The sequence below is a fragment of the Bombina bombina genome, chromosome 1 (assembly GCF_027579735.1).
Source record: "Bombina bombina isolate aBomBom1 chromosome 1, aBomBom1.pri, whole genome shotgun sequence".
NCBI classification, from domain to species: Eukaryota; Metazoa; Chordata; class Amphibia; order Anura; family Bombinatoridae; genus Bombina; species Bombina bombina.
The window spans coordinates 210,262,774-210,334,862 of NC_069499.1; positions in this window are offsets into that span (position 1 = coordinate 210,262,774).

Consider the following 72,089-nt stretch of genomic DNA (forward strand, 5'->3'; position numbering starts at 1 on the left):
TTTCATTATTTTCCACATTGAACATTTTCATCAAGGTTAATTCAAATTCTTTCACATCTGATCTCTCAGATAGAATTTAAATGTTGCTTTACCAATATGTTTTTACCATTAAATAATACAGCTAATAATATTCAGTAAAGAAACACAATATACATTGTGCTTACAAATAAAATCAATTCCATAAAAATATTTCCATTATTGTTAAAATTATATATCTTTGTAAAATTTAAAAAAATATAACAAAGTAAAAATCTGCACTACAATAGTTAATGATCTCTTAATATAAGAATGATAAGAAGGAAAATATAAATCTTTGAAAGTTTTGTAAAATATTCTCTACAGTTTCAATGAGAAATACAATGGAACACAAGTATTAATTTTCCCTTTATCCTGGCAGTATATAGATCTCAGTAATTTAAATGAACATTATTTCTAATTACACCAATTCTTTGTTAAACTTCATAGAACAATGTTATGAAGTTTCCTATTGTTGAATAGATGTTACTTTACAAAAGCCAACAAATGTATACACATTTTGTAAAATACAATTAACCGTATTATATTCAGTTACCCAAAAGCTTTATCATCCTGTTTTCGCTTTTGAATATATACATATTTATAAAATGTAAATTTGTAAAATGCGTTGTGAAAATGAGTCAAATACAGTATGTATGTACAAAAATCATGGGTATTTATTACATTAAGCACATTGTAAGACATTTCCTGCAATAATATAACTGACTATTAAATTGTAAATACATTCTTGATACATGAAAGGGGCAGTTAACCTAGATTTTTTTCTGCAGAAATGTAAATATTTCAATAAGATTTAAAAAAAAAAAAAATGTTATTGGGCGAGGAAAGATGGTCAAAACATTAAATCCAAGATAATATCATTTATAAATATTGGCCCATACCTCTAAAAAATATGATCATATATAAAGAATAGAGAAATATGAACACATAGCTTATATAGGGCCAGATTACAAGTGGAGCGCTATTTATCGTTCCCATTCGCATGCTAACTCTGCTAGAAGTTAGTTTTTTGTGTGTGCGTTGGGTAACCCTCATATTACAGGTGTAAAAAGTTTTCACTCTCCAGCTAACCCGACGTGTGCAAAAAGCCTGTTGGAATAACTTGACCGCGTTAACGTATTCCCCCATAGACTTAACTAACACCCTATTAAAAAATATATATATATATATATATATATATATATATATATATATATATATATATATATATATATATATATATATATATTTGTGCTCATAAGTTTACATACCCTGGCAGAATTTATGATTTCTTGGCCATTTTCCAGAGAATATGAATGATAGCACAAAAACTTTTCTTTCACTCATGGTTAGTGTTTGGCTGAAGCCATTTATTATCAATCAACTGTGTTTACTCTTTTTAAATCATAATGACAACAGAAACTACCCAACTGATCCTGATCAAAGGTTTACATACCCTGGTGATTTTGCCCTGATAACATGCACCCAATTTGACTCAAAGGGGTTTGAATGGCTATTAAAGGTAACCATCCTTAACTGTGATCAGTTTGTTTGTAATTAGTGTGTGTGTATAAAAGGTCAATGAATTTCTGGACTCCTGACAGACCCTTGCATCTTTCATCCAGTGCTGCACTGACGTTTCTGGATTCTGAGTCATGGGAAAAGCAAAAGAATTGTCAAAGGATCTGCGGGAAAATGTAGTTGAACTGTATAAAACAGGAAAGGGAAATAAAAAGATATCCAAGAAATTGAGATTGCAAATCAGCAGTGTTCAAACTCTAATAAAGAAGTGGAAAATGAGGCGTTCTGTTTGATAACATACTGCATTCATCTTACCATCAATTCTGACCAACCAAATTTCCTGTGCCTTTATAGTTCACACATCCCCAAAACATCAGCAATCCACCTCTGTGTTTCACAGTAGGAATGGTGTACCTTTCATCATGCATGCTGCTTTTTGAAGATGAAACATACAGTGAAAGATCTCCGTTTCCTATTGATTGACTATGTAGGCCCTTTGAGACGGGAAGGTGACAGGAAGAAAAAATTCCTTCAGGTGGAGACCAAGTGGATACATAGATTTGGGACGCCAAATCCAGGTGGTCTCAATGCCAACATTGATTGGCATTGTTTCTTATAATGTGAACCTGAGTATGTTCAAGTTTCTTACCATACTCCATGAAATACGTAAGATGATTTAATTTTAATTTTTTATTTAGTATTTTTTATTTGTATTATTCTTTACATATTTGGCCACTTATTATGTTTATTTAGACCTGATGTAAGTGAGGCATTACTGTTATATTTGCTTTAATATTTTTCTTTAGCATTTTGTAACAACTATATGACATAATTCAATGAGAGTCCACTCATCTATTAGAATGACATTTGCTGTGGGTTGGTATTTCCATATTGTGAATGAAATAATTATTATGTATTCACATAAATTGGATCCATATCGTTATCTGGTGTGATTAAGTTATATGAAATTTATATGGATCTGTATTTGGATTTTGCAATCTTTATAGTTTATTATTCATAGTTTATTATGGTGTCTGATTTTTTATGATGTTATATGACCCATGAATTGGCCTAGATGATTGTTTTAATCCTGCAATAACTGACCAATATATTCACAATTTACAGCTTTAAGTAAATAATCTAAGGGATCACATAATGAGTGATTTAACATGTGTACATATATCATACATATGCCAGCCGTAGTAGAGAGATCGCCATAGTATATGATCTGTGGAGCTATTACTTAGTTACCATAACAACACTCGATGCATTTCCTGATTGGTTGTGAGAGTTGTGTAGATGATGACGTCCTAGCCACGTCCCTGATTCCAAGCCATCTTCAGTTTGTTTGTTTGTTAATGGCGGACGTAAGTTTCTATGCTCTGTTCAATTAGTTAAAACATTGTGGAAAGTGGTGTTTGACACACTCCATTACCGTGAATATACTAATTCTGAGGCATTGTGTAGCAATTGACATAATGATTGTGAACATATTTTTGAAACCATATAATTATATCGTAATAGTTGCTTAAAATTAACCATATTATCGTTATGCATCTTGATGGTCACCTTTCACTATTTTATATATACTTCACATACATTCACTACTTTGTATATTCCTTAAGTATATTCACACTTCTTGATCAGATGTTTTATAGAAGATTAGACATATGTTGTTTAATGTCACTGTTTGTTACATAATCGATATGAGTATATACACATGAAATGTTTTGTTATATTTCTAGCTAATCTGATCTGGCTAGATCCTGTGCGAGGAGGGGCTTGTTATTTATTTAAACACTGTTTGTATAACTTTTGAATTGTCTGAGGAAGGGGTGAATGCCCTGAAACGTCACTACATAATAAAGTGTGTTGTGGTTTAAATCCAGCGAGTGCATATTCCTAGTATTCTATTGAAGATTTATGCACCCTGGTCTTGGGACCTTTGGCGAGTGGGAGTGCGCTATCCTGTGTTTATATATATATATATAAATATATATATATATATATATATTTTTTTTTTATTTTTTTTACAGCAAACTATAAGACAAGAAATAAGACATACAATTCAATGAACTATATAGGAAATAGGGAATCAAGCACTCTTTTATAAATGAATCAAAAGATTTAATATCTTAATAATGGAGTTACATCTCTAATCCATATATCACCAATAGTCAAGACATAATATATGTATACCAACACATGATTATTTAACCCTGAAGGTGTACACACCTAGTACAAATAGCACAAAAATATGCTAATGGTTTATAAATATTCCAAACACACTATACCCTAGCTGCACATGCTATCCTATATTAGTGAGGGATAGTGTCAGACAGGTAACATATGATATCTGAATGTGATGGAATATTGATAATGGACAGCTAGCACACAGTGGTCAGCTAGCACACAGTAGCAGATATTATAGGCAGTCCCATGCAATAAGCACAATGTTTAAGCGTTATGACACTGGACAGCTAGCACACAGTGATCAGCTAGCTCACAGTGAAAAAATGTTATTGGCAATCCCATGCAAAGAGCACAAAAATTTCAGCGTTATGCATATGACAATATGAATCATTTAGAGAGACCTCAAAACATACTACACCCTACTGCACTCGGTACCCAAGAAATTACAAGGGATAATTCCCGGGCAGAACAATCTTGGGATCTAAGTATGATGAGGTGCCTTATATATGGCATACATATGATCCTATCATAGCAATAGTAAAACAGCAGTTACGTGCAGATATTTTCAAACAGATGCATGTCAGCAAGGAAAAAGTTGTGACACTAGGTGTTGTTACACTTATCTGACATATAATTGTAATCCACATGAACCGTCAGGTCTCTGCTGTAATATTCACTTCCAGTGCTCCTTCAAGATCCCAGCTGCTACTTAGTGTGCTTTACACGTCGAAATCCACATGGCATAAGCAAACAGCATCATCACTTCCGGGTTAGTCATGTGAGTAGTTCATCCAATGCCTACAATTGTTTCACCCTTAGTGTCAATTCAATAGACAGGGCTTCCTCAGGGCAGATGAACCTATGCCCTGTACATGGAGATTATAAAGGCAAAAAAACTCCTCCTCCTATTAACTTGTTATTTGCCATATAAAACAGAACAGTGAGTTATATGTATACACATAAAGAACTATTGTCAACATTTGGTTCTATATAAACCCATTCTTATATAAGTAATATCATTAAAAGGGAGTTCACTAATTTGTCAGAACTAAAGAATTTCATTATTTTCTATTATACCCAATTTTTTCATATTATTTACATTTTCCACAAGCACAAAATCACAATAGAGCAAGAAGGCATCAGAGAGAATGCCTACAACATATAATGACCTAAGCTAGAATACCAGCGTTGATCATTTTCAAAAGATATTATTTGCAACAAAATTGCAAAGTGAATAGAGAACAACATCCAGTGCCTTAAACTTAAGCAGAGCATAAAAGTTACCTAGATAAAACTAGCCATGTCTAGTTTTTCATTCATACCATTCGGGGAAAGTGTCTTAAGGGTGTAAATCCACTTGCATTCTTGTTGGAGGAGGCATTTGTTATTATCCCCTCCCCTCCCATGCAAAATACCCTTGTCAATCCCTGTGAATTTTAGACAACTCGGATTACTTTTGTGTTTTTCTTGATAATGTCTAGCAACACTGCTCGTTTGAATTTGTCCTTTTATATCGTCCCTATGCTCTTTAATACAGTCCTTAAAGATCCTTTTTGCTTTGCCCACGTAAAATGCCGGGCATGAGCATTCTAGGAGGTAGACCACCCCTTCCGTGTTGCAGTTGAAAAAATGATTAATATGAAAAACCTTATCACAGTTACCCGAGAACACCTTCATCCTTTTCATATATTCACAGATGACACACTTGCCACAGGGAAAGTTACCACTGGGTATATGTTTTTTTTAACCAACCCCCTTGTTATAATGTCGGTTTAAATTGGATTCTGACCAGGTTGTCTTTTAAATTCATGGCCCTTTTTGCCGTTAGACTGGGATAGTCTCCTACCTCCTAAGCGATGCTCTTATCGCTGAGCAAGATAGGCCAGTGTTTTTGTAGAATGGACCTAATAGATTGCCAATGGCAATTATAGGTAGTAGTAAGACGTATCACTGAGTCTGTCTTTTTAGGCTTCTTGAACAGAAGGTCATTCCTATTGATTTGTCTAGCAGAGGTGAGAGCCTTATGAACTTTTCGTTTGGAATAGCCACGTTTCAGAAATCTGTCCTGCATCATTGTTGCATGCATGTCAAATCTTTCTTTGGATGAACAATTCCGCCTTAAGCGAAGAAATTGTCTTTTTGGGATTCCATCGATCAAATGTCATGGGTGGTGACTACTTGCCAAAAGCAAGCTGTTAGTAGCAGTTGCTTTACGGAAGTTCTCAGTAACCAAAGAATTATTAATGTTTCTTACTTTTATATACAAAAAGTCAATTTCAGAACTGCTATAGTGCATAGTGAGTCATATATTAGACTCATTGTTATTCAAAATATTAACAAAATTCAAAAGCTCAGCACTATCACCTTCCCATATGAGAAACACGTCATCCACATATCTCAACCAAAAATTAACGTGTTTCATAAACAAATCATTCTGGTATACTGTATTCATTTCCCATTTACCAAGGTGTAAACATGCATACGTGGGGGCACATGTGGCCCCCATGGCAGTCCCCCTCAACTGTTTATAGACTCTATTCTCAAACATAAACACATTATTGTTCAGAATAAATCTTAACAGATTAATAACAAGTTCTGTATGCTTCTGAAATTTAGTACCTCTGCTTGATAGAAATTCTTCACAGGCCTTTATTCCAATATTGTGTGGGATGCTGGAATAAAGCCCTTCCACGTCCATCGTTACCAAAATCGAACCTTGTGCCACAGGTATATCGTCTATTATTTCAAGAAATCAACCGTGTCCAGCACAAATGACGGTAATGTTACCAAAAATGGACGCAGAGCATGATCAATGTAGTGACCAACATGTTCAACAAGACTCCCAATGCCAGAAATGATGGGGCATCCTGGAGGATTTTTTAGGTTTTTATGCACCTTTGGTTTACAATAAAAAATGGGCATCACTGGCTTATCAACCATTAAATATCCAAATTCTGCATTTGTAATAGTCCCATCATTTCTGGCATCATTGAGAATCATGAAAAGCTGGGATTGTAGGGTAGGAATGGGGTTATGTCCAAGTTTCATATATTGATCTTTATTGGATAATTGCCTCATCACCTCCCTACAATACATTGTTTCATCCCATAGAACAACATTGCCCCCCTTGTCGGCTGCCTTGAACACGACATTGGGGGCCGTTTTAAGCTCCTTTAGAGCTTTTCTTTCTTTCTTTGTTAAGTTGTCATTGACAATACCAGTAAACTTCAGTCCTTTTATATCCTTCTCCACCAGTTTCACAAATAGATTAACTGGTGGAGAAAATGACAATTGGGGCATATAAGTGGATCTTTTTTTGAAATGGGATGATACCTTAAAGGGTAGCTCAATGTCTGAAGACAGAAAAGATGAGTCATCCTGTAGAGATGGCTCTTGAAAAAGTTCATTCAGATCTTGCAGAGCAAGTCTGTCCTCAGTTGTGAGGCTCAAATCATTTATCACATTTTTTCTTTCTTTCTAAACATTTGAGACAAAACTAACTTCCTTGCAAATCTATGAAGGTCTTTCAGAAAGGTAAACTTGTCAAGTCCGTTAGTTGGGCAAAAAGAAAATATATATAGGAATATCTATTTAAAAATACATAGAGCATATTCCCCTATGTGAAGAACATTGGAATGTCATATATTTACAGTAAATACATAGTAAAACACTTTATTACACATGGATATTGCATAAATATGTTTTTTCATGTTTTCATATACTTACTTAAAGTGCACTTATATATGAATATATGTCTGTAAATACATTTATTCACATATAAATACATAAATGCAATTGTACACACATAAACTTATAGATGTACGCATTTAGACATGTATATATATCTTTATGTTAAAGCCCTTTGCCTGTCTTTTGAGACATAATATATTTGAACCCTTATAGCTTTTTGTGCAATATTTTATTTTATTAATTTTATAAGATAGTGTTATTATGAGTGTAACTGTACTTTGAAATGTAATTTTGATGTGTTTTGTGCCACTATTTTGTTTTGCAAAACAGTCAACTAGAGCTCTGAGGTCACGGTAATCATTCTAGTGTAAATCGCATATGTGCTCACACGTTCGCATTTACTTTCAACTTGGGATACGAGAGCTCCTTCCTACATGTGCAAACAGCCTTTATTAATTAATGAAATGCTAATGTAAATTTTAAAAAGGAGTAATATAATGGTAGAGAAAAATTGTAATATGCTGCTAGTACAGATAAAGATGCTGTTTCAGTTTATCTGATGGATTTATTAGACCCATAGAATGATACCTTATGGATCAGAGTAATAACTTTTTCTTTTACAGGGGAATAGATTTACTTATAGTGTCACCTTTGGATCTTTGGACCTTTTTGAAGATATATTGATGTCTGCAAACATAGAACGTGGTTGTTCAGGGCTTGAACGCCTTATACTTAAGTTTGATGATCAAAAACTCACCAGCACTAAAACACATAATGTAATGTCTTGGGTGGGGGGTTAAGCATTATATTGTAATGTACTGTATGTGTCTCTCTTTTATGTGCAGAATCATGCATAGCAAGATAACAGCTCACAAGGTAATTATTTAATTTAAAACTTTTTTTAGATATTCTTGCAAGACCAGAGGCCTTAAAGGGACAGTAAAGTCTAAATTAAAGTTTACTCATTAGGATAGACCATGTGATTTTAAACAACTTTTCAATTTATTTATATTATCTAATTTGTTTAATTTTCTTGGTATCTTTAATTTAAAAGCATAACTAGGTATGCTCAGGAGTGGCAGTGAACTACTGGAAACTATCTGCTGATCGGTGGCTGCACATATATACATCTTGTGATTTGCTCACTGGATCTGTTCAGCATTTTTAATAGATAAAGTAAAGAGAACTTTGACATATTTAAAATGTTAGATATTTGTATTAGGTTTGGACCATTTCAGGAAATACTTATGAGGTTCTTCAATAGATTCAATGCCCCACAGTGTTCCTGATGAGCAAATATACCCATGGGATGACCATTTTAACATTTCCATCACTTGTGTTTGCTTAGATGTTTGTATGCACTCAGACTGGCCTGTGTGTGTTAACTTGCAAAGCATTATTCCTAATATCTTTGTCCTCAGATTATTTAAATTTTGGCCTAGGGCTTGCTCTTCTGTTACAAAAAAAACAGCATCAATGTCCTATGAGATGTGTAGAAATGCTTTTATAGTATGATTTGGTACATTGTACCAGCCTCCTTGCTCAACCTACAGGAGTCATTGACTTTTTCTGTACTCCTAGCATACTTTTTATTTGTTATAAATGTACACATTGTGTACGAGTTAATTATTTAGTTGCTTAGTTACTTACTTACTTACTTAGGTCAAGATTATGAGTGGATCGCTAACGTTTGTGCGTCAGCAATATGGAATTTATTGCAGATGTTTGTACTGGTTGGGTTTACCGCTTAGTATTATGAGTTAAGAGTAAACGTGATCACTTGACCTCAATGGCGATTTTCACTATAGTGATTACCACTTCCTCAGAGCTCTGGTTAACTGTTTTGCAAAACAAAAAAGTTGCCCAATAACAGTCCAGCACCGAAATACCAGGAAATTCTTGAACAAGAGAAACACTAACCTCAGACAATCATTTCGGCTTTCTGTGGGCCTTGTCAGCGAGGTGCAGTTGTATCTCTATAAGGGCATGTGCGCTGGACTGTCATTGGGCAGGGTCCGACTGATATGCTACAGGATATTTTTTCTCTGTGAAAAGGCATAGTGTGCTAAAATAGTGTGCACCCTGATTTGCAATGGAAATGAACAGGCATGGAAATTTTTATAGCTTTTGTTCTATCTCAGGAGTGCGGCTTTCTCTCTTCTGATATTTATGCAAATTACTCTTGGGTCTCCCTAAGAGTAATGGGGAAACCAGACATGGACTCCTTGCACACATGCCCTTAGAGAGATACAACTGCACCTCACTGACGGGAGCCACAGAAGGCCGAAACAATCATCTGGGGTTGTTGTTTCTCTTGTTAAGAGAGGAATTACCTGGTATTTTTGCACTGGACTGTCATTGGGCAGGGTCAGGCTGATATGCTACAGGATATTTTTTCTCTGTGAAAAGGCATAGTGTGCTAAAAGAGTGTGCACCCTAAGTTGCAATGGAAATGAACAGGCATGGAAATTTTTATAGCTTTTGTTCTATCTCAGGAGTGCGGCTTTCTCTCTTCTGATATTTATGCAAATTACTCTTTGGTCTCCCTAAGAGTAATGGGGAAACCAGACATGGACTCCTTGCACACATGCCCTTAGAGAGATACAACTGCACCTCACTGACGGGAGCCACAGAAGGCCGAATCAATCGTCTGGGGTTGTTGTTTCTCTTGTTAAGAGAGGAATTACCTGGTATTTTTGAACTGGACTGTCATTGGGCAGGGTCAGGCTGATATGCTACAGGATATTTTTTCTCTGTGAAAAGGCATAGTGTGCTAAAAGAGTGTGCACCCTAAGTTGCAATGGAAATGAACAGGCATGGAAGTTATTCTAGCTTTTGTTCTATCTCAGGAGTGCAGCTTTCTCTCTCTTCTGATATATATAAAACACGAAAAGGGACTGCACTCTCAGACTGGACTGAATACACATCCTATTAACTGCACAGCCCTGGGTGCTCAATAGCACTAAGTTCAACAAAATCACAGACACGGTAGGTCAGAGAATATGTATACTTGTATGTACAGAAAAATCCAGTCAATTTAATTCACTTTGATTCCCACTAATGTGCTTACACAGGTAGTAGAAGTAAACAATATTAGTTCCCGTGAAATTCAACTCACTCTGAGTCCCACTAAAGCAGCTTCCACAGGAGTAGTGTTAGACTTGGGCAAGACTTCCCAATGAAGTAAATAAACACTGGCACACATGAGCTGAATTCCGTCTTAGTGGAGTTTCCAGTCTCACCTCCACTAATAGACAGCTCAGCTTCTCAGCGTTGAAAGCGCGTTGTGCTCAATTCAGACTGTACGCGTAGCTTCGTACTGATGCCGACACTGAATCGGCCAACATTGGTTGAAGCAAACAGACCGCTGGGGTTCTCCACTCCACCCCAAACAACTTAAAGTTTGGAGAAAAAGTAACAAAGTTGCGGTCTCTGCATTCAATGAGCTAGGAGAGACATTTGTAGTTTAAACATTTCTTTATTCGATACAAACATTAAGAACATCAATGGCACAGTCAACAGGTGCTGCAGCTGATGCGTTTCCCGCCTCTCGGGCAATTAATTAGAGCTCTGATGAATTGCCCATGAGGCAGGAAATGTGTCTGCTGCTTGCAATTGTTCCATTGATAAAGGCCATTGTGAAGGGCTGAAACGCATAAAAATAGGCTATCTAATACCAGAGTGTTCTGTGTTCATTTCGAAAAGGACTCCATCTCTTGGCTGAAAGTGTGTAAACCACACACTGGATTGGTCTAACAAATCACATGACCGCTAAATGTGTAAGTAAGTATAACCGCTACATGGAAAGGAAGGTATTGGAGTGTTTGCAGCGGACCTGTATAAGGATGACAGGAAGTAAAAAAATGGTAGATCCGTAACCCGGCCTTGTAGAATAAAGAGGCTAATCACGGGTAAGGTCGTAGCCAAAAAAAGGAGGTCTGCTGTTCCATACTTGTAACGTACAAGTGAGTTAACGTACAAGTGAGTTAACTTGAACACATGTCTTGCAATCATATATGGAGCTTTCAAGCCTACTGTGAAATTTGTCTGCAATTGTTCAATTCAAACCTGTGTATTGTTTGCTTTTTTTGAAGTTTCTCTGCTGCTATATACTTTTGGCCCAATTTTTTTGTCACTTATTTGGGAACTATCTAGGAACTTTTTTATATATTTTTTTTATATTATTGTGATTTATTATTGTGATATTTGTATGTATTTTTATTAATTGAACCACTAGTGGTTATTGTAATTTATTGCACAAAATCTATTGCATAAAATCTATTGCACTTTTTTATCAAAGATATTAAATAATATTCTATATTTTATTATCATATTTTATTGTATTTTATTATACTGTATCTTTCATGTGGATGTTATAATTAATATATACTGATATTTAGTGTCATATACCTAGATTTTTAGCGCAACATCTGTATTTTATTATTTCTGTATTTTCTTGAATTGCCATTAGAGGTCTTTTCTTTTTAGATGATTGCTGGTATTCAAAGTTTTTAGGAAGTTAAATGTGTTTTTTTTCTAAAAAATAACATCTACTGCTGAGTTTGATTCTTTTTTGTGCTTCTGTGAGAACATCTACCTCACTGTCAGACAGTACTCACTGTTGATATGTGAAAGCCATTTTTAACCCAGGCCAATCGTAATGCAGAGCATACCTCATGTCTAATTAGCATATCCATCAATGCGGCAGCTAAGCCATGCCCCTCTGGCATGTGTTACTGTGTCACAAGGTAAAGCATGTCAGTTAATCTTCACAGAGTAGGCGTTTACACACGGATGATACACACAGATCCTGGCATCAATGCTGATTCTAGCAAAAACAATGCTCCATACTCATGCCCCACATATATAGCGGGTTTGTCCATTTTTTGGCTACTCATTAGACTTGGCATCTACCTTCACGATTCCCTATATATGTAGGTGGATGTAAGGCTGTGTTCCATATATAATCACAATGTAAAGTTGAATGCTCAAATTGGAGAGCTAATATCCCAAGGATAAAAACAGGTGGGGAAAAAAGAAAAAAAAAGTGAACAAAAGGAAAGTCAATTAAAATCAGTAGTGCCCCACTGCACATAATAGGAGAATGTATATACATAGCATATATATATCAAGAGAGATTTAGTTTAATAGTGGTGAAGAGGTTTACCCTTTTATGTTTAACTAGCAAGATGAGAGCATCAGCTTTTGATTAAGTTTATTAACCAATAAATGGTTAAAAGTCCAGTTTAATGTTGAGTCCCTTCGGGGATACCATGTCCAGCATAAATATTTATCTGGACTCTAATTGTAGTAACATTCTGTCACAATCCCCCTCCTCCTCTGGGGTGGGACATGGTCAATTACCATGCTGCGCAAACTTGACAGATTGTGCCTATGTGTGAAAAAATGCCATGCCACTGGGAGATCAGATTCCTGTCTATTTATCTAACTACCATAAAAACAAACAGATACCAAGAGGATTTAGAATCAGCAATGTCCCTACTTTAGGTAGATCAAGTGAAGAGTGGTGCTGTATTTTAAATAAGTGTTCCTATGATTTAATTTTGCTAACAATTGAGGTATCTAGGTTGGGAAGAAAAATACAAATAGAAATTGGCATCATAAAAACATAGAGCTATCAGCTCTATATTAAAAATACAATAGTGGGGGGCGGAGCTAACTAGCAGAGCAAGCAGATGTGTTTGTCTGCAACTCTGCTACCAATATAATGCTTAAAAGCATTAACTACCTATTTTCATAATAGGAGAGTACATCCTATGCTCACAGTGCCTAAAAAGAAGACCAAAGTACATGATTCCTGTGATTCTACACAGACAGCAGCCATCTTAACTGAGGATATACTCCAAACACCCTCCTGCGGCAGCCCGAAACAGACCACACTACCCAGCGGCAACACCTAAGCTCCCAACTAATTGATCTAATTAATGGAGATGTCTGACAATCCCGCTATACAGGTTTAACTGCCTGCGACTCTGAGCATCCCAGGACCTAACACGGAGGGGACTACAGTGTGGCATGCATCTTGGAGGCCGTCATGGACATCACCGCAAGTCACCCTTACCTCACCTGACTAGACTCGGCCACTCACATTACAGCCTCCTACTGCACGGGGGAGCTTCTCTGGCCTTCGTTGAGGGATCAGGGCCCCTTGGATGCCTACAGAAAAGGTCTCTACATTTTAGGCGTGAACCGCCATCTTATATTCCTGAAGTAAGTGCGCAATATACTTGATACACACCCGCACTGTTCACTGTCTCCCCCACACTCCTCTGGGCCCCTGGGACTTACTGACAAAAGGGAATTGAGAGACGGTTGGAGATTTACGGAGAACCCTTCCTTCTAGAAAGATCTCACATTTGCCAACAAAGAGGATATAATTGACATCCAACCCTTGACAATCCCCATAGAGGCCTACAGCCCTTATTTCAGAGGGAGTCTCACGCACCAATAACATGATCACACAGGGCATATCATTGCTATTCTACGCTAGCATTTAGTGAGGTCAGTTAACTCCTCTACAAGTTTCCAGGCTATTATCCTCCTACCAGATGAAATAATATAAAGGGCAGCATCCCTAGCAATACACCGGAACTATCCCCTATAACCTCCACACTTAGAGGATGGCGAGAAAGCAACTTGTCCTCTTCTAATTCTGTGACCTGATATCCCTATCTGCCCTTACCGATAGTACCCAATATATTTGCCTACAATTTAGGGGGAAACCTTAGACCCCCTTAAACTTAGAGCCTTAGTCCACCTATAAGAGGCTGTAGCCTGACCCTCCAAAACCTAAGGAATAGGATCCATACAGACACCAGATTCTAATTAGCCAAACCGAATTGTAGGTAATAGACTACTCACTCCAAAATATTACGTCCTAAGAGACCTCACTTCAACTTTAACTGCCAAGCTCATAGTCTGTCTGTGCTTTGGAAGTGCTGACCCCCTCCTCCCTTTACCGCTGCTCCACGTAGTCAGCAGGTCATAACCAATTCCCTTTTTCCTGCTTCACCCAATAGGGGGCACTTCCCTAGGAGGGTGGTCTCTCTCAGAAGCTCAATTGCAGAGACATCCCTACTACTCCCCAGCAATTTACCATATAACTCTAGGAACACACCACACCTCCTTAACACTAAGTACTCTAGTAGCTGCTCCAGTCTGGCCTAGATTAAGAAACAATGCAGGGCTAAAGGCCCGTAAATAGAGGTACAGGAGTGCCCCCTCCAGGTTCCATTCTAATTAAAGAAACTACTCTAAGCTATCTTCATACCTACCCCACATTGCATCACCTAGTAGTGAAATCTTCCAACAACTATTGTGCAATGGCAAATGCAATGAGGAGAAAACAAAAACTCCAGGAGAACCCCAAGAGAACCTTAACGGACCACTTTCATAGTAAACATACCTCAGACCAGGAGCTTTCAGAGGGTGACTCCAGAGACTCAACGACATCCTTCAGCAGAAACACAAATACAGATACTTCACACAAGGACCGCTCTGCTCTGTCTCAGTCAATGTTTTTGGATACTATCCAAGCTCTATCTGATAAGATGGACACTCACTATATTTCCCTTCGTCAGGAGTTTCGACAGTCAGTTTCTGAATTGAAGCAAGACATCTTGTCTGTAGGAGAACGCACCGAAACATTAGAGAGGAAACATGAAGATTACTCTGTGGATCACTCCAATCTCCTCGCCTACTTTTTCCAAAACCTTGCAATACAGATCACAGAATTGGAGAGCAAGTTAGCAGACCTGGAAGACATGTCACGCCACAACAACTTCAGAATAAGAGGAATCCCAGAGTCAGTTAATACAACAGAGCTTAGGGACTATCTCAACAGACTGTTTAAAGAGCTGCTAGGTATGCCCCAGTCACAAGATTTATTGATCGACAGAGCCCACAGAGCCCTACGCCCTCGAATATCTTCCATCGACACCCCCAGAGATGTTATTCTGAGACTGCACTATTATGCAACCAAGGAGAAAGTGCTCAGAGCATCCTTTGCTAACAAATCTCTTAATGACCCGTACCAAATGTACAGATATTCCCGGACCTATCCCAACATACTCTTTCCAACAATTTACCTGAACCCTCTGCCATAACAGCATCAAATACAGATGGGGATTTTCCATGAAAATATTCCTACAACATCAGGACCGTTCCTATGTTATCTCTTCTGCTGAACAAGGTATCAAACTCCTTCACACACTAGATCTCTCTTCCCCGCAGGAACCAAACTGTAAACCTATGGGGGCCCATTTATCAAGCTCCGAATGGAACTTGTGGGCCCGTGTTTCTGGTGAGTCTTCAGACTCGCCAGAAACAGCAGTTATGAAGCCTGTCTGCCTGCTCTGATGAGGGGGACAGGAATCGCCGGAATTCAACCCGATTGGGTTGATTGACAACTCCCTGCTGGCATTCAGCGAGGTCTTGCGGACATGAACCGCACTGTTGGATCAGGTCCGCAAGACCTCTGATAAATAGGCCCCAAAGACACTTCTGAATCTCTCAACGCTTCAGCTCTGGAGCCCATATTCTTCTTCAGTTGAACAACAATCGAAGAGACAAGAATAATTTAACCTGGTGTTTTATAGCTAAGAACACATCCCAACACCTCCCGGTTGAAAATAATAGGTATCACATAAAGTGTGCGAGAGCTTACAAACGGGTACATATCTTACTCTTCCTGAGCTCAGTTGCCCATCTTTGTCATCCTATTCTTCTATATGGAGGAACTTCATCACTTAGGCATTATAAGAGCTCACAAACAGGTACTTATCTTACCCTTTCCTTCCTCTTATACACTCCCCATACTGTGCATCAGAGACCCTCCTCCTCCAATGGTCTTAACATCCTTACTTTTCTCCCAGCAGGTTTGGGACATCTTCGGCCCTTAGCCTCCAACATCCACAAAGCACCACGTTTCCTTCTCATGGGTAATGTTAAAATCACTCTCATCACTTCATCAAGACATTCCACCCTTATAGGGAGCACATTAACTCTCTCATATCTATGCAATTACGAAGATGAGTCTACATCTACCATAAAGGAACTGCTTACATATAATCTGAGGTAAATTGTTTATTGTTTAACGTTTAGTATAATATTCTTAACAGTTACTTAGTGCTGTTTGTTTTTAGGTTGTTTAACCAAAATGTTTCCATGTATGTTATAGTTAGGATAATATGTTGCCACCTCTACACCCAGTTGCTGTAATACCCCTTCAAGGGTACCACATATACCAGGCCTCTTCCCACCCTATTCCTAGATATCCCCCTCCATTACCTCACCTAGATACATAGACCCTTCTTGAGAGCATCTGAGTGAGATGCTGTAAAGTTACTTACCCTTTTCTATATGCTCCTATTTTTTTAATTGTCAAATTACGCTTTACCCTTAACTTTAACCCACAGCCTTAAGGGATTCCTCTTCCCGTACATGGCAATTGTGCCTAGTTAACTCCTCTTTCTCCTATTGTGAGATACTATATACAACCCCATATATTTCTTACACAAGGACCCTTACACCCATGATACAGTAAAGGTGGCTAATTGTTTGACCTTAAATCTCACCTGGAGAGATATCACATCCTGGCACCCTATTTGTCCCCTCGCTCCCTTTTTTTACACTCCAATTAGACACCTAGAGTACTGACTAGGTACACTACCTCCCTCTTAAACCGACTCCATTTCCTTTAGGTTTACCCGCTATAGCTCCGCCCCCCATCACAGGTTCTTTACCCATTTTCCTTCAACCTAAGCGGCTCTTGCCCGCTGTAATCTTTATGCGCTCTCACATTTTCTTTGTTAGTTATATCTCACCATTTATATAGGTTAATTGAACAATCAAAGAGAAACACTCGATTCCTTGATTTCCCAATCCCCAGAGGTGGAGTTCCCCGTCCCCTTTTCCCCAGCATCTCCCTACACTTATTGCTTCCTTAAAATATGAAAAACCTCCGTATATTATCGCTTACACCACTCATCCCCCGCACAACTAGAAGGATTCCCCGTATCCATAGAAGCTTCTTTTACGTCAAAGTCTAGGGGAGTAGCTGTTCTTCTTAGTAAAGATGTAAACTATGAGCCCATATACGTAGAAATTGACCCCCAAACTAGATTTGTTATAATAGTCTGTAGACTAAATTCTCAACTAGTCACCCTGGTAAACATATACGCACCCAATAATAGACAACTGCGCTTTCTTGGCAAGGTACTACATTAAGTATCAGAAGTGAAACAGGGAGAACTGATTATAGGAGGAGACTTTAATCTCATTTGGTATCACTACATGGACAGAATGGGCCCCAAAGATCTCCACACTGGACAGATCTAAACATTCTCTCTCCAAAGCCTTTAAGTATCTCATTAGTCAGTATGACCTATATGACTCGTGGAGATCCTTCTACCCACAGGAGAAAGATTACACCTTTTACTCCTCTCCGCACTAGAATAGACTGCTTCTTTATGACCTCTAGACTGTTAGACAAAATATCATATATTAAAATAGTTCAGATTTCTTGGTCAGATCATGACGCTCTGTCCCTGTCTCTTAGCCAACACTTGTCACACACCCCTCCCCCTCCATGGTGATTAAGAGACTGGATGTTGACAGACCCTTCCATAAAACTGGATATACAGGGGAAAATTACCAGTTTCCTAGAACTTAATGATGACCTCCAGACTTCCACAGAGAACCTATGGGCCACACTCAGAGCTGTCCTGAGAGGATATTTAATTGAGATAGACACCACAGCACGCAGAGAGAATGGTTCTACCCTCTCCACACTTATAATCCAATCTAGGAACTTGAGGAAACAACTCAATAACACATACTCCATTACACAAGAGGCAGAACTACAAAGAGCTCATGCTACTTTAGAAAAATGTAAAAATTATACTATCATTTTGGTAAAAAGGCCTTATCACTTCTAGCAAAGAAACTACGCCACCGCACTGCACAATCCAGAATCCTTGCCATCAAGGGGGAAGGAGGTCACTCTTTCTATTCCCCAAGAGACATAGGCCATGCTTTCAGGAGCTTCTACCAGACACTTTAGAACATAGAGACAGATTTAGACACCCCTCCCCGACAGATATCTCCAATTATCTCAGCACTTTACGATTACCTACCCTGGACACGGAGTCTGCCGCTACCTTAACCGCTCAAATTACGATGCAGGAAGTACTCAATGTAATTAAATCACTAAAATTAGGCAAATCTCCAAGCCCAGATGGCTATACTGATCGATTTTGCAAAACCTACCAAACTACTCTAGCTCCTATCCTTTGTAGAACATTCCAAGAGGCAATGCAAAAGGGATCATTTAGCTCAGAGTTCCTTGAGGCCACAGTTGTGACGATACGTAAACCAGGGAAAGACCCTGAGCAATGTAGCAGTTACCAACCTATTTCCCTCCTCAATCTTGATACTAAACTGTACGCTAAATTACTAGCTAATAGACTCTCGAAAGTCATCTCCTTAATAGTACATACTGATCAGGTGGGATTTATCCCTAACAGAGAGGGCCCAGATACCACTAGACACATTTTGGACATACTCAGTCTAACATCTAGAGGTGGGGATCCCTTCCTGGCCCTGTCCTTGGACACAGAGAAGGCCTTTGACAGGGTCAGGTGGGACTATCTACTGGTGACAATGAAGAATTTTAATTTCCCACTGCCTTTTATTAAAGCAATACAAGCCTTATATTCTCTCTCTACGGCTCGCATAAAGGGAGTTGGCTTCCATTCAGCAGCATTTCCTATAACTAATGGTACAAGACAGGGCTGTCCCTTGTTGCCTCTCCTTTTTGCCTTAGCTATAGAACCACTAGCCCAAGCAATAAGAATAGACCCTTTCATAACAGGCGTGTCAGCTGGTAGTCACGCCCATAAAATATCGTTATATGCGGACGATATAACCCTTTTCCTGACCTCTCCGATGACCTCCCTCCCAGATGTGTTTAAGACTATTGAGACCTTCAGTGCCATGAGCTACTTCAAGCTCAACATTGCTAAGACAGAGGCTCTCCCTATCAATATACCCGCTCTGAAATTTAAACTCCTACAAAAATAATACAAATTCCAATGGAACCCCAGCTCTCTTAATCTACTGGGTGTTCTTTTAACCCCAGACACTACAACCCCTATCTCCAAAAACTTCACAGACAGGCTCCCAGAATTCCGTAGACTTCTAAACAGTTGGAATTCAGAGAAATCTCTTGGACGGCAAGAATAGTGGCCATTAAGATGTCCTTTATCCCCAAGATTACCTACCTTCTTAGATACATCCCATATAATCTCCCCAGGCCTACATTAAATAAGATGCAGAGTCTCATTACCACTCATGTCTGGAAAGGCGGATGCCCTAGAATGGCTAGACACAATCTAGAGAGACCACATAGACAGGGAGGACTAGCTTTACCCAACCTTATCACATATTACAATGCTGCCAGGCTGTCTCATTTACTCGGTTGGAATAATAAAGACCGTACTCTAGGCTGGTACCATGTAGAGTCCTCACTACTACCCTCAAATCTTGCACTTCCCGACCTCCTTTGGATCCCATCCCATCATAGACAGAAGTTAGGTGACTTACACCTCATCCTACATGAAGCCTTTCAATTTTGGGACCACATATGACATAATCCAGCCATTGCCCCCCATCCATCCCCCACCCTCACCTTAGCCAGAACAGTACTCCTTCGGGGTTCTACATAAAACAGAACTCCATATTACAATCTGGTACCCATGGTTTGCTACTTTCCCAGATTAAGTCTCAACATTACGGAACCCTCCCAACCTGTAACCCTCACCTCCTCCCCCCTCCCCCCCACCTCTGGACTGATACACATTCTCCTGCTCCCGATTGTGCCCTCTGATCCTGAACTATATTATCACCCAATAATCACTTCAGATAGCAAAGAGTGGACTATTTAGTCCAACTCCCCACAAATCATGGATTTAACTATATAAATTTATATTTGTAATACTCTTTTTAACATAAAATAGAGACCCCCTATTAACCTACGAGAATTCTCACCTCTGCACTCACCTGCAAGTATAAAATTATGTGTGCGTTAACCAAAAGATAATGATTTTCACGTCACTGTTTAAGATTATTGTTCATTTTACATATGTAAATTCTATATGCATACCCATGTGGGCTCGTATTATTGTACTTATTTCCTGTTTTTCTCAATAAAAAATATACTTTAAAAAAAAAAAAATACAATAGTGAATTGCTAGCCTTTAAGAACAGAAAGCTTTTTACTGTTTAAACTGATTACCGGGAAAAGTGCATCTATAAGTGGCTGTACAGCAAAGAGGAAAGTCACAGAGAATCTCAGATGATGTACATTTAATAGAACTAAGAATTCTGTAGATACAATTGATAACAGAAGTGGCAAATCTTCTGAGAGTGATACTATTACAACTAACACTAAAACAGGATGTCCACATCCTACATTAGGTAACATTACTTCCAGATCAGCAAATAGAAATCTTTATACACAATCAAAAAACTCAGACTAACACACACCAGAAGAGGAGGGTACAAAAAGACAACCCACATACAGGAAACAAAAATAATCTATAACCTCAGCTCTAGACCACTCACAGATGATGAAACTAAATTGTTAAACAGGGGTCTTTCTTTTATCCCTACTCCTAGACACGACTCATTTCAAACTGCGGTTGGCATCTATCGTTTCCAGAGACAACTAAATATTAAAAAGTTTTTTAAAGATAAAACATCTATACAAACTGATACAACTTTTAAAGCTCCATCTAAATTAGACCCACCTATATCCAATTCATCTATCAAGAGTTTCACTAGACATACACTCTGACTGTGACAGTAAACAAGATATACAAACATATTTCAACATCTCAGAACAGGAACAGACAGCATTGTCTACACTTATGGATGAAAATACTATCACTATACTCCTTGCCGATAAGGGGGGGAGCCATATTGATACAGGATTATAGGGATTATAGACTAGAGACTTTACACCAACTTTCGGATACTTCCACTTACAAAAGACTGCCCTCAAATCCCACTAGTCATTTAAAAGAAATCATTGATCAAACCATCAACTGAGCTTTGCAGATAGATTACCACACAAGAAAGTGAATTTCTCACTACAGATTTTCCAATGAATCCAATACTAAACCTTCTACCAAAGATATACAAATCTTTAACATGCCCCCCCCCCCCCGGGTAGGCCAATAGTCTCCGTCAGGGAGTCTATCCTCTCGGTGATATCAACATATATTGACCACCACCTCCAACCAGTTGTACGTAATTCTTTTTTTTTTTTCTTTTTTTAATACTTTATTTATCAAGGTCTCAAGTAGAGGAAACAAGAACACCAATACTTTATGTCAAAGTATATACAAAATTTCAGGCATATCAATAATCCCTACTTGAGTATTTTATAAATATATTGTAAACCAAACTAAACTATATCTAAAAAAAAAAAAAAAAAAAAAAAGATTTCCCAGAATCTTCTATAATTAAGATTAAATGTATTTAATGATGTTCATTTTGGTGTCTGCGTGAGAAAGAAGTCTTTATAAGAAAATTTTAAAATGTATTTTGGGAGTAGCAATCCTGACCATATTAGCTAGTAGTTTTCCCGCTTTAATAAAACCTGCCCTGTCTATGCATGTGAAACATTTGTTGTTGTCTGTGTTGCTCTGTGGGATGGTGTAGATATGTATTGTATGCTTCCGTGAGATTCTGTAGTAGCTGTGTTGTGACTCTATTAACTGACTGCTAGATTACGAGTCTTGTGTTAGCCTTAAAAATCAGCGTTGAGAGGTCCCGATGCTGCTTTTTAACGCCCGCTGGTATTACGAGTCTTGAAATGACGTGCTCACTGCTCACTTTTTTGGCCAGACACGAAAATACTGCAAATCCCTGTACGTCAATTGCAAATCCTATATTTTCAATGGGACTTGCATAACGCCGGTATTACGAGTCTTCCAAAAAGTGAGCGGTATAGCCTCTCCTGTCAAGACTGGTACCGCATTTAAAAGTCAGTAGTTAAGAGTTTTATGGGCTAATGCTGTACCATAAAACTCTTAACTAAAGTGCTAAAAAGTAAACTAACATCCATAAACTACCTATTAACCCCTAAACCGAGGCCCCCCCACATCGCAAACAATAAAATAAAAATATTAACCCCTAATCTTCCGTCCCTAACATCGCCGCCACCTGCCTACATTTATTAACCCTTAATCTGCCACCCCCAACGTCACTGCAACTATATTAAATGTATTAACCCCTAAATCTAACTCTAACCCTAACCCCCCTAACTGAAATATAATTTTAATAAATCTAAATAAAATGACTACAATTAACTAAATTATTCCTATTTAAAACTAAATACTTACCTATAAAATAAACCCTAAGCTAGCTACAATATAAATAATAATTACATTGTAGCTAGTTTAGAGTTTATTTTTATTTTACAGGCAACTTTGTATATATTTTAAATAGGTACATAGTTACTAAATAGTTATTAACTATTTAATAACTACCTAGCTAAAATAAATACAAATTTACCTGTAAAATAAAACCTAACCTAAGTTACAATTACACCTAACAATACACTATAAATAAATTAATTCCCTAAACCAACTACAATTAAATGCAATTAAATACAATTATCTAAAGTACGGAAAAAACCCTCTAAATTACAGAAAATAATAAAATAATTACAAGTTTTTTAAACTAATTACACCTAATCTAATCCCCCTAATAAAATAAAAAGCCCCCAAAATAATAAAAAGCCCTACCCTATACTAAATTACAAATAGCCCTTAACCCCTTAATGACCAAGGACGTGCAGGGTACGTCCTCCAAAAAAATGTCCTTAACGACCAAGGACGTACCCTGCACGTCTTTGGTCTTTGAAAGCAGTGGAAGCGATCCTGATCGCTTCCAGCTGCTTTCATGTTATTGCAGTGATGCCTCGATATAGGGCTCCATGTACTAAGCCGTCAATTCATCCTTCATTTTAGACGCGGCTAAACTCGCCGTTACTCGCCGCGGGCGAAATGGTGTCCGCTGTAGCTATGTACTAATAATCCCACAATAAATAGACACGTCTAGCCCGCCGCGAGCAGTGGCGGAATATTGATAAATTTGACGCCTCGCTCGCCGCGACTAAGCTAATGTACTTAACTTTCAGTTGAATTGTCTGGCCAATTGTTAACACGTGACATGTAAGGTGTCATGAACGTCATAGTAGTCGCGGGAATAGAATTTTGCTCCTATAAATGTACAACTTTTCTAAACAACTTTATTATTGTTCCAAAATTTTTGGAGAGTAATTACAGAGCGCTCGTTTTTGTGATCTTTATTTACAATTTCGATATGGCTTCATCTGGATCTGAAACCGCTTCAAAATCCAAGAATCCTCACTTTTCTCATCAGCAAAACATCGTTTTGATTGACATGATTATTGACTCTTATGATTATTTGTTTGGATGTCGTGTCAAGCAGACAAATTTTTCTAGGAGGAAGCAGATCTGGCAAAGGATCAGCGACGCTGTTAGTGCCCAGGGTCCAGGAAAAAAGGATGTCGATCAGCTGAAGAAGCGTTACAACGACATTAAACGCTTCGCCAAAGCTAAATTGGCCAGAGAAAAAAATTCGGCACATGCCACCGGAGGTGGACCAGCATATGTGGCAGACCTCAATGATTATGAGCAGAAGCTTGTTCAGCGTCTGGGACCAGAGATCATCACTGGCATAACGGATGATTGTGACAGTGATTTAAGAGGTAAATGTACAACATAGTTGACGTAAATGTTTTTTTTAAAGTTATGATAGGTCATTGTCTCCAATATATATTTCTTTAAAATAACATTATCTGACTTCTTACGCTTCAGTATCCGAATCTATATAGGCCATTTAGGCCCCAAATACTGTAATCATTTATGTCGCATATATGTATAAGGGATTGTACAAGCCATTTAGGCCCCAAATACTGTAATCATTTATGTTGCATATATGTATAAGGGATTGTACAATAATAGTGTTGTTATACTGCCTTTTTTTTAATGGTCTAACGGAACTAAAGATTTGTTGATTACTATAATATAGTGATCCCTAAAGATAACACCCATGTGTTTATTTTCAAACCAGTATTGCATAGAAACCTTAAAGAGATAATGACAATAGAAATAATGTAATTTGAAACTATTAAAATAATATTGTATGTCCGACATTAATCATGAGACTAACCCCAGATCACATGCCTTCTTAAATTTCTGATCTATTGACTTCCATGTTGCGTTATTTGACTATAGAATATTATTTTTAACATCTTTCAAAATTGTTCTCCGCTTTATAAACATATACTTTTTTCAGATATAGCTATGCACATAGTTGACGCAGTCACATGAACCATCTATGTGCATCAACCAATGATCATTTACTGTGCCTGTATAGATTTGCTTTTCATCAAAGTATAAAAATCCAATGAAGGCAAAAACATAATACAATTAAATATTTTTGAAAAAGCATTTTCTTATGCAATTTGTAAAGGGAATTATATTTGTTCATGTCCCTTTAAAGGGCCACTAAACCCAAAATCTTTTTTTAATGATTCAGATAGAGAATTGAAATTTAAACAACATTACAAATTACTTCCATTATTTCTTTGGCTTCATTTTCTAGATATTCTTAGTTGAAGAAAAATAAATACACATGTTGAGCCAATCACACGAGGCTTCTTTGTGCAGCAATCAAATGCTTTTCAACAAAGAATATCAAGAGAATAAAACAAATTAGATAATATAAGTAAATTATAAAGATGTTTATAACTGCGTTCTCTTTCCAAATCATAAAAAAAGGTGGTTGGCATGTCCCTTTAATGATTGAGCCTGCATTCACTGCTGTAATAATTATTATTAACACTTTTAGCTTTCAGTTTCAACTAGAAATAAAAATAAACCTAACTTTTTTTTTTTTTTTTTTTTAAAGCGACGCCAACAACACAAGCAGAGCCTGTGAGGAGTAACGAAGTGCCCACTTGTTCTACTTCATCTTCTGCGGTTTCCAGACCACCCAGTGCAGCTGTTTCCAGACCTTCGGCCAGTTTTACACATGGACAATTAATACGCTCCACATCTAATGTTACACACACAGCTTCCTCGGCGGACACACTTCCTGATCTAAGGACCAGCACTCCAGAAACTGGTGTTGGTAGAGCAACTGGTAAGTACTTTACAAATGAATAATTTCAATGTTGTGTGTTTTATCTCTTTTATCTCTCAATTTATTTATTTTTTATTTATTTTTTAAATGTCAAATGTCATTATTGACATATTCTATTTCGAGATCCGTTACAGATGGAATGTAATTTGAAGGACAAATAGCAATGATCATAGATTTTCATGAAAGGGACACTGTACAAATTTTTTTAAATGAGGATTCGTGTAGAGCATGCATGCAATTTTAATCAACTTTCTAATGGTTTTAAAATTTATCATTATTTTCTTTTTGAGAATTGATCATAGTATTACATAAGAAAGTTGATAGAAATTCCATGCAATATATCTTATTCTCAAAAAGATTATTTTTTCTTCAGTGTCCAGTTAATTGCAAAATACATTTCCATTAATAATTTTGAATATATAGTTACATTGACAAAAAAACATTTTAATTTTATTTATTTATTTATTTTTATGTTATTTATTTTTTTATAGGTGATTTGGGACGTCTTTTCCAGCGATTGACTGGACATTCATCTCCATTATTTGATGGTATGTATCACATATGTATATATATATATATCATATAACTTAAATTGGTGTATGACGGTTGTATCTGCTCTCTCCTTCTATTCTATTTCTGCAAGTGTTTTTAGAACATTTTATTTTTATTTACTAACAATTTGTTATGTCTTGATCTAGAAGAAGAAAACTCATCAAGGGAGATCACTATCAATCTCATGCCGATAGTGGAAAATCCCATTCAAGATGAACCACCAGGAGGGCATGATGGAAGTGAGACTCCAGATATTCTTGAAGATTTTGGAGATGCGCAACCAGATGAAATTCACACACCAGAAAACCTTGAGGAACCTGTTGAAACACAGGCACCACCAATTGCACTGCAAACAGGTGGTCTAAATATTGACAATACACCGGCAGAAGGACTATTGGGCGATGTTGCATTGAGGGAAATGTTGACACTTGCAAGGCAATACAGAGAGGACCACAGAGAAATGCAAAATATTATTAACACTAATATTGACCGCTGGGCTGCTCTGTCTGAAAAAAATGTTGAAATAGAAATGCAAAGGAATGAGATAGAAATGCAGAAATTACAGCTGCAAAGAGAAATGTTCCAGTGGCAGAGGCGGATGGATGAAGAGAAAAACCAGCAAATTAACATAGCTTTAACCATCAGTGAAAGGACATTACAATCTCTGTTGGCTATTGTCAGTGAAAGGGAGGGTACAACAGACCCAAAGAGGCCACGTCTGGAGTGAACATTTAATTTATTATTTATAACACTATATTAGTCACTGTTCATTTTTTTTCATCGATATATTGTTTAATAAGTTATTTTTTGTGTATTTTAAGTTTAAAATGTTATTATTTAATAAAGACAAATTTTTTTATGGCCAAAAAAAAAGTTTATTTACATAAATTCAAAATCACTATTGATTCTTCACCAAAAAAGTTTTTCTCATTTATTAATTGTCATTCTTCTGACAATCATCATGACAAAACAAAAAATGAAATCAAATAACATATTTACGGTATAAAAAATCTACTTGCTCCATTAACATTCCCAAAGTTGCCCTAATTTTAGAAATTTTTTGTTTAACATGATCTTCAAGACAACTCTGAGTACTTTTGTCTGCAGTTTCAATAGTTGATGTTGAAGATAAATCTGTAGAAAAATAAATGCAAAGCAAATTTTAATTCAATTTTCATATACATATTCAATGTATGATAGGGTTTTTCATCACAAATATTACCTCCTGATGTGCTGTTATCTACGTTATCTACTATATTAGCTTCTACACTTATGTCCACTCCTTTAAAGCTTTCATCTGAGCCAACTCCTATTTGAAATATACAATATGTATTAGTTAAAACTTTGATTTTCTTAGATTTAAGATTACTGAGTATGAAACATACCTTTATCTACCATCATTGTTGGTAAAACTTCTATCCTTGGTTGAGTATCATCTGAAGTCAATGCTTCAAATATTGTCACACTATCAGGATTTTGAAATTCTTCCATTTCCATACTATTTTCCATGTCTTCCATGGTAATATCTATGAACGTAATTACAAAGATAAAGATAGAAAACTATTAAATCAAAAACCTAGGATATATTATTTAAAACAATAATAATAATCATTAAAAGGGACATAGAACCCAATTTCTAAGTTTCATGATTCAGATAGTGCATGCAATTTAAATAAACTTTCTATTTTACTTCATTCTTTTTGTATCTTTATTTGAAAAGCAAGAATCTAAGTTTAGATGCCAGCCCATTTTTGGTGAACCAACTGTGTTGTACTTGCTAATTGGACAGAACCAATCAAAGAGTGCTGTCCATGGTGCTCAACCAAAAATTGGCTGGCTCCTTAGCTTAGATGCCTTCTTTTTCAAATAAAGATAGAAAGTCAATGAGGAAAAAAATGATAATAGAAGTAAATTAGCAACTTGATTAATATTGCATGCTAAAACTTTTTAAGCCAGAACCTAAAATATATGATTTAAAATTTAAATAATAAGTCATTACCTGTCTGTGTCTTTTTATGACAAATTTCATATGGATTTGGAGATAATTCAATATCCAATAGTGTTATTGGCAAAGGTGGAGAAAGAGCTTCACTTCTGGGTGTTTGCACCAACATTGACCTTAGGTAGCGTGGTGGGTGTGCACACTTCATTCTCCTACTTCTCATATCTATAAACATATATATAAAAAAAATTTGGAATAAAATTTTTTTATTTAATTATTCCAAGTAATTTTTTGTTTTCAAAACATTCAGTTCTGCATGCTTACTTTTCTAACATGTTTCAATGGTATATAGTAATATATTTATATTTTATTCTACTAACTCAGTTCTGCATGTTTCAATGGTATATACTAATATAGTTATATTTTACTCTACTAACTCATTTTTGTATGCTAAGTTTTCTAACCTTTTAAGTGTATATAGTAATATAGTTAAATTTTAATCTACTAACTCAGTTCTGCATGCTTACTTTTGTAACTTTTTGCAATTGTATATACTAATATAGTCAAAGTAACACTCAGAAAATAATATTGTCCTGGATTCGTCAATGATGACGCAGTTCAAAAATAAACCCTTTTTTATATTATTAAAAATTATTTCATATATAATTTTGAAACTTACATGTCCTTATCAATCTTCGAATCGATTTATAGTACTTCGGTTCTCTTCTCTTCAAATCACTATATTTTCTAAGACACTGTCGTCTTGTTCTTTTAATTTTTGAAATACGATGCATTCTTCTCAGCATCTCGTATATAATTTTGTCTCTGCATTCCTGTCTCACTCCCCTCACACCACCAATCCGTTTAGGGAAATATTTATCCATGGCATAAACTAATATCACCAATTCTCCAGCACCAAAAGGTTCAGGACGCGACATGTTAGACGATGACGTGATTAATCGTTATGTCAATCATTAGCGCATTGATATAGATATGTATCCCCGAAAAATAGAGAAAAATATAATGTATATGTAGATTAATGTATTTTATGAAGGTTTGTAAATATCGATGTTTATAGTTATTACAAATGATATTTGGTTTCTATACATTTTCTTTGTTTCAGATGTGTTGATATGTATTAAAATTTACTTTGGTTTACAATTGTTATTTTGTTTCTAAACATTTTATTTGTTTCAGATGTGTTTATATGTATTAAAATTTATTTTGGTTTACAATTTTTATTTTGTTTCTAAACATTTAATTTTTTTAAGATGTGTTTATATGTATTAAAATGTACTTTGGTTTACAATTGTTATTTTTTTAAAAACATTTTCTTTGTTTCATATGTGTTTATATGTATTAGAATTTATTTTGGTTTACAATTGTTATTTGGTTTCTAAACATTTTCTTTTTTTTCAGATGTGTTTATATGTATTACAAGTTACTTTGGTTTACAATTGTTAATATATAATGTTTAAAGATTGTAATTTTGTAATAAAATAATTTATTTTGCCATTATTTTCTATATGCCACTATTCTTTTAACAAATCTTGAATGCAACAATATATTATAAAGGTTAAGAAAATAAGTTTTAAGAGTAAGCCCTTAAGGTATTTATTTGAATATGGGAAAACCTAGTAGCTGTTAAAAATAGAGGTTAGAATAAAACAAATAAAATTAGCAAGTCTTTTTTAACTCAAAAATCCAATCTGATAACATAAAGCATTGTTGAATATACTGTCGCTTGTTACAGCTACAATTCAATGACACAATACAATGAATTAGCATCAGCTATGGAGAGATTACATTACACTAATCACATTATGTAAAAGAGTGAGAGCAGCTGTAGACACTAGTGTGATGTCACAAAGACAATGTATTACCTATAATATATTGTCTGTAATAACTTTGATCATAAACTTTATTTATTTGAAACCTTTGATAATTGAAGAGCAACAACTGTTATGTATTTAACTGTTTATCATGAGTGATTTTTAATAACCTTAATTCTTAAAAAAAAATGGAGACAAGTTAATAAAGAAAGTTTTTTATTGATCAACTGAAACTTTAATCCTCAAAATATTGTTCTGAAACCATGTCCCTTGTTGCATTTCCACGCCTATTAGCTTGTTCTACACATATTTCTTCTGGTAAATCATCAGCATCTATTGGATCTTCATCTTCTAATGGACAGCCTCTTTTAATTGCAATATTGTGCAGTATGCAGCAAACCAATATAATTTTTGCAACTTTCTCTGGTGCATACTGCATAGCACCACCAGAACGATCAAGACATCGAAACCGCATTTTCAAAATACCGAAAGTCCTCTCAATAATCCCCCTGGTAGATCGGTGAGCTTCATTGAAACCTACTTGACTTCTGGTCTGTGGGTTGTTATAGGGAGTCAACAGCCATTCTGTACATGAGTACCCTCCATCTCCTAATAGAAGATATAATAAATATAAATATTAATATAAGAATAATTATAAAGATTCAGAACTATACAATACAAATTTAAACTATACAGATTACAGTCGACAAATTGGGCGCAATTTTGGTACATTGAAATGAGAGACAAATTAGACGCCAGTTATGCTTACCTAGAAGCCATCCGTCAGGCATATTTCCGTCCTCGAACTTCCGGTATAACCCAGTCTGCCTTAAGATGTAAGAATCATGACAGGAGCCAGGAAAGTTAGAACGGACACTGATAATCCTCATGTTGGGGTCACAGACCATCTGGACATTCAAGGAATGTAAATGCTTTCTATTCCTATAGATCTCCTCACGAGCTTGAAGTGGTCTTACAGCAACATGGGTACAGTCTATGGCACCTAGGACATTGGGCATCCCAGCCATCCTATAGAAATTTGACTTGATAGATTGCCATTCTTCAGGGGTAGATGGCAAACAAACATATCGATGAAAAATAACCATCATAGCCCCTATTACTTTGGATAAGTGGCGTGAAAAAGCAGATTGACTCATTCCAATAATGACGCTAGAAACTGCCTGAAAGGAGCCTGTTGCAAAAAAATGCAATGCAGCTAATAGTTTCAGAAGTCCCGGAATAGCTTGTGAACGAGCAGTCATCGGCTCCTAATGATCTTCAATCTCTCGATACAGGTGTAATATCGATTCACGATCAAGCCGGAATCTTTGTATGATCTCTCGGTCAGAAAGGCCGTGCAAACCAACCCGTGGAAGGAATACACGGGGGACACGAACTCTCCTTCTTCTAACCAATCGATTAGCTACATTTCCAGTATTCTGTCTTCTAGCCCGGATTTGCATCAAACGGAGAATAAACAAAAACAGAATTCTCTCCATAGCTGCTGAAATGAACAATGTAAGTACAATGCTGATATTACTGCCTTTTATATATGTATAGACTGGCGTCTAGAGTGGCTTTCCTATTGTTTTGGACCTTGTCCGCCACCTAAAAGGTGGCGAGGCAAAAATAACGAGGTGGGGGCGGAGATTGACGCGAGCGGACAAATAGATTTTTTAGTACATTCGTTTTTGGCGAGTTGGTGGTCAAATGTGTCTAATTACTGTAAAAAATGGAGAGGTAGCGAGGTTTGGCGGATAAGTACGCTCGCAATTTTAAAGATGCGAGTTTTTACATAATTGACGGCTTTGTACATATCAGTTTGCGAGTTTTGACGCGAGATTTGTTGCGGGTAGCTCGCTGACTGCTTAGTACATGGAGCCCATAGAGGCATCCTGCAATAACTTTTTTAAGCAGTCCGATGAAGAGAGCCACTCTGTGGCCCTCTCTGCATCGGCTATTGATGGCTATGATCGTTGGTGGGTGGGAGTGTGTCCAGGGAGGCGAGTGGGTGGCCATCAGTAGAGGAGGGGGGGCGGGATTGCGTGTGGGTGCGCGCGCACGTGCACGTGAGCGTGCATGCGCGTGTGCACGGGTGAAACTGGCCATAAGCATTTAAGTTGAAGAGGCACAAGGTGGGACTCAGTGGGAGAGAGGGTGGGAATAAAAAATATTAATGATCTGGGAGAGGGTGGGGGGTTGGGTGTTAAGGGGGGTAAGCTACACTACAGAAAAACTTAAAATAAACATTTGATTTAAAACTGGGTACTGGCAGACAGCTGCCAGTACCCAATATGGTGCACAATAAGGCAGAGGAGGGGGGTAGAGAGCTGTTTGGGGGGATCAGGGAGGTTGGGGCTTTGGGGGGGGGGGGTCCTACACAGCATAATTATTATTTTTTTTAAAACAAAACAAAAAAAAACTTTTATTTTAGTACTGTCAGACTTTCTGCCAGTACTTAAGATGGCGGGGACAATTGTGGGGTGGGGGAGGGAAGACAGCTGTTTGGGAGGGATCAGGGGGTGTGATGTGTCAGGTGGGAGGCTGATCTCTACACTAAAGCTAAAATTAACCCTGCAAGCTCCCTATAAGCTACCTAATTAACCCCTTCACTACTAGCCATAATACACGTGTGATGCGCAGCAGCATTTAGCGGCCTTCTAATTACCAAAAAGCAACGCCAAAGTCATATATGTCTGCTATTTCTGAACAAAGGGGATCCTAGAGAAGCATTTACAACCATGTGTGCCATAATTGCACAAGCTGTTAGTAAATAATTTCAGTGAGAAACATAAAATTGTGAAAAAAATTAGCGTTTTTTTTCAATTTGATCGCATTTGGCGGTGAAATGGTGTCATGAAATATACCAAAATGTGCCTAGATCAATACTTGGGGTTGTCTACTGCACTACACTAAAGCTAAAATTAACCCTACAAGCTCCCTACATGCTCCCTAATTAACCCCTTCACTGCTGGGCATAATACACGTGCAGTGCGCAGTGGCATTTGGCAGCCATCTAATTACCAAAAAGCAACGCCAAAGCCATATATGTCTGCTATTTCTGAACAAAGGGGATCCCAGAGAAGCATTTACAACCATTTATGCCATAATTGCACAAGTTGTTTGTAAATAATTTCAGTGAGAAACCTAAAGTTTGTGACAAAAATTGTGAAAAAGTGAACGATTTTTTTTATTTGATGGTATTTGGCGGTGAAATGGTGGCATGAAATATACCAAAATGGGCCTAGATCAATACTTTGGGATGTCTACTAAAAAAAATATATACATGTCAAGGGATATTCAGGGATTCCTGAAAGATATCAGTGTCCCAATGTAACTAGCGCTAATTTTGAAAAAAAGTGGTTTGGAAATAGCAAAGTGCTACTTGTATTTATGGCCCTATAACTTGCAAAAAAAGCAAAGAACATGTAATCATTGGGTATTTCTAAACTCAGGACAAAATTTAGAAACTATTTAGCATGGGAGTTTTTTGGTGATTGTAGATGTGTAACAGATTTTGGGGATCAATGTTAGAAAAAGTGTGTTTTTTCCATTTTTTTCCTCATATTTTATATTTTTTTTATAGTAAATTATAAGATATGATGAAAATAATGGTATATTTAGAAAGTCCATTTAATGGCAAGAAAAACGATATATAATATGTGTGGGTACAGTAAATAAGTAAGAGGAAAATTACAGCTAAACTCAAATACCGCAAAAATGTAAAAATAGCCTTGGTCCCAAACGGACAGAAAATGGAAAAGTGCTGTGGTCATTAAGGGGTTAAAAGGGCCTTTTGCGGGGCATTGCCCCAAAGATATCATCTCTTTTACCTGAAAAAAAGCACAATACCCCCCCAACATTAAAACCCACCACCCACACACCCAACCCTACTCTAAAACCCACCCAATCCCCCTTAATAAAACCTCTTAACTAAAGTGCTAAAAAGTAAACTAACACCCATAAACTATCTATTTACCCCTAAACCGAGGCCCCACCACATCGCAAACACTAAAATAAAAATATTAACCCCTAATCTGGCGTCCCTAACATCGCCGCTACCTACCTATATTTGTTAACCCCTAATCTGCCGCCCCCAACGTCGCCGCAACTATATTAAATGTATTAACCCCTAAATCTAACTCTAACCCTAACCCTAACCCCCCCTAACTGAAATATAATTTTAATAAATCTAAATAAAATGACTACAATTAACTAAATTATTCCTATTTAAAACTAAATACTTACCTATAAAATAAACCCTAAGCTAGCTACAATATAACTAATAATTACATTGTAGCTAGTTTAGAGTTTATTTTTATTTTACAGGCAACTTTGTATTTATTTTAACTAGGTACAATAGTTACTAAATAGTTATTAACTATTTAATAACTACCTAGCTAAAATAAATACACATTACCTGTAAAATAAAATCTAAGTTACAATTGCACCTAACACTACACTATAATTAAATTAATTCCCTAAACCAACTACAATTAAATGCAATTAATTACAATTATCTAAAGTACGAAAACAAAACACTAAATTACAGAAAATAATAAAATAATTACATGTTTTTTAAACTAATTACACCTAATCTAATAAAATAAAAAAGCCCCACAAAATAATAAAAAGCCCTACCCTATACTAAATTACAAACAGCCCTTAAAAGGGCCTTTTGCGGGGCATTGCCCCAAAGTAATCAGCTTTTACCTTAAAAAAAGTACAATACCCCCCCCAACATTAAAATCCACCACCCACACACCCAAGCCTACTCTAAAACCCAAGCAATCACCCCTTAATAAAACCTAACATTAATCCCTTAAAGATCACCCTACCTTAAGAAGTCTTCACCCAACCGGGCTGAAGTCCTCAACGAAGCTGGGCGAAGTGGTCCTCCAGATGGGCAGAAGTCTTCATCCAAGCTGGAAAAAAGAGGTCTTCCAGACTGGCAGAAGTCTTCATCCAGGCGGCATCTTCTATCTTCATCCATCTGGCGGGGAGCAGGTCCATCTTCAAGACATCCGACGCGGAGCATCCTCTTCCATCGACGTCCAACTGAAGAATGAAGGTTCCTTTAAATGACATCATCCAAGATGGCATCCCTTGAATTCCGATTGGCTGATGCTATCAGACAATCGGAATTAAGGTAGAAAATCAGCCAATAGAATGCCAGCTCAATCCTATTGGCTGATTGGATCAGCCAATAGGACTGAACTTCAATAATATTGGCTGATTGCATCAGCCAATAGGATTTTTTTACCTTAAAAAAAATTTAAGGGACACCATCTTGGATGACGTCATTTAAAGGAACCTTCATTCTTCAGTTGGACATCGATGGAAGAGGATGCTCCTCGTCGGATGTCTTGAAGATGGACCCGCTCCGCGCCGGATGGATGAAGATAGAAGATGCCGCCTGATTGAAGACTTCTGCCCATCTGGAGGACCTCTTCTGGCTGGCTTGGATGAAGACTTCTGCCCGTCTGAAGGACCACTTTGCCAGGCTTCGTTGAGGACTTCAGCCCGGTTGGGTGAAGACTTCTCAAGGTAGGGTGATTGTCAAGGGATTAGTGTTAGGTTTTATTAAGGGGGGATTGGGTGGATTTTAGAGTAGGGTTGGGTGTGTGGGTGGTGGGTTTTAATGTTGGGGGGGTTGTACTTTCTTTTACAGGTAAAAGATCTGATTACTTTGGGACAATGCCCCACAAAAGGCCCTTTTAAGGGCTATTTGTAATTTAGTATAGGGTAGGGCTTTTTATTATTTTGGGGGGCTTTTTTATTTTATTAGATTAGGTGTAATAAGTTTAAAAAACTTGTAATTATTTTATTATTTTCTGTAATTTAGTGCTTGTTTTTTTCCGTACTTTAGATAATTGTATTTAATTGTATTTAATTGTAGTTAGTTTAGGGAATTAATTTAATTATAGTGTAGTGTTAGGTGTAATTGTAACTTAGGTTAGGATTCATTTTACAGGTAAATTTGACTTTATTTTAACTAGGTAGCTATTAAATAGTTAATAACTATTTAATAACTATTCTACCTAGTTGAAATAAATACAAACTTGCCTGTAAAATAAAAATAAATCCTACGCTAGCTACAATCTAACTATTAGTTATATGGTACCTATCTTAGGGTTTATTTTATAGGTAAGTATTTAGTTTTAAATAGGAATAATTTAGTTAATTGTAGTAATTGTATTTAGATTTATTTAAATTATATTTAAGTTAGGGGCTTAGGGTTAGACTTAGTTTTAGGGGTTAATAACTTTAATATAGTGGCGGCGACATTGGGGGCAGCAGATTAGGGGTTAATAAGTGTAGGTAGGTTGCGGCGACATTGGGGTGGTAGATTAGGGGTTAATAAATATAATGTAGGTGTCAGCGATGTTGGGGGCAGCAGATTAGGGGTTCATAAGTATAATGTAGGTGGCGGCGTTATCCAGAGCGGCAGATTAGGGTTTAATAATATAATGCAGGTGTTGGTGATGTCGGGGGCAGCAGATTAGGGGTTAATAAGTGTAAGATTAGGGGTGTTTTGACTTGGGGTTCATGTTAGGGTGTTAGGTGTAGACATAAAATGTATTTCCCCATAGGAATCAATGGGGCTGCGTTAAGAGCTGAACGCTGCTTTTTTGCAGGTGTTTTTTTTCCAGCCGGCTCTACCCCATTGATTCCTATGGGGAAATTGTGCACAAGCACGTTTTGTCAGCTCACCGCTACCATAAGCAGCGCTGGTATTAAGGTGAGATGTGGAGCAAATCTTTGCTCTCCGCTCACTTTTCTTCGGCTAACGCCGGGTTTGTAAAAACCCATAATACCAGCGTTTTCTGTAGGTGAGCGGTGAGCATAAAATGCTCGTTAGCACCGCACAGCCTTACCGACAAAACTCATAATCTAGCCGTGAGTTTTTAATGTAGGATGTGTATGCAGTAATTCTGCCTCTTGTAATGGCTTTTGATGTGTGCCAGAATAAATCTACATTGTTTTTATGTTGGGCATTATCCATGCACAAGTCTAACCATTAACCAATAAGAAAAAAGTTGCTGTCTAAAATCATTTTTATTATATAAATAAGAGGGAAATCTCCAGTTCTTTTTTTTTTTTTAAATCTTGTTTCACAGGTTCCAGAGTTAGACTTATCGGAGCGTGATCTGAAAGAGTGATTGGTTTTGTATGTAATTATTTTTAGTTTCTGCAGGATTCTACTGCTATGATTAAGAAATTAAAGGGACACTAAACCCAATTTTTTATTTCATGATTCAGATAGAGCATGCAATTTTAAGCAACTTTCTTATTTACTCCTATTATCAATTTTTCTTCGTTCTCTTGCTATCTTTATTAAAAAAAGTATGTAGATGATGCATAGAAGCCGGACCATTTTTGGTTGAGAACCTGGGTTATGCTTGCTTATTGGTGGGTAAATATAAGCCTCCAATAAGCAAGAGCTATCCATGGTGCTGAACCTAAAATGGACTGGCAGCTAAGATTTAAATTCCTGCTTTTAAAATAAAGAGAGCAAGAGAACAAAGTAAAATTGATAATAGGAGTTAATTAGAAAGTTGCTTTAAATGTCATGCTTTATCTGAATCATGAAAGAAAAAAATTGGGTTCAGTGTCCTTTTAAGGGACTTAATTCCCTAGATGAAGGTGACATTCTGGTGACTATGGATGTTGACAGCCTTTATACGGTTAATCCCCATCAAGGAGCGTTGGAAGCTGTCGGATCCATAGTCACTGTCAATCATTACTATTTAGGCCCACCTCTAGAATTTTTGTTGGAACTTATGGAACAGTGCTTGACAAAAAACTATTTTTCTTTTGAAAACTTTTATTATCTTCAGACAGCTGGAACAGCCATGTATACGCTAACATCTACATGTTTTGGTAAGAGCTTGAGATAATGAAACCATAACAACATCCTAACTTAGCTTTTTACACAAGATACATAGACTATTGGTTCTATTTATGGAGGGGCAGCCCTGAATGCCTTAAAAGTTGGATACAAAATCTGAACCAAATAGATACACCCATTAAATTTAAGATGGAATGTGATTTTAATCAAATACACTTTTTAGATTTGAATATCTTTAAAGTAAGACATGATCGGGGAATTATGTTTAGTACCTCACTTTACTCTAGAATTACAGACATAAATTTGTTATTATTAGCTTCTAGCTACCACCCTAAACAACAAAAAAATGGGGTCATCTCCTCCGAGCTCACCAAAGTGGTAAGAAACAACTCTGAGCCAGATTTACTTGAAGTGACAAACTTGAAAGGAGAAATTATGACAGCAAAGATATTATGGCTGCCAGAAATAAATTAGATCTCTACACTCAAGAGATGCTACTGACATCCACAAAAAAGGAACCAAAACAACAGATCAACAAATGAATTTGGTTACCACCTATACCTGATACATTCCACCATACAACAAACCATACATAACATATGGGACATTCTGGGGACGGATAAAAACCTTGTCAACTGGAAACAGAAACCAGCGAGGCTGGTATACCGGAGAGCAAGAAATATTTGTGACCTGCTAGTGAAAACAGATTACCAGAAGGAATCATGGTTACAACCTAAGAGCACGGGGTGCTTTAGGTGTGGAGATTGTGTGACCTGCAACAGCATGCAGGTAGGAGATTCCTTTCAACACCCACATAAGAACACAACATACTGTATACGGTACAGTCTCACATGCAGTAGCACCTATGTTAAATACATACTCATTTGCCCATGTTCCCTTTTTTATGTGGGTAAAACAACAACTCCATTCAAGGACAGAATGACCAACCACAGATTCTCGATTAGAGAGGCATTAAAAAAGGGGAATCTGATCTCCCAATGGCATTGCATTTTGTCATACATAGGCACAATCTGTCAAGTTTGCGTAGCATGGTAATTGACCATGTCCCACCCCAGAGGAGAGGGGGGGATCGTGCTAGGATGTTACTATAATTGGAATCCAGATGGATATTTATGTTGGACACGGTATCCCCGAAGGGATTCAACATTAGCTGGACTTTGGACCATTTATTGGTTAATAAACTTCATCAAAAGCTGATGCTCTCAACTTGCTGGTTAAACATAAAAGGGTTAACCTCTCCATCATTAGGAAACAAAATATCTCCTGATATATATATATATATATATATATATATATATATATATATATATATATATATATATATATCAGGAGATATTGTATAATTTTTAATCAAATCATGATGAAGTAACCCATAATATACACTCATATAAAGCAGATCTGCGAATATCCTTTGGTGCTCCATACCTGTTCATATGTTTATCAGAGCGATTTAGTCACCAGTGTTTCTAGCACTGCATGCTGGATGTAACACCTGTATGACTACAGCTCTATAGTGTTTTTCTGCTAAACGTGGAATATCGTTCTCTCTTTTTAAAAAGAAAGGCCTGCAGGGGCTTTTTATCTTGCACTGTTAAAAATTACTTTTTGTATATAAATAAAACACCTGTTTTTATCTCTATCACCTGGTAGTTGTATATTTTAATCACTACACATTACCCTACTCCTATGCCCTAGTCCCCTTCTAAATATAGGCTGCAGAGTTCCAGGAACACTCTGCATACTCCTAGGAAGAACTGGAGACCTGAGGACTTATAGGAGGATGATACGGGACAAGAGTATATAAACAGAAGTGCCTATTACATACCTCATAAGTTGAGGTTGAACCAGGTGAGAGCGGATTTTTTCCAACTGTTACAGTATAAGTAATTTATTTGAACGTACTACACGAAGTGTGCCTCTGGGCGCTTGTTTTGTCTCACACTCTTCTAGATCACTAAGAGGAACCTTGCCCTGCGGGGGATCATTCTTCTTCTCTCAGACGAGCAGCCTACTCCTCCACAGCACACAGGAACTAGCATTGTGGATATTAATGAATAATACACATCCATAGACTTGCCACACTTGACTGAATGAGACTGTTTGCTGCCTAATTAGCAAGTGTCTTGCGTGTATATATATATATATATATATATTTTTCAGTAGTGGATGGGAAGATATAGTAAGACCAGCAGCATACTCATAAACTTCTAGCGCTGATTTCTATTATTTCTATCATATATATATATATATATATATATATATATATATATATAGCCACTATTGATAAACTTTTTAAACACTAAACTTCACATGCATTTTTGTTTTACATTCAAAAATCCTGTTTATATCTTGGATAAAAATATTCAGTAATATATTAATTATTGTATAATTTTTAATCAAATCATATTCCCATTTACATAATATATTTTACTTTACCTAGAATTAGGTCACTTATTTTATATGCAAATAATATATATGAACATATTGCAGCTAAAAAAACATTTTCAAATATGTTCTACATCATAAGCTATACCAAAATAGAATCTCATCTACATAGTTCATTTGTTTTATCTTGTAAATAGTAACTATCACTAGTAAAAATGTATAACTAAATAAAACAATAAATATGCTCCCTTATATACTTGATAGTGGTTTACAGCATTCCCTTTCAAACATTACATTTTGTCCATCCATATATAAAATGCTATGTACAATAGTAAAGATTAGCTGCATTATGCTGTCCACTATGACTAGCACAAAAACATAGAAACACAAGTAGAACAAATGACAAAGAAACTAATGATGTTCTTTTTGATAAAAGCACACACAAAACTTACATAAGGGCTGAGCAATATTAGACTGACCACTGGTGACGGAAATCTATTTCTAGTCTTTTACATTTCTGGTAAATATCTATTTTCCATTAGTATGTGTGAGTGTGCCTGGAATATCTATTCTACCTTTTAGGTTCTTGCTGATCACTCAGTCTACATAAAAAAGGTTTTGCTAATATCTTCACCCACTTCAAATAACATTTGTTAGTAGATGTGATCTTTATGTTTGACATACATCTTATTAATGTTACTTTACATTGAAGAGAGCATACCTGTCCTTGACATGTCAAGTCAAGGCAATATTGATAACACATTATCTTTGGAACAATTTTCCATTGAATTTGCTGCAGCTGTGAAGCACAGAATGTAGTGCGATAAAAAGAGAAATTGGTGGCAGTAAGCCCATTTAATCATTGTGCTTTCATTTGGGACTGCCAATTTTCTAATGGGTGTTTTGTAAAGTACAGTTCAAAGCAAAAGAAAGGAAAGGTGAATGAATCATGTTAAATTTTTTTTTTTCAATATTAAAGTTTATACAAACACTAAAATATGACTTTTAAATAAAAAACTGACCCGAAGGATCCAAACATATTAATCTAAGGGTGTTGCAAGATGATTAGTAGAACAATGTTTTTACTGTTTTTAAAAGTAAATAATTAATTTTACAAAATGAAACTAACATTTAAAAGTAACAGCTATTAGAGATGTGCAGCCAAGAAATTTAAAATTTTCAGACAGAATTTCCTTTCTGAATATTCAGGGAAATTTGTGTCCCCAAATATTCGGTGGCTGCACGATTCGGTATTTATTTCATTTTAAACAAAATGAATACGGTTTTAGTTAAAGGGACACTCAAGTCAAAATTAAACTTTTATTATTCAGATAGAGCAGGTAATTTTAAACAACTTTCCAATTTACTTCCATTAACAAAATGTGCACAGTCTTTTTATATTTAAACTTTTTGAGTCACCAGCTCCTACTGAGCATGTGCAAGAATTCACAGCATATACGTATTTGCATTTGTGATTGGCTGATGGCTGTCATATGGTACAGGGGAAGTGGAAATAGTCATAACTTTTAAAATAGTCAGAAAAAAAAAAATCTACTACTCATTTGAAGTTCAGACTAAGTGCTATTGCATTGTCTTGTTATCTTGCATTTGTTGATTTTGCAAATCTACTGTGTTGACTTGTCCTTTAAACATTTACATTTGTTTTCTTTAAAACAAATGTAAATTTTTCAAAGCTACCGGTAAAACGTTCACCTTCAGCTACAATACTTACTTTAATGTGCTCTGGACAGCATGGAGAGTGTGCACAAGTAAGTATTAACCCCTTTAAAAAAAAGTAGATAAAAGAATACTGATGATTTCCATCAGTATTTTTTCATTTTCTTCAGAATTTTTTTTTTGGTGCATTCATTCAGATTTTTGTTTTGTTCCAATTTTCAACCTGAATTGCAATCGTACGAAAACTAATGCACATCTCTCTAATAAATATATGATAAATTCTTGCAATTTGTGCTGCTTGTGAAACCGGAGTCTCACATAATGGACTGTATCGACAGTGGCTTTGGGTAAAGCCCAAAATAAGATCATACTTTGGATTTTACGCGGGTAATCCTAGGATTACCCAAATGCTTCTGGATAAAGCTAAGAAAACCATTAATTGTGCTTTACCCGTGTAATGCTAGGAAAACACACCAACAGTAAATTAAACATTTTTATTGTAGATTACACAAACACTTATATTTCTTACAATGTTTTTGTTACAACAGGAAAATGAATCATTTTTATATTTCATATGTGGATTTTTCATATTTTGTACCATGTTTTGTTACAACAACAGGAACACATTGTTGTTCCTGTTAACATTTGCAGCATGTTGTAAACATTTTTACAACATAAAACATTTTTATTCATGAAAAAAATTTATTTTTCAAAAATAAAATTTTTATTTTTCAAAATTAAAATTTTTATTTTTCAAAATTAAACATTTTAATTTTTCATAAATAAACATTTTTATTTTTCATATGTTTTTTACCATGCTTTTTTTTACAGCAACAGGAAATTAAACATTTTTGTGTTATTGTGTTCTTGGATAGACCGGACTGTCAGTCGGACACAAATTCTGTCCCAGAAACTTTAAAAGAATGTTGTGGCGGGGTGGGACCCATGGTTAGGTCCCCAGAGGTGGTTGTGGTGCTCAAGGCTGTGATTAGAACAGAACTCTCTGGAGCGTATCTGCCCTTGGCCGTTAATGCAAGATCTGATTGGTCTTTGTCCCTGTGATGTCACTGGATGCACAACCAATCAGATAAGATAATGCATTAATGGCTGAGGGCAGATTCGCTCCAGATAGTTCTGTTCTATTCAGAGTCTCTGGCTCGCAACCACCTCTGGGAACCTAACCATAGGACCCACCCCCTGCAAGGTGCTTTTAAAGGTTCTCAGACATAATGCGTGTGTGACAGATAACAGTCCGGTCTGTCCGAGAACCTTTGAAAGCATGTTGTGGGGGGTGGGACCCATGGTTAGGTTCCCAAATGCGGTTGCAGCGTCCAAGGCTCTTATTAGATCAGAACTCTCTGGAGTGTATCTGCCCTTGGCTGTTAATGCATGATCTTATCTGATTGGTTGTGCCTCCAGTGACCTCACAGAGACATGGGCCAATAAATCATGAATTAACGGCCGAGGGCAGATAAGCTGCAGAGAGTTCTGTTCTAATCAGAGCCTCGGGTGCTGCAACTGCCTCTGGGAACCTAACCATGGGTCCAACCCCCCCCCACAACGTGCTTTTAAAGTCTCTCGGACAGAATGCGTTTGCGACAGACAGTCCAATCTATCCAAGAACACAATAACACAAAAATGTTTAATTTCCTGTTGTTGTAAAAAAACATATTAGAAAACATGAAAAATCCACATATGAAAAATAAAACTGTTACATTTTCAAAAATAAAAATGTTTAATTTTCAAAAATAAAAATGTATCATGAATAAAAATGTTTCATGTTGGGGGACGTCTGGGCAGCAGCCATCTTAACAGTCGCACTGAGCTTCAGCTCCTTAAGTTATCTTCACTATCTCTTAATTCTGCAATGTATTCTTGGTACTACCCTGCCTAAAACAGTGGAGAAACTTGTCTGAAAGTGACTGGATCTGGGATATAGCGTTCTGGATTGTGTCACGGCGCATATGCCCTCAGTACCAGACTTTTCATTTTGAGTCCTTCCCTTATAACTGAAGCCTCAGTCCTGACCCCACAAAGCTGTGCCCTGAGTGCGCAGTTATTGCTCTGAAGAGCATTTTATCCTTACTAAACAAGTGTAGCTAATTGAGCAAATATTACTTAACCTCTAAGCCTTATACTAGGAATACAGCCCCAGATCACTGGAATGGAATGAGAGTCTACTGTGCTGCTAGAGGAGATCTATGCCACCCTGTCAATGCATTTTGCCCAGCTTGAGAAGCGAATGGTGGCGGCCTGGAAATATGAATCCAGAAGAGATTCACTTGCAGCGGAACTTGAGCTAGTTAATGAGGACCAGACACAAGCTCACTCACCCACAGATCAGCCAGAGGCTTTACCGTTGCCTGCTGTCCAGCAAGGCAAGAACACCTTGAAAATTCATAAGCTGACAAGCGTGGACATGACTCTGGTCGCGCCTACCTTGTATGGTTCCACCATGATCGGGCCTATGGAGACTGCTATCCTGATCTCTACAGAGCAGTCACTGGAGAGTGGATCGGAGAGAGAGGACCAAATGCTTACCGCTACTCCCTCTGGCAACACACAACCACGCTCCGGTGTCACCTCACTACAGGGAAACGGCCATCTCCCTTCCGGGAACGGAGCTAGAGAAAACATCACTCTGATTTGGGAGCTTAAAAAGGAGATTGCTTCAGGTCCCGCCATCATCAGTAGTCATTCACATACGTTGCAGACATGGATGCCTGGAAATCAAGAGTACCGACACCTTATAGTGCCGGGAGTGTTACCTAAAGCAAGTATCTCAGAAGTCCTGGGGTGCTACCCACTAAAGGCTGGTATCGGTTGAACAAGGCTATTGTATCAGGGTGCTTGCCAAAGTTCCTTCACTCGTAGCGGGGCACTTGTTCTGCAAATTGACATTAGTTCCTTAATGTTTTCTCACATAGCTTACCTATAGTTTTCCCTGAAATTACAGATTCCTAGTTATTTCACACAAGTATCATTAATATACCTGTTATATATGTTTAGATCTTCAGAGTGGCATTACCTTATTCAGTTTATTGGACTCTAGTTATTTTAGAATACATGCTACCACTGTAAGATGGCTAGAGATCGTTATGGAGCGAGTGGGAAATAATGTAATAATTTGGATGATTGCCACATATACGGATAAGGAAGTTGGATTGCACAGATCTATCTAAATGGCTGCTGAAACGTGTTTGGTTGGTGTTAGAGTGTCGTTTTTGCAAGCTATGTGGTATAATAGTGTTGCCTAGAGAGAAATGCTTGTCTCCAGCTCTGCACATTTCTTCTGCCCTCTTGCTCACATGCCTTGTTGGGCTGTTGCCCTGATGATAGCGGCTGAGGCATCGGGGCGTATAGCCAGCCTCAGTTATTTAATATCTGTGTCTCTCACATAGTAAAGGTTTACCAATTACATACAATTGTCTCTATATAATTTATGTAGACACCTAATGATGGCGTTAAGCTCCAAGCATTGTCAGAGAATGTTAATTTGTGTTCGCCATCTAATAGTGTTTGTATTTGTTAACTCCTCCAATTCCAAAAGAAAACTATACTTTCATACAAGCATTTTAGAGGTCTCCATTTATATCCCATATCAAACACCAGTTTCCTTTCAACACCAATAAAAAGCCAACTAATATGTTAAACCATCAGTGCCAATGTAATCCTCAATCAGAAAGACTAGTTGCCTAATGAGTGTCTATAGTTGATTACAGTTTGTATCATCTTATATCTAGACCCCAAATTGATATGCTTCCCTGCAGTATCCCCTATTATCCCCTATCTGTTGAAATTTTGAGACCAATGGCCCATAAGGGGTCTTCAGCCTCCATTTAGGAACAATTTTATTTTCCTATAATTTAGCATAATTTGGGGATTCAATTCTAATATAATATACATTTAAAAAAAAGGTGAGGTTGAATATTTTTACTTTTTCGTCTTTTTCTTTACAGGCATAGTACTTGGAGTCTTTGTTTAGCTATTTTTATGTTATTGTACTTTTTTCATCTATGCAATCATAATAGAGGCATGTAATGATATTGACAACATGTTATTTCACAATCTTGATGTACAGTATATTCCCAGCAACCTTTCGCCTAGATTTAGAGTTTTGCGGCCAAAGGGGTGCGTTAGCTACTCATGCTTTTTTCTGGCCGCACCTTTTAAATACCGCTGGTATTTAGAGTTCACAGAATGGCTGGGTTTTCAGTGCGTACAGGCAAAAGAGCTGAATTCTTTGGGGCATGCCCCGCAAAGGGCCCTGTTCAGGGCTGGTAAGGTAAAAGAGCTTTGAACTTTTTTAATTTAGAATAGGGTAGGGCATTTTTTTATTTTGGGGGGCTTTGTTATTTTATTAGGGGGCTTAGAGTAGGTGTAATTAGTTTAAAATTGTTGTAATATTTTTCTAATGTTTGTAAATATTTTTTTATTTTTTGTAACTTAGTTCTTTTTTATTTTTTGTACTTTAGTTAGTTTATTTCATTGTATTTATTTGTAGATATTGTATTTAATTAATTTATTGATAGTGTAGTGTTAGGTTTAATTGTAGATAATTGTAGGTATTTTATTTAATTAATTTATTGATCGTGTAGTGTTAGGTTTAATTGTAACTTGGGTTAGGATTTATTTTACAGGTAATTTTGTAATTATTTTAACTATTTTAGCTATTAAATAGTTCTTAACTATTTAATAGCTATTGTACCTGGTTAAAATAAATACAAAGTTACCTGCAAAATAAATATAAATCCTAAAATAGCTATAATATAATTATAATTTATATCGTAGCTATATTAGGGTTTATTTTACAGGTAAGTATTTAGCTTTAAATAGGAATAATTTATTTAATAAGAGTAAATTTATTTCATTAGATTTAAATTATATTTAATTTAGGGGGGTGTTAGTGTTAGGATTAGACTTAGCTTTAGGGGTTAATCCATTTATTACAGTAGCGGCGAGATTCGGTCGGCAGATTAGGGGTTAATAATTGAAGTTAGGTGTCGGCAATGTTAGGGAGGGCAGATTAGGGGTTAATACTATTTATTATAGGGTTATTGAGGCGGGAGTGAGGCGGATTAGGGGTTAATAACTTTATTATAGTAGCGGTGCGGTCCGCTCGGCAGATTAGGGGTTAATAAGTGTAGGCAGGTGGAAGCGACGTTGAGGGTGGCAGATTAGGGGTTAATAAATATAATATAGGGGTCGGCGGTGTTAGGGGCAGCAGATTAGGGGTTAATTATTGTAGATAGCTGGCGGCGACGCTGTGGGGGGCAGGTTAGGGGTTAATAAATATAATATAGGGGTCGGCGGTGTTAGGGGCAGCAGATTAGGGGTACATAAGTATAACGTAGGTGGCAGTCGGCAGATTAGGGGTTAAAAAAATGTAATCGAGTGGCGGCGATGTGGGGGGACCTCGGTTTAGGGGTTCATAGGTAGCTTATGGGTGTTAGTGTACTTTAGAGCACAGTAGTTAAGAGCTTTATAAACCGGCGTTATCCCAGAAAGCTCTTAACTACTGACTTTTTTCTGCGGCTGGAGTTTTGTCGTTAGATTTCTAATGCTCACTTCAGCCACGACTCTAAATACCGGCGTTAGAAAGATCCAATTGAAAAGATAGGATACGCAAATGACGTAAGGGGATCTGCGGTATGGAAAAGTCGCGGCTGGAAAGTTAGCGTTAGACCCTTTAATGACTGACTCTAAATACCGGCGGTAGCCCAAAACCAGCGTTAGGAGCCTCTAACGCTGGCTTTGACGGCTACCGCCCAACTCTAAATCTAGGCCTATGTATGCAAACGTAGCTATTTTATCAACTGTTCTTTGATCTGCCTGTAAAGTTTTTATTATCTCACCCTGTCAAAGCATTTTGCCCAGCTTGAGAAGCGAATGGTGGCGGCCTGGAAATATGAATCCAGAAGAGATTCACTTGCAGCGGAACTTGAGCTAGTTAATGAGGACCAGACACAAGCTCACTCACCCACAGATCAGCCAGAGGCTTTACCGTTGCCTGCTGTCCAGCAAGGCAAGAACTCCTTGAAAATTCATAAGCTGACAAGCGTGGACATGACTCCGGTCGCGCCTACCTTGTATGGTTCCACCATGATCGGGCCTATGGAGACTGCTATCCTGATCTCTACAGAGCAGTCACTGGAGAGTGGATCGGAGAGAGAGGACAAAATGCTTACCGCTACTCCCTCTGGCAACACACAACCACGCTCCGGCGTCGCCTCACTACAGGGAAACGGCCATCTCCCTTCCGGGAACGGAGCTAGAGAAAACATCACTCTGATTTGGGAGATTAAAAAGGAGATTACTTCAGGTCCCGCCATCATCAGTAGTCATTCACATACGTGGCAGACATGGATGCCTGGAAATCAAGAGTACCGACACCTTATAGTGCCGGGAGTGTTACCTAAAGCAAGTATCTCAGAAGTCCTGGGGTGCTACCCACTAAAGGCTGGTATCGGTTGAACAAGGCTATTGTATCAGGGTGCTTGCCAAAGTTCCTTCACTCGTAGCGGGGCACTTGTTCTGCAAATTGACATTAGTTCCTTAATGTTTGCTCACATAGCTTACCTATAGTTTTCCCTGAAATTACAGATTCCTAGTTATTTCACACAAGTATCATTAATATACCTGTTATATATGTTTAGATCTTCAGAGTGGCATTACCTTATTCAGTTTATTGGACTCTAGTTATTTTAGAATACATGCTACCACTGTAAGATGGCTAGAGATCGTTATGGAGCGAGTGGGAAATAATGTAATAATTTGGATGATTGCCACATATACGGATAAGGAAGTTGGATTGCACAGATCTATCTAAATGGCTGCTGAAACGTGTTTGGTTGGTGTTAGAGTGTCGTTTTTGCAAGCTATGTGGTATAATAGTGTTGCCTAGAGAGAAATGCTTGTCTCCAGCTCTGCACATTTCTTCTGCCCTCTTGCTCACATGCCTTGTTGGGCTGTTGCCCTGATGATAGCGGCTGAGGCATCGGGGCGTATAGCCAGCCTCAGTTATTTAATATCTGTGTCTCTCACATAGTAAAGGTTTACCAATTACATACAATTGTCTCTATATAATTTATGTAGACACCTAATGATGGCGTTAAGCTCCAAGCATTGTCAGAGAATGTTAATTTGTGTTCGCCATCTAATAGTGTTTGTATTTGTTAACTCCTCCAATTCCAAAAGAAAACTATACTTTCATACAAGCATTTTAGAGGTCTCCATTTATATCCCATATCAAACACCAGTTTCATTTCAACACCAATAAAAAGCCAACTAATATGTTAAACCATCAGTGCCAATGTAATCCTCAATCAGAAAGACTAGTTGCCTAATGAGTGTCTATAGTTGATTACAGTTTGTATCATCTTATATCTAGACCCCAAATTGATATGCTTCCCTGCAGTATCCCCTATTATCCCCTATCTGTTGAAATTTTGAGACCAATGGCCCATAAGGGGTCTTCAGCCTCCATTTAGGAACAATTTTATTTTCCTATAATTTAGCATAATTTGGGGATTCAATTCTAATATAATATACATTAAAAAAAAAAGGTGAGGTTGAATATTTTTACTTTTTCGTCTTTTTCTTTACAGGCATAGTACTTGGAGTCTTTGTTTAGCTATTTTTATGTTATTGTACTTTTTTCATCTATGCAATCATAATAGAGGCATGTAATGATATTGACATTCCCCCATAGAAAACAATGGGGCTGTTTGAGCTGAAAAAAAACCTAACACCTGCAAAAAAGCCGCATTCAGCTCCTAACGCAGCCCCATTGTTTTCTATGGGGAAACACTTCCTACGTCTGCACCTAACACCCTAACATGTACCCCGAGTCTACACACCCCTAACCTTACACTTATTAACCTCTAATCTGCCGCCCCCGCTATCGCTAACACCTGCATATTTTTTTAACCCCTAATCTGCCGCTCCGTAAACCGCCGCTACTTACATTATCCCTATGTACCCCTAATCTGCTGCCCCTAACACCGCCGACCCCTATATTATATTTATTAACCCCTAATCTGCCCCCCTCAACGTGGCCTCCACCTGCCTACACTTATTAACCCCTAATCTGCCGAGCGGACCGCACCGCTACTATAATAAAGTTATTAACCCTTAATCCGCCTCACTCCCGCCTCAATAACCCTATAATAAATAGTATTAACTCCTAATCTGCCCTCCCTAACATCGCCGACACCTAACTTCAATTATTAACCCCTAATCTGCTGACCGAATCTCGCCGCTACTGTAATAAATGGATTAACCCCTAAAGCTAAGTCTAACCCTAACACTAACACCCCCCTAAGTTAAATATAATTTAAATCTAACAAAATAAATTAACTCTTATTAAATAAATTATTCCTATTTAAATCTAAATACTTACCTGTAAAATAAACCCTAATATAGCTACGATATAAATTATAATTATATTATAGCTATTTTAGGATTTATATTTATTTTACAGGTAACTTTGTATTTATTTTAACCAGGTACAATAGCTATTAAATAGTTAAGAACTATTTAATAGCTAAAATAGTTAAAATAATTAGAAAATTACCTGTAAAATAAATCCTAACCTAAGTTACAATTAAACCTAACACTACATGATCAATAAATTAATTAAATAAAATACCTACAATTATCTACAATTAAACCTAACACTACACTATCAATAAATTAATTAAATACAATATCTACAAATAAATACAATGAAATAAACTAACTAAAGTACAAAAAATAAAAAAGAACTAAGTTACAAAAAATAAAAAAATATTTACAAACATTAGAAAAATATTACAATTTTAAACTAATTACACCTACTCTAAGCTCCCTAATAAAATAACAAAGCCCCCCCAAAATAAAAAAATGCCCTACCCTATTCTAAATTTAAAAAGTTCAAAGCTCTTTTACCTTACCAGCCCTGAACAGGGCCCTTTGCGGGGCATGCCCCAAAGAATTCAGCTCTTTTGCCTGTAAAAAAAACACATACAATACCCCCCCAACATTACAACCCACCACCCACATACCCCTAATGTAACCCAAACCCCCCTTAAATAAACATAGCACTAAGCCCCTGAAGATCTTCCTACCTTATCTTCACCATACCAGGTTCACCGATCCGTCCTCGGAAGTCTTGATCCAAGCCTCGGAAGTTTTGATCCAAGCCCAAGCGGGGGGCTGAAGAGTGACGTCCATCCTCGGGCTGAAGTCTGGATCCAAGCGGCGGCTGAAGAACTCCATCATCGGGCTGAAGTCGGAAGTCCATCATCGGGATGAAGTCTTCTATCAAGCCGCATCTTCAATCTTCTATCTTCTGGAGCGGAGCCATCTTCTTTCCAACCGACGCAGATCCAACCTCTTCAACCGACGCCTACTCGCCGAATGACGGTTCCTTTAAATGACGTCATCCAAGATGGCGTCCCTCGAATTCCGATTTGCTGATAGGATTCTATCAGCCAATCGGAAATAAGGTAGGAATATTCTGATTGGCTGATGGAATCAGTCAATCAGAATCAAGTTCAATCCGATTGGCTGATCCAATCAGCCAATCAGATTGAGCTCGCATTCTATTGGCTGATCGGAACACATACATCAGTATTGTATGTGTTTTTTTACAGGCAAAAGAGCTGAATTCTTTGGGGCATGCCCCGCAAAGGGCCCTGTTCAGGGCTGGTAAGGTAAAAGAGCTTTGAACTTTTTAAATTTAGAATAGGGTAGGGCATTTTTTTATTTTGGGGGGGCTTTGTTATTTTATTAGGGGGCTTAGAGTAGGTGTAATTAGTTTAAAATTGTTGTAATATTTTTCTAATGTTTGTAAATATCTTTTTATTTTTTGTAACTTAGTTCTTTTTTATTTTTTGTACTTTAGTTAGTTTATTTCATTGTATTTATTTGTAGATATTGTATTTAATTAATTTATTGATAGTTTAGTGTTAGGTTTAATTGTAGATAATTGTAGGTATTTTATTTAATTAATTTATTGATCGTGTAGTGTTAGGTTTAATTGTAACTTAGGTTAGGATTTATTTTACAGGTAATTTTCTAATTATTTTAACTATTTTAGCTATTAAATAGTTCTTAACTATTTAATAGCTATTGTACCTGGTTAAAATAAATACAAAGTTACCTGTAAAATAAATATAAATCGTAAAATAGCTATAATATAATTATAATTTATATTGTAGCTATATTAGGGTTTATTTTACAGGTAAGTATTTAGCTTTAAATAGGAATAATTTATTTAATAAGAGTTAATTTATTTTGTTAGATTTAAATTATATTTAACTTAGGGGGGTGTTAGTGTTAGGGTTAGACTTAGCTTTAGGGGTTAATCCATTTATTACAGTAGCGGCGAGATTCGGCAGATTAGGGGTTAATAATTGAAGTTAGGTGTCGGCAATGTTAGGGAGGGCAGATTAGGGGTTAATACTATTTATTATAGGGTTATTGAGGCGGGAGTGAGGCGGATTAGGGGTTAATAACTTTATTATAGTAGCGGTGCGGTCCGCTCGGCAGATTAGGGGTTAATAAGTGTAGGCAGGTGGAGGCGACGTTGAGGGGGGCAGATTAGGGGTTAATAAATATAATATAGGGGTCGGCGGTGTTAGGGGCAGCAGATTAGGTGTTAATTATTGTAGGTAGCTGGCGGCGACACTGTGGGGGGCAGGTTAGGGGTTAATAAATATAATATAGGGGTCGGCGGTGTTAGGGGCAGCAGATTAGGGGTACATAAGTATAACATAGGTGGCAGTCGGCAGATTAGGGGTTAAAAAAAATAATCGAGTGGCGGCGATGTGGGGGGACCTCGGTTTAGGGGTTCATAGGTAGTTTATGGGTGTTAGTGTACTTTAGAGCACAGTAGTTAAGAGCTTTATAAACCGGCGTTATCCCAGAAAGCTCTTAACTACTGACTTTTTTCTGCGGCTGGAGTTTTGTCGTTAGATTTCTAAAGCTCACTTCAGCCACGACTCTAAATACCGGCGTTAAAAAGATCCAATTGAAAAGATAGGATACGCAAATGACGTAAGGGGATCTGCGGTATGGAAAAGTCACGGCTGGAAAGTGAGCGTTAGACCCTTTAATGACTGACTCTAAATACCGGCGGTAGCCCAAAACCAGCGTTAGGAGCCTCTAACGCTGGTTTTGACGGATACCGCCCAACTCTAAATCTAGGCCTATGTATGCAAACGTAGCTATTTTATCAACTGTTCTTTGATCTGCCTGTAAAGTTTTTATTATCTCAATAAAAAGTATATATAAAAAAAAAATGTTTCATGTTGTTGTAAAAATGTTTAATTTCCTGTTGTTGTAACAAAAAGATTGTAAGAAACATAATTGTTTGTGTAATTCAAAATAAAAAAAATAATTTACTCTTGGTGTGTTTTCCTATCATTACCCGGGTAAAGCACAATTATTGATTTTGTTAGCTTTATCCAGAAGCATTTGGGTAATCCTAGGCTTACCAGGTCAAAGTCCAAAGTATGATCTTGTTTTGGGCTTTACCCACAGCCACTGGGTAATCCTAGGACTAACCAATTTCTGACTTTACCCGTGACAAATATATATATATATATAAATTGCAAAAGCCCTACACAGATTCAATGGCATGCCCTATTTTAACAATATATTTGGGCTTGAGTGCTGGTGCAAAATTGAAATTGCAGAGTAATGTCTAGGAAGAAAAGATTCTTCCAAACAAAAGTAAAGGTTGCACTTTTTAGCACTTCTGTCTCCCTATAATGAGAATAACGTTACTTTTTACAGAAGGCAACTATTTGTGTGGAATTAAAATATAACTTTTATTGACAACATATGTTAAAAAAAAACACACTGTGAGATTAAAATCACGAAGAGGACACAAAATTATGATACAGAAATCAGATAATGAAGTCAATCCAAGTATTACTAAACCGTTGTGGCCATATATTAGGGCATATGTATCAAGCTCCGAATAGAGCTTGATGCCCCGTGTTTCTGGCGAGCCTGCAGGCTCGAGAGAAACAGCAGTTATAAAGCAGTGGCCACAAAGACTGCAGCTCCATAACATATCCGCCTGCTCTGAGCAGGCGGACAGACATCGCCGGAAATCAACCCGATCGAGTACGATCGGGTTGATTGACACCCCCTGCTAGCGGCCTATTGGACGCGAGTCTGTAGGGGGCGGCGTTGCACCAGCAGCTCTTGCGAGCTGCTGGTTAAATGCTGAACACGGCGAGCGTATTGCTCGCCATATTCAGCGAGATCTGTCAGACCTGATCCGCACTGTCGGATCAGGTCAGACAGACCTTGATAAATAGAGGCCATTGTGTGAAGATCTTTACCACATAGTTACAGGATGTCTATAATAAGTAGTTTATCATTAATTAGATGAGGATGTAGACTAAAGAGAGATCTCGCTTGTGTATCATGTATTTAATGAGGAGATTAATATTCCCACAGATGTTAACTATAGGTAATCAATTCTATATCTGATAGTAACTTGGTGTTAACTAGTTTGATTGGAGCCTCTCTTAATAATATACTTTCACTACTTGTAAAAATGAACTGTCACAAGATATGTATGTGTAAGGGTACTTATAGAAAGCTCATATCACATGGTAAATATGGCTTATGTACTAATGGACATTCTGTAAGTTCCCCAGTTACTTAGGAGTAATGATATCCTAACACGGTGGATTATGTAACATTCACTCCTTGTATAATTAAAGGGACATGAAACCCAAATTTTTTCTTTCATGATTCTGATAGAGAATACAATTTTAAACAACTTTCTTATTTACTTCTATTATCTAATCTGTTTTATTCTCTTGGTATCATTTATTGAAGAAGCAGCAATGCACTGCTGGTTTCTAACTGAACACATCGGTGAGCCATGACAATCAGTTTATATATGCAGCCACCAATCAACAGCTAGAACCTTGATTCTCTGCTGCACATGAACTTGCCTAGATAAACATTTCAGCAAAGGATAACAAGAGAAAGAAGCAAATTAAATAATAGAAGTAAATTGGAAAGTTGTTTGAAATTGAATTTTCTATCTGAATCATGAAAGAAAAATTTTGGGTTTCATGTCCCTTTAAATACTCATAAATTGTAGCGGTCAATACCACTTTTATTTCATGAGTAATATTCACGGAATGGGACAAATTATCTTAGGATAAATCTCCTACTATACAAAAATAATAAAGAGTGATAATGTCACCATCCATATATTTAATTTGTGAATTTTTTATCATCAAATTTGAATCCCCTGTGGGGTGTACTGGGGCTTCAGGGTTTGCTTGATATACTTAATAAGTTATGATCACGCTAGCTTACATAAGGAGTATCCTGACTTAAGTACAGTGAATAACCTATTGATGTAATAGTTTTAACTGAGGGGTGAGTTAAAGGGAGGTAATTCTATATAAACATCTTTATGTGAAAACCAAGTTAAGTGTCAACGATACTTGGTATTTTATATATATCACGATTCCTCAGGTTCAAAATACTTCAGATTTATCTTAGGATATGTCTCATACTATACAAGGATAATAATAAAAAATGATAATATCGGGGGGCGGAGCTAACCGCAGAGCCGAACGGACGCACACTGTCAGTGCTCCAGGCTTCACTCAGCCAAATCAGACAAAAATAAGTGTTTAAGTCACCTAATCTATACCTGAAAGGTGACATAGTTCTCCCTGCCACTTTAGGGACCCATCGCCTCCTTGTGAAAGTGAAGTCTGAGCGACGTCAGAAGTAAAACTCTGAGCCACACTCCTATCGTCTGCAAGCCGCTCACACACAAGAGACGGAAAAGCTGTCCCCCATCAGGCTCCGGAGGGTCGGGGATCCGCTCCGGAGCTGAAGTACTATACCACAGATACAGCCTGACTGGAGCGACACTGACCGCAACTGAGCCTAACCCTAACCAGACACCTCACCGGTCCCCTGGCACGAACCGGCACCCTAACCATCAAGCCTCGCCAAGCTGTGTCACCTTAGTGAGAGAGCGGAGGTTGAGACAGTAACTCACGGAGGCTGCTGAGGGGAAAAAGTTCGCTTAGAGACCGGGACACCCGCCTGAGATCCACTTTGGCGCAAACCGCGGCCATCTTGCCCGCGGACAACAAGAAGCTGCGGCCGCATGTGAGAAAAGACAACTGGGCCTATTAGATCCTGCAGCTGCCCATCTGTTGCGGTACACGAAGTACCCGGTGTCGGCCGAGAATTTGCCTGGACACTGTAAGGGGCTGGAAAGATCCGGCAGGGGGCCCATATCTACAGAAGAGACCTACCTGGGCCTATTAACATTCCGAAGACAGACCTAAGATTGACACCGCAAGTGGAAGCACGGGTAAGCCTGCTTTAAGAGATTATTGGGAAGTCTTTGTATAGCCTGTATTCTGAACTGTAGCTGCTTTAAGACACAGGGGAGGCCTATTTCCAGTGTGACTTACATACTAACACCACGCTGCCCTATACAGTATTTGATAAGCAGCAAACACCCATTCATCACTCTGCATCCCCACTAAAGGTAGTCCACAGGCCGGTCACAACTAAGACTTTCACCTTTGTTTGCTGGGATTGCCCTGCTTCAGAGGAGTGTGTGTGTTCCTCCCTGTGCCGCACAGATCTTCAAGTGCTGCTACACCCAGTCTTCAGCTACACAGACTAATAAAGACCCCTACACCAAATATTGCTACACCTGCACCAGCTACAACTCCCCTCTATAAAGACGCCATTGTGTTATGCACTAAGATAATTTAATTAAAGCCTGCACAAGAACTGCAGGATAGGGGAACAGGAACATAAAGTTTGTGAGGCACCCACCAAACAAATTAACTCACAGAGTCCCTCCCTATCAGCCATTTAAGCATTCAAAGTGGACTTCTCTGAGACATTGTCACCTGTTCATCTCAAAATTGTTAGTGGTCCTGAGAACTGCACACAAAAGTACAGGAGATAAAAAGCTCCCCAGTCAACTACCTAGGAGAGGGACTCTCAATATCTATATGCTCCCCCACTGATAACTCTCAGGGACATCATATGTCGCTCCTGCCTGAGCTGCTCTCACTTAGGTGATCCTTACATACTGAGCAACCTCAGTTGACCTGAGAAAATAAGCTACCAAAACAACTTGCCTTGCTACTGTGTGTTATTGTTGCCGCTGCGTCGGCCTGTGTATATCTGGGCCCTTGGGCCAGAGTGGAGTGTTATTTATTTACTATCTCTGTCTAACAACTGTTTTTACCTACAGGACCTATCTATTACGCCAGTCTTTCTATCTACAGTTACAGGCTGGGCAGTTAAAAGGCCACATTTCTCAGGACTGGTGCACTAGATTCAGTTCAAGGTATCTTGACATAAAGGTATGTCTCCATACAACTTAAGAGTGTAATTGAACTTTCCAATTTTCACAACATCATAGAGGCGCTACCCCCTGGAAGTGCTGCTACTCAGCAGATACTGGGGAATAGAGCCCAACTCCTCTGATACTCTCTGACACTCTCTCCTTCCATTTCCTGCTGTACGAAGAGACAGCAGGTCATATCCTCAGTTCCTTTTCCCGTCCTGGCCAGGTGAGGGCAATCTCCCTGGAGGGAGTGTCTACAGAGCTTCCCATTCTCCCACCCTCGAGGAGGACTGACCTAGATTTGATAATACCGAGGGTTATCCAGCAGAACTTTATTGTGGCTTGCGGAACACAACTAAATATGGCTATCTAAACTAAGATTGACGTCAGGGGGACTTTAGTCTCAATCTCCTCACCATTGTTCTACTCCATACATTCCATACTGCAAAACTAGTGCTTCAACACCTGGCTTTGACAGAAGAAACAATCCTGAAATCATGTCCCAAAACTCCAAAAGAAAACCTAAACCGTCTCACACATCTGGTAAAACAGTCGCGGATCATTTTAAAAACCATCACGCTGGAAAAACTCAAATGTACAGAGACTCCGCTTCTACACTGGAAGGCAGTGAATCTGAAGGCAGTATAGACTCTCAACCCCCTATGTCGGATACTTTATCTGCAAACATTGTGGATGTTCTTACCAGGCGAATTAATCTCCTCCAAGAGACACTGACAAAGGAAATTAAAGGTTCCACAGCTGAGCTCCGTAGAGAAATTGGTGCTCTAGGAGAACGCACCGAAACTTTGGAGCGTAAACAAGAAGATCTTGCTGTAGACCATGCCCACTTACAAGCTTATTCCCAAAATCTAGCAATCCAAATATCTGACCTAGAATTGAAACTGGCTGACATGGAAGACCGCTCCCGACGGAATAATCTTAGATTCCGCGGAATACCTGAAGAGGTGGGCCCTCAAGAACTAGAGTCATATGTTCTGGAATTTTGTAATAGCTTGTTACCCACTTCAGAGATGCCCGGCCTCCTACTGGACAGAGTCCACAGAGTAGCTTGACCTAGAAATGTCTCTCAAGAAAAACCTAGAGATGTCCTAGCTAGGATCCATTTCTTTACCCACAAAGAGAAGATAATGAGAGAACTGGCCAACAAACCGCAACTTCCTGAGAAGTTTCAACAAATAGCAGTATTCCCGGACATCTCCAGCTACACTTTACAAAAGAGAAGGTCCTTCAGGACCATCACCCAAATTCTGAGATCAGAAAATATTAGATACAGATGGGGATACCCGACAAGACTTATAGTTTCTAAAGATGGTGAGACGTACACAATTTTCACCCCTAAAGAAGGTTTTGACCTACTACAAGACTGGGGCTTAACACCCACCAAATCCCGAAAGGACACTGATTCATTGCTACCTAGAGATAAACCGGCTATTATAGACGTGGTCCAACCCTCATCAAGATCCAATGTGAAGGACATTCCTATCGCTACTGAAATCCGGGCGGGTGCCCCAGATTTTACCCCTAGGCTACAAAAGCCCACCAAATGATAAAATAGAGAGCTCTGGTGTTAAGCTAGTACACATGTATATATTATTAGCTGTATTTATTATGGGTTAGTTATAGCTTAGAGGAAAAGGACTGATATATAGTTCAACGAATGGTAAATAATTAGTCCTGTTCTTCAGCTGATAAACATGTATATACTGTTAAATGTTATTCCCAGGTAATAGCTATCTAATGCACGAGAGAAATGTGGGGACCCGTGACCTCCCATTAGAGAAAGGACGCTTGTCCAACAGCACCTGCTCTACTTTCCTAGTAGCCATTTAGCTCTGTTGAGACTCAGGGGGTCTCCTCATCTCCTCTCTTTAAGTCCCACAGGTGGTCCATTTTCTCCATGATACCTATATGCTTCTGACCTGAACTGTATAACGAGTTATTGATGTCTATAACATATATTTCGTCACTAACTCTACTTGTTACTAGGCCTGCTGATCTGAAGCTGCTACGCACGTACATATTGTTAGAAGGATATCTCATGCGTTAGTCATAACTTAAAAGGAAGGCACCGTTATATGGTTCTCCAAATGATAAATAAATAGATCTGGCCTATAACTGGTAAAGATGTAACTATTGTTAAATGTAATTTACAGGTATCAGCTGTCTAATGTACAAGAAACAGGGGGGGGACCTGTGACTTCCCATAGGTGAACGGGCGCTTACCCAACAGTACCAGCTCTACTCTTGTAGTAGCTATTTGGTCATATGGGGACTCGTGAGCTCCCCCCATGTTGCTTCTTCTCAGTTTCAAGGGTTACCTAGTCTCTCTCAGAGACCTATATGCTAATGACCCTAGCTTTATAGCAATATCTTAGTGTATGCAGTATATTTTATGTCACTAACCTTACATGTTACTATGCTTGCAGTGATGTGATGTTTTATTTAGTTCAACGAATTAACTTTGGTATATTCCTTTTATTCACATTCCCCCAATGACAGTCAATCTCTACATACAAGTTAATACTTGTACTACCTCCCCCCCCCCCCCATATACGCAAATTCTATTTGTGTTATCCGCTCTTACGGGGACTGGAGAAGTCAGTTTAATATTCAGACACACTTCTCCTTTTGGTGATCCAGAGGTTCACCATACCTAATATAGTTTTCGAAATCTTAAATTACCAACTTAGATTCATCTGGTCCAAATTTCTAAGTCACCTAATATACTATCTGAATTGACTAGCTGTTACTCATATTTAAATATTCAATATATTTCTTTTTTATCACTCTCTAGGTGCAATTAAGCTCCCTTTGGGAAATAATCCTCCTGATTAAAGATAAGATAAACTAGCTTCGTGCCCGACGAGGGCCACCCTTAGGTGCGCAGATCCAGGCGGGGTGAGTCTATCATCTTAACCCTACCCTTTACCTTTCCTCTCCTTACCCGTCACCCCCCCCCCTCCCAAGCTGAAGATGGCATCAACCCCTAATAACATATCCTTTGCAACCTTAAATGTCAAAGGACTTAACTCGCAAGACAAGAGAAGCATGCTTACCAACACCATGAAGTCTCTGAAAGTACAAGTCATGTTTCTACAAGAGACACACTGGTTGGCGTCAATCCAGACTCCGTATAAGACCCCAGAATATCCAGTGGTGGTTCTAGCTTCTCACACTGAGAAGTCTAGAGGAGTAGCGATTGCCATACACAAATCCATACATTTTGACCACATTCATGCAGAGAGAGATAGTCAGGGACGGTTTCTGATACTAAACTGTAAACTAAATGGTATACTGTTCACTCTGGTGAACATTTACGCCCCAAATCAAAGGCAAGCTAAGTTCCTGAAAGACGCACTGTCTAAAATTGAGAAACACAAAGTTGGGACTACTATACTGGGGGGGACTTCAATATGATATGGGACCCCCTTCTAGATAAGAAGGTTCAGAGTGGGAAAATAATAGACACATACTCTGTGATCACGGCCAACAAATTCCGACAACACATTACCCAACATAATCTGTATGACATCTGGAGGGCACTACACCACAATGATAGAGACTATACATATTTTTCTAGACCCCATAATTCGTACTCCAGGCTCGATCATTTCTTCACTGATTCATGGACCCTTAATAGAGTCCTAACGTCACACATTAGGGTCTGCTCATGGTCAGATCATGATATTCTGACGTTTACTCTCTCTACTGACTTAGCTAAAGAGACTAGACCTAGCTGGAAACTCCCAAAACAAATGCTCCAAGACAAAACATTCAGAATCTCCCTCCAAGCCTCAATCATAGAGTTTCTAAGAATAAATGACACCCCGGATATGTCCTCCCAAACAATATGGGCCGCTCTGAAAGCATACATAAGAGGGATATGCATTCGAAGGCAGGCAATGCTACGGCGTCAAGCAGGTTTACCCTTAGGCCTCCTTATGGCTGAACTACGCGCTGTAGAGCAGGAGAATAAAAACTCCCCAACTACCAGCCTGGCTGATAAAATTAAGGAACTGCGAACACAATTGGCAGATAGAGACCTGCAAAGAGTTAAAGAATCTTATGCTAGATTCAAAAAGCTGATGTATTGCCAAGGTAATAAGGCCTCAACCCTCCTTGCCCATAAATTAAGGAGCAGGACAGTGGCGGCTAGGATCTTGTCCCTCCGGAGAGGTGACAATTCGGTCTACTCCCCTAAAGAAATTGGAGAGACGTTTGCGGAATATTATTCTAATCTGTACCACCTTAAACCCTCGATGACTACTAAAGAGTCCTCCCCATGCGAAATAGTGAATTTCTTACAGACGCTGGGCTTGCCATCCCTCCCAGACGAAGATGGAGAAGCACTTAAAGCTCCGTTCTCCCTAAACGAGCTTAATTTAGCCATTAAACACTCCCAAAACAACAAGGCTCCGGGCCCAGATGGTTAGCCAACAGCCTTCTATAAACTGTTTAAACCGGAACTCCATGGGATTCTTCTCAAGGTCTTTTCGGAAGCCCGAGAGGCAGGCTCATTTCATAAAGAATTCTTAAAAGCAGTTATTCTGCCCATTCCGAAACCAAACAAAGATCCCTCGCAATGTACGAGCTACAGACCAATCTCCTTGATAAATGGTGATGTGAAGCTATATGCAAAGCTATGGGCTAACCGCCTTAATAGCCTGCTTCCGAAGGTGATACACACAGACCAAGTTGGCTTCACGTTTGGTAGAGAAGGCCCAGACAATTCTCGAAAAACGCTAAACATACTCACAGAAGCCTCCAGACTGAGGACACCCATGCTGGCCCTGTCGCTAGACGCAGAAAAAGCGTTTGACAGGGTCAGATGGGAGTACCTATGGCATACGCTTGCTCAATTTGGCATACCAGAGACTGTGATTACAGCTATCCGTGCCCTATATTCTTGCCCCTCAGCAGTAATTAAGGGTATGGGGTTCGCCTCCCCGGAAATATGTATCACTAACGGCACCAGACAAGGATGCCCCCTGTCACCTTTAATTTTTTCCATGGCCATTGAACCCTTAGCTCAGGCTATCAGACAGTCACCTACAATAAGAGGGGTACAGCTTGGAGACGCGACTACAAAGATCGCACTGTACGCGGACGATGTTACGCTCTTCTTAACAAATCCAATAGGCTCCCTGCCAGCACTCTTTGATACTATCACTGAGTTCGGAGCTCACAGCTACTACAAAGTAAATGTCTCCAAAACAGAGGCTTTACCAGTATGCATGCCAGCTTTTGAATTGGGTATACTACAAACAGAATACTCCTTCCAATGGTCACAAACCACCATTCGGCACTTGGGGGTACAACTTGGTCCGGATCCGAAATCAGTTATTTCCATTAATTATACAAACCTCGTTAAAGAGGTCACTGAGCTTACATCCTCCTGGAGTCTTAAAGAAATCTCATGGCTGGGCCGTATCGCCTCCTTCAAAATGACGATCTTGCCAAAAATCCTGTACTATTTTCGCTGTATCCCTCTTAATATGCCTACCGCTCTAATAGATAAGCTCCAATCTCTGGGGCAACACTATATCTGGAATAAGTCCAGGCCCCGGATAGCGGCGAAGATACTTCAAAAAAGATATGAATTTGGAGGAGTTGCAATGCCTAGCATACGTGGATATTATGAGGCAGCCAGGCTTTCTCATATCACAGCGTGGGCAGACAAGGGGGAACAGCAGGGCTGGAAAAGCATAGAAACATCGGCCCTTCCCCTAGGCCTAAAGTTGGCAGACTTACCCTGGGTCCCTCAGCACTGTGTTGACAGCTTGGGGTTGCAAAATATCATTATCAGAGATAATCTGAAAGTTTGGTATAGCCTCAGAAACCTACGCGACATCGCTCCACACCCGTCTCCCATTCATTCTATACCAGCCCTACTGGCGGCTCTCCCTGACACACACATACAGCAGTGGAGCGATTGGGATCTGAAAGTGGTCTCCCGTGTATACCTATCGGACATCTTAGTCCCACCCCATAATATCAGTACCATTATCCCAGAACCCCCCCCCCGTGGGCCTCATTCGAATATTCGAGGCTCTACGCCTTTATGATATCTTGGGGATTCCCCAAAGCCCTAAACAGGCCCCTGACTAACTGGGAAAAGCTATGGCAACTCCCTATTAGGACTCCTAGACTCATATCGTTCCACTATGATCTACTACAATCGTCCACTAATAGAGACAGACCATGGCAGCTAAGAGCTTGGGAGGGAGACTTATCCAGACCTATTTCAGATAAAGACCTATCCACAGCTATGACGTTAACAAAAAAGACGGTACACTGTGCAAATACACTAGAAGCTTACATGAAATTATTTCTAAAATGGTACTACACTCCCACGAGGCTGTCACAGATGTTCCCCACAACGCCCCCTCTATGTTGGAGGGAATGCCTGCAAAGGGGCTCAGATATGCATATTTGGTGGGAATGCCCAAAGCTGGCACCTCTCTGGATACAGGTAAGAACCCTCTGCACCAACCTTGGGCTTTCTATCCCACTCACTCCTGCAACCGCCCTTCTACACATTTTCCCGAGGTCCGTCCCAACCCACGTTTCTAAATTGGTCATCTTTGTCCTAGCGGCCACAAAACTGGCGATAGCAAGGGCCTGGAAACAAGCCCATCCCCCAGATATATCGGTCGTTACATCTATAATGCAGATATACGCCAATATGGAGCAAAGTTTTTATTCCCATATGGACAAGGAAGAACTGTACTGGCAGATCTGGGAACCCTGGTTTAATTACCAAGGAGCTCAAAAGCTAAATACCTAGTCGAATTAAAGGCTCCAACTACCCCTACCACCATATTCTGACCCCTCCCCCCTTACCCCCCCTCCCCCTCCCCCCTCATGTAGTATGGAATCTCATTCTCTACCTCCCCCCGCCTCTCTTCAACCCGGGCCCCCCCCCCCGCCTGGAGATGCGCACTATAATTACTAGTTGTAGTACACGGAGAAGCATTCCTAAGCTGACTTCACGAAATTCCTAGAAAGTTGAGTTACTGTGCAGGACTGAGGTACTACCCGGTCCTTGTATTCTAAGTTTGTTCATAATGTTTGTAAACGAGGTTTTCATAATTGTTATGTTTCTCAGTTCACATTACTTGAAATTGAGGTTTATATGGTAAGATATCTTAATTCATATTTGACATGCTTGACCTATATGCTCAGTATTTTCATTAATATCTATATCTACTGTGTCATTACAACAACATAATGTCTATGTATATGTTCATCTTTGGGTCACCTGCGCTGTGACGTCTGCTGTAATGTTTAATCCTCAATAAAAAAGTTTAATAAAAAAAAAATAATAAAAAAAAATGATAATATCACCAGCCATATATTTATTATATGTCTTTGTTTCAGTCACATTAAAATTCCCTGTGGGGTGTACTAAGAATTCAGGGTTGGCTGGAAATAATTAGTGCGTTATAGTCATATTAGCTCTCGTAATAAATATGCTGGCTTTAATAAAGTCAATATCCTGCTGCTGTAATCGTTTGACTGAGGGGTGAGCTCGATAATGGTAAGAATAATATGAAAATTTCTTTATATAAAGACCGGATTACATGTCAAAGATATTCAGCACTATATGTATACCATGCTCTCAGGTTCAACGTACTTCAGATTTATAATGGATAGTGAAATGATTTCACTTTAATAAAATCCAAGGATCACTAACCCGCTTAATTTAGTGCACCACTTACATAATAAAGGGACTCATAGAAAGACTGAATCATGAAGTGTGTAAATACCTATGGGATACTCCAGATCATATATATATATATATATATATATATATATATATATATATATATATATATATACATATACAACATATCCCATCTAATGTAGTTTTAAAGTATTAGTAATGCCAGGCTGTAAGCGGTTTACCATGCAGATGCTATCTGTAAGAAGTAGTAAAGAACGCTACTAGCTCTTATAATTGATTACACTCTGGTGATATATAGGTTTAAATATTAATCACATAATAAATGCTGAATCTTAATATGCAAGTTTGTAAAGCGTACCCCTTTTCCCCAGCAGTTTTGTATTGCTCGTTCCATGTATTGGAGCTGCAATTTGTAATAGGAGTAAATGCTGTTATTTGTCCACTGCACACTTATACTGTGAATAGGATCCTGAGTGCTATTTAAATTTAAACATAACCCACACAATTACTATTGAGTTTCAATGTATCTATTTTAGCACTGCATTCCCCTTTCTTGGAGATTTTGTATTGCTTGACCCAACTATTGGGTAAACTATTAAAATGAAGGTGAACGCTACAACTAGTGGAATACACTCCTAATAAGTTGCAAATGTTAACATGCTCTACTTTCTTTAACTTTTTTTTTTATTTGTTTCATTTTTATTTTATTGAGGTTTTTAGCAAAAATTACATTACAAATATAATTTGCCACAATTCAATATAAACAGTTATAAGAACAATTTTTGTACCATAATGAAAAAATATACAAAACAGTTACAAATTGGTGTGAATATAATCGCCAAATATAGCAGTATAGGTACAACAATACAGACATATTCCAATAATGACATATAAACCAAGGAATGATAGGTAAGTACAACTAAAACCTCCTTTTATATATTTATAGGAACCTCCTATGCTATTAGTCGGCCACTCTTGGACTCACACGTAATATCTAGTATCTATGGAGGAAAACTAGAATGATATATAGTTTTATGAACCTCCCAAATAATCGGCTAGATTACGAGTCTTGCGTTAGGCTTAAAAAGCAGCGTTGGCCGGTCCCAACGCTGCTTTTTAATGCCCGCTGGTATTACGAGTCTTGCAGGTACAGGTGTACCGCTCACTTTTTTGGCCAGACTCAGAAATACCGCAAATCCACTTACGTAAATTGCGTATCCTCTTTTTTCAATGGGACTTGCATAGCACCGGTATTACGAGTCTGACAAAAAGTAAGCGGTACACCCTCTCCTGTCAAGACTGGTACCGTATTTAAAAGTCAGCAGTTAAGAGTTTTACACTACAACGCCATAGCATAAAACTCTTAACTAAAGTTCTAAAAAGTACACTAACACCCATAAACGACCTATTAACCCCTATACCGAGGCCCCCACATCGCAAACACTTAAAAAAAAAAATTAACCCCTAAACCGCCTTGCAAACACTAGTTACATTTTATTAACCTCAAATCTGCCGTCCCTAACATCGCCGACACCTACCTACATTTGTTAACCCCTAATCTGCTGCCCCCAACATCGCCGCCACTATATTAAAGTTATTAACCCCTAAATCTAAGTCTAAACCTAACCCTAAACCCCCCTAACTTAAATATAATTTAAATAAATATAAATAAAATAACTATCATTAACTAAATTATTCCTATTTAAAACTAAATACCTATAAAATAAACCCTAAGATAGCTACAATATAACTAATAGTTACATTGTATCTAGCTTAGGGTTTATTTTTATTTTACAGGCAAGTTTGTATTTATTTTAACTAGGTAGAATAGTTATTAAATAGTTATTAACTATTTAACAACTACCTAGCTAAAATAAATACAAAAGTACCTGTAAAATAAAACCTAACCTAAGTTACAATTACACCTAACACTACAACTATAATTAAATGAATTCCCTAAATTAAATAAAATGATCTAAAGTACAAAAAAACAACACTAAATTACAGAAAATAATAAACAAATTACAAGATTTTTAAACTAATTACACCTAATCTAATCCCCTAACAAAATAAAAAAGCCCCCCAAAATAAAAAAAGCCCTACCCTACACTAAATTACAAAAAGGGCCTTTTGCGGGGCATTGCCCCAAAGTAATCAGCTCTTTTTCCTGTAAAAAAAATTATAAATCTCCCCCAACATTAAAACTCACCACCCACACAACCAACCCTACTCTAAAACCCACCCAATCCCCCCTTAAAAAAACCTAACACTAACCCCCTGAAGATCACCCTACCGGGAGATTTCTTCATCTAACCAGGCAGAAGGGGTTAATAATATAATGTAGGTGTTGGCGATGTCGGGCGCGGCAGATTAGGGGTTAATAAGTGTAAGATTAAGAGTGTTAAGACTCGGGGTTCATGTTAGGGTGTTAGGTATAGACATAACTTTTGTTTCCCCATAGGAATCAATGGGGCTGCGTTAGGAGCTTTACGCTGCTTTTTTGCAGGTGTTTTTTTTTTTTTTTTTTAGCTGGCTCTCCCCCATTGATTCCCATGGGGAAATCGTGCACGAGCACATTCAGCCAGCTCACCGCTAACGTTAGCAGCGCTGGTGTTGAGGTGGGATGTGGAGCAAAATTTTGCTCTACGATCACTTTTTTTGCGGTTAACGCCAGGTTTGGAAAAACCTGTAATACCAGCACTGTCTGTAAGTAAGCGGTGAGCATAAACTGCTCGTTAGCACCGCACATCCTCTACTGCAAAACTCGTAATATAGAAGATTGTATGGGCTAATCATGAACCTCTGCACTATATCTTGAATTGCTGGAGGTGTAAGAACTAGAGTGATATACGGTCACTCTGGGATCATGGCACATATTTTATAATCTACTATAGATAATGTGATAAAGCATATTATGAACAACTGAAAATATAATATATTTGTACAAGCATATGATAAGGAGAATAATTTCTCTTAAATAAAATTTATAAGCTGAAAAGCCTTACATGCACATTGACATTGGTAACGTGAAGTAAGCTAAACCTAACTGGAGCAATGCCCAAATGTTATACTTAACAGGTAGTTGCTACATCCATACAGTGAGCTACAAAACATGCTCTCAAAAGGAGTAATAAATTGAGTTAAAAAACAAAAACCTGATAAGGGGTAGTATAGAGCATAAACAAAGCATAGTTGTAGGTAAAGAACCGTTTGAGAACCAGGATTGCTACTTTTATATATGGCACTTATTGCTAGTGTATATATAAGGTTTTGTAAGCCTGTATAATAATGTCTAACCACAGAAGTTTGAATATATAGGTACAAAGGCTGTGTTGTCTTAATTAAGGAGGCAAGTATACATATATTGAAAATAAGACACATAATTCACTACTGACTGCGTGTCAAGCTCATATAATATAATGATAAATACACACAGCCTGTGTCTAGGAAAAATCACACATTAAGTAAGTCTATATATGCACATGAGAAGCATGCATGTTATCTCTATAATATAACCTATAAAAGGTTATACTGAGGTAATGTGACCATATTTAGAGACCACCTTAGAAATCAAAACACTGAAGTAATATTTGTTGAGGTTGACAATACACTGTGCTGAATATGGAACTGACGGGATTTGTGAGAAAGTGGTGCTAGTGAAGTTCGACAAAAAGACCCAAGTTCAGGTTAACATAGTTATCAGTTATGCAGTGGGGTGCTAGTGTGAGATAAATAGCGTACCCGCTAATGAAGCTTGCCATGAAGGACAATAACCTCACCCCACTCCACATCTACCCAGGGACTCTGATGAACACAGTTTATCCGGTGGGGAGCACTCCCGACATATGGGCATTGAAGCCTGGAGGAGGGTGGCGTTTCTCAAAGTCGCTATCTTCAGCAGCGCCGAGAAACCTTCCATGGGGCTCACCTTCTCTGGCATGAAGTCTCCCCAGTATGTGGATGGCACGGTCTGATAGTTAGGAGTGATCTCCGATATTTTCACTTTCAGCATCACCGTGAAGCCTGCCTTCTGGGTTAGCCAACAGCTTACAGGACTATGCAAAGGAGCCGCGATGAGGCTCCCCTCAAATCGGCTTGTGTCCTTCTTACATTGCCGTATATTCCGGAGTACAGCCTGGACCCATGTCACATAAATGGTATTGCCTGCAAAACTCTCCTGGGGTAGTCCATCCTAAATGAGCAGATTGGGTTACAGCTATTTCCTCCCAGCGATCTACCTTGTCCTCAGTCAGGGCATCTTGGCATAACAGCTCACCATTATCCGGACCAAGTATAGGTCCATGGCACAGGCTCTCTGTTTTCTATTATCAGTAAAGGATCCTTCGGGTCAGTCCCTTGTAATAGTGAGGTGAGGTTGTCAAAGTGATGTGACATTTGTAGTTCCAAGTTAGCGAGAAGATTGCATATCTCTTTGCAAATTTCCTCCTTATTTAGATTAGCCATAGCATCGCTTGATGAAAAAAACAGTCACTCCACAACTGTAATACCCGGATTACCGGGGGGGGGCGGGGGGGCGAGGGAGCTATAGTAGGCTGCCACCCAGGGCCTCAACGGCCGGTTCAGGGCTCAAAGATCATGTAGACAGCAGAAAAGATATTCTTTTGATCCCCACAGTATAGGGCACTTGTCTCCTCTATTTATGTACACTTTTGCTGTCAAATGCCTGCACAAATTGGCGGATTAGGCAGGATTCACTCAGAACTTCTGAAAAGTGTGGCTGTTCACCACCATTGCCCGGACACGCTACCCTTCTTTAACTTTTTAACTTAGCGCAGAGGCACAATATACATAGTTACTTGACAGTAACTGAGAATCTAGGTGCTACTTATTGTAAAGCTTATTAACATGGTAACTTATTAGGAGTGTATTCCACTAGTTGTAGCATTCACCTTCAAAACGATTGATTGTCTGGGATTGTTGTTTCTCTTGTTCAGAGAAGAATTGCCTGGTATTTCGGTGCTGGACTGTCATTGGGCAGGGTCAGACTGATATGCTGCAGGATATTTTTTCTCTGTGAAAAGGCATAGTGTGCTAAAAGAACGTGCACCCTGAGTTGCAATAGAAATTAACAGGCATGGAAGTTATTCTAGCTTTTGTTCTATCTCAGGGGTGCTGTTCTCTCTCTTCTGGTATATATATATATATATATATATATATATATATATATATATATATATATATATAAATCCAAATATAAGTGCACTCACTCTTACAAGTCAACAACCACTGGGGTGCTGCGTAAAATGTATACATCCATAGCATTTATCCTGTTTAGAGAATAAAACGCTGCACTCACTGGTCTTCATGAAAAAAATTAAATTTAATCTCATCAATTTAGCATAGTCAATATACAAGAACCCCAAACGTTTTGGTACTGGACTGGTACCTTTCTCAATGGGTGTTAAACCTGTGTCCCAATGTTCTCTACTGAACCCACACACCTGTTACCTTAATATACCATTCAGTGCTAAAAACTTCCGGTGCTAGCGTGCTACAGCCTGTATCGCACGTCACTGGTAATCAGTCACATCATTCAAATCAAGAGCCCCTGGCTAATTAGCCTAACCACACCTCTAATGACGAAATAACCTATACGTCACTGTTTGCATTTTCAATTGTGATCAGAGCAGGCATCAACATGACAGCAACATGGAATATTACTAGTTCCTAAATTTAAAAACACACAGCACAATTATGACTAGATTTTACATGCGATCTAACATAAAGGGCAACTTTAATGTTAAAAACCTAAAAAACCCTTACAAAAACTCTAGCCTTATATTGACTCAATTCACTTCATGTCAATTGCAACATGGTAGAAACTTGATAACGGAAGACAACACACTCATTGGTCAGAATAGCCCAAGTTCTTATAATGTATACTGTGGTTTTCATACTTAATGCTCTCAGGACACTCCTGATACCAGAGCTGACCTAGATCGACCAATCATAGTGAGATCCAGTTACAGGAAAACATTATAGTCCAGCTGTATGTTCAACCCCCTAGGGGTCACAGTATCCAATCGATATATCCATGACGTTTCTAATTGTAGAAGTTTTTTTTGCCTATCACCACCTCTGCTGGGAGAAGGCACATGATCAATTAACATAGTCCTCAGACTAGCAGCTGTATGTCCAGCTTGCAAAAAATGCCTGGCTACTGGTTGATCCAATGTCTATTTATCAATGGCAGCTCTTATAGCATGGCAATGGTTTGCCATCCTCTCTCTAAAGGTGGTTGAGGTCCTACCAATGTAGACAAGAGAACATGGACACATCAGAATATAAATCACAAAAGTGCTGGCCAAATGATAATCTGTGGAAAATTTTATATTTCTTCCCTGTTCGACGATGGTGGAAATAGGATTCCTTAAGCATGCTGTTGCATGTAGTGCAATCTCCACATCTATAGCATCCTAGCTTCTTTTTCCCATCCATCCAGGTGCCTTTCTGATAGCATTTTACTGGATCATTGTTTACAAGGATGTCTTTCAAGTTAGATGCTTTTCTATAGATGATACGAGGAGCTTCCATTTGTGTAAATGGAAGTAGTTTGTCCGATTTTATAAAATGAAGCACTGAAGGGTATATTAAGGTAACAGGTATGTGGGTTCAGTAGAAAACATTGGGACACAGGTTTAACACCCATTGAGAAAGGTACCAGTCCGGTACCAAAATGTTTGGGGTTCTTGTACATCGACTATGCTAAATTGATGAGATTAAATTGAATTTTTTCTTGAAGACCGGTGAGTGCAGCGTTTTATTCACTAAACAGGATAAATGTTATGGATATATTTATATATATATATATATATATATATATATATATATATATTTATATTATTATCGGATATTTGTAGAGCGCCAACAGATTCTGAAGCGCTACAAACAATTGCGGAGTACAACAAAACAATTATATGGATCAAATGGGTAGAGGGCCCTGCCAAGAGTTGCACTGTTGTAGTCAGTTCTTAAGAAGGTGATCTACAAACATCTGGACTCTTATGCTTACATGCTAAGGGGGTTCAGGGTATAGCGATGGAGGAGAAGAACTGGTATAAGGA